We start from the raw sequence: 72,089 nt of genomic DNA, 5'->3' as shown, positions 1-72,089 counted from the left end.
AGGGATGCCGCTTGCAGACTTGCCTGTGTAAATCTGTAGATTCCATGCATAGCTAGTTTTTGCATCACAGGCTGCCCAGATTTTTATGCCGTATTTGCCTGGCTTACTTGGCATGTATTGCCGGAAGGGGCATTTTCCACGGAAAGGGAGAAAACGTTCGTCTACTGTCACCTCTGGCCCTGGGTTGAACATCAGTGGAAGGAGCTGCACCCATTTCTCCCAAACATCCCTGATGGGAGCAAGTTTGTCAGATTTTGTTCTGGTGTCTCTGTTGTCAAATCTGAGGACTCTTGATATCATTTGAAACTTTTGAAGTGACATTGTTGCCCGGAAAATATTCCTGCCTGTCGATGCGTCCCAGAGACTATCAGTGGCCTCATTGCAGGATTTGTACACTCCAGCAAGGAGAAGAACACCAATGTAGGCATCCAGGACATCATCATGAAGGTCTTTCCACATGTTGCCGTGGACTTTTTTTCCTTCAAGGTTTGTCACAGCAATAATGACTTTTTTAAATTGACAATGGCGTAAGCAGATCAAAACATGTCTTGATGTCACTTACTCTTGTCACAGCAAACCTTGTGATCCCAGGGGTCATTTTTATGACATTTGCAGCATCTACCCTGCCATGTACATCTGGAGGTACTGAGCTCCAACTGATCTTGCCACTTTTGGATTTGAATCTTTCAGCGAGAGCAGCTTCAGCACCAGTGACCTCCTCATCAGACTGATCAGAACTGTCTGTGTCTTCCAGTTGATACTCCACATCATCTTCCTCCTCAGAAACCTGTTCATCTGTATCAGTTTGCTGCTGTGTGTCCTCTGATTCATTATCATCTAAGATATAATCCAGAATTTGGCTTACATCAAATCTTCTCCTCATTGTTGCATGTGTAAACTGGAGATGTATACTCTGCAAAGTACCAACTCTAAGCTGATTTGGCCATACATGCCTGGACATGTCCCTAACTCAAGTTGTTGGAGGTAGAGCTGGCTGTGGGCTGTTGGTTTATATTGTGTTTATGAGTTCAGTTTTGGGACTTATTATTGTTTTTTTACTCTTATATTAGACCTGGGTCGAAATTGACCCCAACAACACAAATGTTATAATTTTAATAAGAGCATTTTACAATTTAGTAAAATCATTTTATTTTATTGTATTTTGTTTAAAAATAAGTTCTTGAAAAAGTCAAAAAGTCTTGATGCAATAAACAAATGTATGTAGAATTTGTATGCATTTAAAACCTAAAACGGGTCGGTCACGACCCTAACACTAGAGGAAGGTTTTAATAGAAAACAGTCCAGCTTCATGGACGTACTATATGCCTGTCCAAAAAAAGAATGAAGTTGCGTGAATGTGTGAGATCGCCTAAGACAAGTGTAGTTACCTTTAAATGCACGTCATAATGTACTGTATAGTGCTGTATCTAAAATGAGAATGAAAATAGGCATTTTAATATCAAACATAAAATGTTTACAAAAAGGATTACACTGCCATTTCGACATGAATTTTCAAAGTCATTACACGAGCCCCATCAGGTTTGAGAGACCTTTTTAATAATTTATGCATCCTGGTTTGTGAAATCTGATGACAGATGTATTAATCATGTAATCAAGTTAATATAGTAAAACTACAAAGACAGTCAATTCAGTCATTAGGGCAGTGCTTGAGGTTCTATGGCTACAGACGTAATGGATAAAGGGATTATGACGTTTCTTATTTCAGGAGTGCAGTGCTTCTCTGCCTTCTGGCTTCCAGTTTGCTGGGGTGGTGCGCTCCTGAAGATTTGACAGCTTGGGTCAGCCGAAAGGCTGGACCTCTGTCCCGGACCATACGCCCTATCATTCTCTTAGCAGAGGCAGCTTTCCCTACGCAGCATGTGGTTAAGTGCAGGGGCACTGAGGCTGGCCAGTATCCTTGGCCACAAGTGCATACATAAGGCAAAATTGAACTGCATATGCTTTTCCTTCTTGACTCCTGTCTGCCATTGACAACTAACTGCAAATTTAATCAAGCATTCTTCTTTTTTGACGCTTTATATAATACGATAGCACAAAATGAAGCCCGTTGTTAGTTAACAACCAGTAAGACATTGGTCATACAAATGTATATATTCTCAACTAAACATTGAGCATGTGTATGTTATTATTTATTGTCACACTCAGTTTTGTGATAAATCTTTGTTTTGAGATCAGTATCACATAAACTATCATTGGAAATCTTTCCTCTTTCATCAGCATATGCTGAAATGTGTGGAACAAGGTCATAGGATCATAGAATGATAGAGTTGGAAGGGACCTCAAGGGTCAGTGTGACCAACCCCCTGCTCAATGCAGGATTCACTAAACCACCAGATGTTTGTCCAGCCTCTGTTTGAAGACTTCAATTGAGGGAGAACTCACCACCTCTCGTGTTTTTCTAATATCTAATCTGTGTCTTCTCCCTTTTAGTTCTATTCCATTGCTTCTTGTGTTTCCCTGAGCAAATGAGAATAAGGATGATCCCTCTACACTGTGACATCCCTTCAGATATTTATAGACAGCTATTAAGTTTCCTCTTAGCCTTCTTTTTTACAAGCTAAACATTCCCAGATCCTTTATCCATTCCCTGTAGGACATACTTTGCAGTCCGCTCACAATCCTGGCTGCTCTTATCTGAACTTGTTCCAGTTTTTCAACAATATTATTTTTAGTTGGGGGATTTTTTTAGCAATTTTGGGAAGGGGATTATAGTTATAGTCAATATGATGATAATAATAATCTTTATAATAATAATCTTTATTTTTATAATAAAACATTTCAATGATGATCTTTTCCCCGTCTCTTCTCTCCACATTTATCTGATCCAACGTTTTCCTGTGCCCTTTTCTTTCCTTCCCCTTCTCCTCACCTTTCCTAACTTTTCCTTCCACATTCTTTTCCTCTTGCATCAACCTTTTTTTATCTATTGTTTCTTCTTTGAATATATCTTCTTAGATGATCTCTTTTAATAAAGAATATTTTCAAGATGTTTCAATATGTCTTTGTTATACGTGTCATTGTCTGGTCAGCCACTGGATTTGATGGTAATTGCAGCCTACTGATTGTTTAGGTAGCATGTTGCGATAATCTGTTGAATTTTTGTGAAAATTGGAGAAACTTGAGAAATAGTAATTACTAAATTCAAGGAAAGGTCTATCTATCTATCTACAGTGGAGCAAAAAAGTATTTAGTCAGTCAGCAATAGTGCAAGTTCCACCACTTAAAAAGATGAGAGGCGTCTGTAATTTACATCATAGGTAGACCTCAACTATGGGAGACAAACTGAGAAAAAAAAATCCAGAAAATCACATTGTCTGTTTTTTTTTCATTTTATTTGCATATTATGGTGGAAAATAAGTATTTGGTCAGAAACAAAATTTCATCTCAATACTTTGTGATATATCCTTTGTTGGCAATGACAGAGGTCAAACGTTTTCTGTAAGTCTTCACAAGGTTGCCACACACTGTTGTTGGTATGTTGGCCCATTCCTCCATGCAGATCTCCTCTAGAGCAGTGATGTTTTTGGCTTTTCGCTTGGCAACACGGACTTTCAACTCCCTCCAAAGGTTTTCTATAGGGTTGAGATCTGGAGACTGGCTAGGCCACTCCAGGACCTTGAAATGCTTCTTACGAAGCCACTCCTTCGTTGCCCTGGCGGTGTGCTTTGGATCATTGTCATGTTGAAAGACCCAGCCACGTTTCATCATCAATGCCCTTGCTGATGGAAGGAGGTTTGCACTCAAAATCTCACGATACATGGCCCCATTCATTCTTTCATGTACCCGGATCAGTCGTCCTGGCCCCTTTGCAGAGAAACAGCCCCAAAGCATGATGTTTCCACCACCATGCTTTACAGTAGGTATGGTGTTTGATGGATGCAACTCAGTATTCTTTTTCCTCCAAACACGAGAAGTTGTGTTTCTACCAAACAGTTCCAGTTTGGTTTCATCAGACCATAGGACATTCTCCCAAAACTCCTCTGGATCATCCAAATGCTCTCTAGCAAATTTCAGACGGGCCTTGTTACATTGGTCCCAGCTCTCTGCAGTTCATTCACTAGGTCCCCCCGCGTGGTTCTGGGATTTTTGCTCACCATTCTTGTGATCATTCTGACCCCACGGGGTGGGATTTTGCGTGGAGCACCAGATCGAGGGAGATTATCAGTGGTCTTGTATGTCTTCCATTTTCTAATTATTGCTCCCACAGTTGATTTCTTCACTCCAAGCTGGTTGGCTATTGCAGATTCAGTCTTCCCAGCCTGGTGCAGGGCTACAATTTTGTTTCTGGTATCCTTTGACAGCTCTTTGGTCTTCACCATAGTGGAGTTTGGAGTCAGACTGTTTGAGGGTGTGCACAGGTGTCTTTTTATACTGATAACAAGTTTAAACAGGTGCCATTACTACAGGTAATGAGTGGAGGAAAGAGGAGACTCTTAAAGAAGAAGTTACAGGTCTGTGAGAGCCAGAAATCTTGATTGCTTGTTTCTGACCAAATACTTATTTTCCACCATAATATGCAAATAAAATGAAAAAAAAACAGACAATGTGATTTTCTGGATTTTTTTTTCTCAGTTTGTCTCCCATAGTTGAGGTCTACCTATGATGTAAATTACAGACGCCTCTCATCTTTTTAAGTGGTGGAACTTGCACTATTGCTGGCTGACTAAATACTTTTTTGCCCCACTGTATCTATCTATCTGTATCTACATATAAGTAGTTGTAGATTAAAATCTGAGTTGATAGCAAATATACAGTTTAAATCATGCCTTTAATATGTGTATGTATATATATATATATATATATATATATTTAAAAATGTATAAAAAAGTATATAAGAATTTTTAAATCCTCATAATGGGATACATATCCTGCTGATTTACACCTAAGAAATGCAAATGTGCTCATAAATCAAATCTCAAAGACATCAGCAAACTTATGTATTAGCCCCCTCCGAGTCTCCAAAAAAAAAGAATTTAAGAAAAGGACAAAAATGACAATGCCTCAACTAATCAGAAGTTTTGTTGAAAGAATTTATGTTGGTATTAGGTGTTTCAGATCAGCATTGAACACCATACCATGCGGGAAATCATTCTTTAATCAGAGAAACTTGCACAAAAGCCTGACTGGTTCCTCATAAGACAGATCATCATTCTGCCAAGGGTAAATGAAGTTTCTTTAAAAAAAATAGAGAAAAAGGTGTGCATGGTGTTATATTGTTCGGAGGTTCAAGGACTACCTCAGACCTCTAGCGTACTTTTTCATGTAATGGGGCGAATATATTAAAAAATGACTTTGATCAACATGGAAAACTGCCAAAAGTATCAACGGAGATGAGAGCACCAGACATAACACAACAATGCCTGGGTATAACTTATTTAATGCATTACATATACATCACAAGGGTCCTTTATAAAGCAGAACCTTATAAGAATCAGCTATCACTGTTCTTCATGGCTCTTATTTAAAGATGATGAGAAGCATGAGGAACAAATGAAGTTTTGACTTTCAGACCCCAATTGAATTGATACTATGGACCTCTACAGGGAAGCAGACCCATAGTTGACAATGACGAATATCCAATAGGATGATCATAAAAAAACACACACAGAAATAAAATAAAAAAAAACAAATACGAATAATCCTTATATCCAGCAGTGAATAAGAAAAAAGAAACTAACTTTGTAGATATGAAGACTCATCATTAAATTAGACTTTTCAAACAAAGGCCTAATCCGTACAAAGCTACGGAGGTCAGCCATCTTTTACTAGACACACCTTTTCCCACAATAACTATCCAACGTGCTGTTAACAAGCTTGAACACAGTGGGGCGAGGGATGTTCTACGCTTTGTAGATTCTTGGAAATAGAGGTCATGTTCTGCTTTGTATAACAGTTACTGAGTACTGTAAGATATATATGACATTTGTGTTGGGAAGCCTCCGGACTGGATGAATAAATGACAAATATCCTTCATGTATGAATGAGCAGACACCTTCGTAGATGTCTTATCTGCACTATCACTGACTTTGAAAGACTTTGGATAGCTTTCTATATGGATTAATAGGACAAATAGATTTACCAGCTGACAACCGCCGGCAATGTCCATCTTTTAGGCAAGATCTTATGTGCAGATGTAATTTTTCTTCTTGGCAAGTATCTGAATAACAGAAAAATCGTATGTTGTTTGGGGCATTAAAATATTTAATCTGAGTAGTTAAAGAGGGCAGGAACCCCCATTGTTAAATATAATATGGTACCCCATTAAATTCTAAATCTCTTTAACTATTTTATGACAAACTTACAGATACAATGTAGATTTAGTGCAAATATCCTACCACATCTATACTATGTTAGTACTATAGAACTATTGATATGAGCTTGGCCATGTCATTCAGGAGGATTAAATACTGAATAAATTGGGACTAATGTGGAACAAAAAAGGACTCAGCAGCTCAGAATATAGACAGAAGTGTCCCGTAGATACATCAAGTAAGAATTCAGTGCGAAATGTGAGTGGGTCTCCAGTTTCTTAGTCTTCAGGTAACTATACCTCTATCTGCCTTTGACTTATAGGCTTAATATTGTGCCACATCTTCGAGCACTCCTTTTTTTCATATACATTTTTTCTATTATTGCAACTATGCTTTTATATTAGAGGGTGCTTTGTTGGTGGTTCTTCTCATCTGCCCATGGTTTCTAGACACATTGAGGTTGTATTCCTCTCTTAGAAATGGCCATTAGATTATGATATGTTAATCTTGCAATATATGTATATTATATTTAGGCTGTATAAATTTAATGTATACAAACCTCGGCTATTTATGATACCTAAGTGTGCATGATGGCAGACTACATTTATCTTAAGAAGACTCTAACTATTTAAAGTGTTTAGCCGTCCGGGTGTACCCACCTGTTTTTTTCTGTGCCTGTGGTATACTGTATCTACTGTTACCTTGTTTTTAGATCATGTTGTTAATAAAGGTGTCTACATCTTTAACTTGATTCTCTGACCAAATGTAAAGCGTCATTTTTGGAGTCTTATTTGTGTTGGCTTTCTGGTCGTGCAATATAGGAGATAATCTTGGTGTATTTACTTCAAGTAAGAGTAAAACTCCCTCACTTAACAGAAATAAAAGAAGTAGAGAAAACACTATATAGTTATGCCATGATGAAGGAGTAATCCGAAACACGTTGTGTAACACTTCACATGACACGTTGGGTGGACATGTGAATGTTTTAATTGCCCAAGATAAAGAAATAGACATTTTTAATGGATTGCTGCTGATTGCTACTGTTGATGGATCCTTTGAGTTCATTCTCCATGCATGGACCCTTAATCAGAAATAAGCAACATGTGGCTGAGCTGACTACTTGCATCTTCTTTATATAGTTACATACTGGTAGTTATTACGGTTGAAAAAAAAAATGTACATCAAGTTCAACTGGGGGATGGGAAAGGGTAAAGGGGATGTTCAGCTGAGGAAAATAGCAACCTACATGGATCAGTTCTGCCCGATGATATCTATATGATTACAATTTATTCATTCATATACACGGGATATATAGTAATCACAATCAGATATCTTATTTAGAAGGCCTCTGCCATATTTCACCATCATACAGTATATCGTCCTCACCATTAGATATACAGTATTTCTCCTTGGTAGCTCGATGAATTAAAGTGACCTTCTACCCTGGCACTGAGAAATGACTATATATTTTTTTGTATATAGTAAACTTACTTTGTGCCCTCTGCTTTCCTCCCGCTACCTCAATCCTTAGATCAGTGTTTTTTTTTTTTTCCTAATTTTTAAGATGACCGACCCAATGACATGGGAAGCTCAGTGATAAGTCTAGACCATGTCTCCTCTTCCTTTCCCATCCCACAGCATAAGAAAGGCAAATTTCAGATTTATCAATGCCACTGCAACGACCATGGGGGAAGCCAGTGAAATTGAACACTGAGCTATATAAAGGAGGCAGCAAATGTGGGACACCAGGAAGGTTGAATATATAGTACATGTGAAATGTGTAGGTCATTTTAAACCATAAGTCCGGCTCATTTCACTTAGTTAAGGCTGGGATTTATTTGATCTCTGGGTCAACCATCCCGGTTTATCACTCACTCTCTCTATGACTTCTTGCATATAATCATGTCTTGTTTGAATTAAATGGTTAAATGTTAATTGAAACACAACCCAAAAAAAGTCAATAAATTGCTTGCCTGTAACTAGTTATTAATCTCTTCTGGTATTTCCCTATCTTTATGAGACAAGTTATTGTAAGATTTTCATCAATTCCTACAGAGTAATGGGTAACAGCAGGTTATTCTCAACTTTGACCTTCCCAGAAAACACATGATGGGAGTAATGTCCCCAGGTGTTTCCAAACATTGTACATTTTCTATAGATATGCATCCAGAAGCCATGCGAGTCCACTGACTGATACAGTGCTCAATGAAAGGACTGTTTGAACGCCGCTCAAACACCTGCTTTCTATTTTGTTGTGCAAGTTAACATGAAATCTTTCCAGCAAGGTTTAGATTACGTTCGCCAAGGTCAAAATCTCAGACAGGGTCCTCTGGTCCTATTTTTTTCTTCGATCATTGTTAAATAAGTCTCTCCAGTAAAAAGTATTGCTTAATGAATAGTAACTGTACAGAACTATAGGGTTGGCTATAAACTGTAACGGCAAAATTAAAAAAGTAGTAAGTTATAAGTCTGATTTCTGTTTTTTTTTTTCAATGCTTCATAATTTTTTTTGTCTAAGAAAACAATGAGCATAATCATCAAAACATAATCTAGCAGGATAACGTGTACGCAAATTTCATTTAATGACCCAGTGATCACGAGCCTGTGTGTACTGGATTATGAGAACATTTTCATCCATATGTAAAACTATATATTATAGCTGAAATTACGTAATGTAAGTCTATTCTGGACATCTATCTATTGTCTGTCCATCTGTTTGTCTGTCCATTCATTCTTCCTTCCATCCATCTGTCTGTCCATCCATTTGTCTCATGTCTATTAATCTTTTTCTATAACACACAAGACCAAACTGCAACATGTTAAAGCAATATCAGATGTGCAGATGGAGCAGAGATGTAATTTCATAACACAGAACACTATGTACTTTCTTATTTCCAATGGACCCTGTCACCCAATTCATGCTGATCAAGCCAAGGGCAGCATGAATCAGAGCCTGAGTGCATGGTTCAGAGCATTTCAGAGAAAATATACTTTAAAGTTCCGTCTGTGAACCATAGCCGTAGACAGTGTCGGACCGGGTGCCAAGGGCCCACCAGTAAGGGTATGTTCTCACGTTCAGTAAGCGCTGCGGGTTGAGCGCTGCATACCTCCGCAGTGCCAAACCCGCAGCGTCCAGATGTTACAGCATAGTGGATGAGATTTCAAGAAATCCCAAGCCCACTTTGAGCGCATGGGATTTCAAGAAATCCCATGCCCACTATGTGTGCACGGAAGCCTCCGGCTTCCCTGCAGAGACGCACATGTGGCGCGTCTTTCCAGACTGCAGCATGTCTATTTATGTAGCGGAGAACTGCATTATCTTTCTAGTCACAAACATATTAAGTGCAGGAACAAAGCTTACTATGCATGTGTACTAATTTAAATAATGTTGTACCTTGTTTCTGCTGGAAGTTCACGTACACTGCAGTTCTTGCGATGAACTAAGCTGACCGCGAGAACTGCTGTGCATGTGACGGCCAAGAAAGGGGTTTTCCTCCAGTCATTAACTAAGTTCTCATGATCAGCTGATCACGAGAACTGCCATGCATGTGACCGCTAGGAACCGCGTTATCTCCGGTGATCATCTTCAAGTTCAGATGTCTTCTGGATGTGAGGCTGAATGGTGGCATAATGCACCATTCAGCCAAAAGCATCCAGATGTAACAGAGCTGAACTTGTCATGGCACAGTATGTATATCTTCTCGGCGGTCAGGTACGGATATTGTTGCTTTGTTATTTTAATTCTCTTCCAGGAGACAAGGGTGTCGATGGAATAGGCGATGAAGTAAGTATGGTTTAATTAAGATCTATTAAAGGAGTCTGTGTCATTATTTCAATTAAAGGACTGGATAGGTATCTTATAGATGCCTCTCCATTACTAAGCCGTGGGCTTGATGTCACCTGACAATACAAAGGTGACATCAACCCCACAAATATGAACCACAATTACCACAGCTACAAGGCAAGTGTGAAGAGCTGGGTAAAGTGCCACAATTGGTACATCTTTGGATGTGTCAATTGTGGGGCGGCTGCAGGCTGCTATTTTTAGGATGGTGAGGGCCAAAATCCATGGGCTTCGCCAGCCTGAGAATACAAGGCCACAGCTGTCTGCATTTTCCTTGTCTGGTTAGCAAAAATAGGGGGACTTCACGCTATTTTTTTTGAGAGGATCCCACTATTTTTGCTAACCATCCAAGGCAAACAGACTGCTGCGGCCTGGAGTTATCAGGCTGGTAAGGTTCATGGATATTGGATCCTTACCATCCTGAAATACCAGCCCCAGTAGTCTGCTTTACTCTGGCTGGTTAACAAATATACGGGGACCTCACCCTATTTTTTTTAAAAAAATTATTATTTATTTTTTAAAAAAGGAGGAGACCTCTCTCTGTGCTTTGCTGCACTTCCTGTGTCATGTACTTCTGGTTGTATCACAAGATTCAACATTATGTAAATTAGTACACATGCATAGTAAGCTGTGCTCCCCCACTTAATACGCATGTAACTGGCAAGATAATGCGGTTTTACCGCATCTAATGAAAGTCTATGGGTAATTTAAAAAAGTGGAGACTAAGTGTCTCCACTACATAAATTGACATGCTGGGGTCTGGAAAGACACGCCACATGTCCATCTCTGCGGGTGAGTGGCGGGCATCAGTGCATGCATAGTGGGCATGAGATTTCTTGGAGTCCCATCCACTGTGCTGTAACAGCTGGACGCTGCAGGTTGGATACTGCGGATGCCCGCAGTGTTTACTGACCGTGGGAACATACCCCAATATATCTGCAAACTGGAAATCCCTTTTTTTTTCTGCCCAGAAGCCAACTTTCAATTAAATTTATTTTAAGTGACAAAAAAATGCATGCAATGAAAAAATGCATAACAAACGCATGTAAAAGACGCATCAAAAATGCAGGTGACCTGCCAGTGACCTCATATGCAGATATGGTGCAGATTTCTCCTGCGTCAAATCTTGAGCAAATATTGAGCCATTCCTGATCATGTGCACATACCCTAACATTGACTTTGGCGGTGTCCACTTTTCACTTACATACAAATATCACATTACCCTCTTTCACAAATTTACCTACACCTCTATATAATAATAAACTGGGCAGTATGGTAAATGAATGATGATATGCTGCTTTTTTCTATACAGAGTGGCCTCATTCCAAAGAGGACTCATGGCTGTTCTAACTCAAAAGGGTGCTTCTATTCAATACTGGGCAAAGGGTCTGAATACTTATGACCATGTGATATTTCAGTTTTTCCTTTTTTAATAAATTTGCACAAATTTCTACATTTCTGTTTTTTTTTCAGTCAAGATGGGGTGCAGAGTGTACATTAATGAGAACAAAAAATGAACTTTTTTGAATTTACCAAATTGCTGTAATGAAACAAAGAGTGAAAAATGTAAAGGGGTCTGAATACTTTCCATACCCACTGTACCTAGTACTGCCCATATAGTGGGGTTGGGGGCCATGTTCCCCTATGGGCCAGTTCGAGCCTGGCTGCAGACAAGAGTAGTCCTGCTCCCCTCCTCACCGTTTCCCCCCAGCGCCACTGCAGATGATTGACAGATCTCTCCTTTTGTCTCCACATGGATGTGGTCTGTTAATCACCTCTGGCAGTGCTGGGAACAGTTGTCTGGGGGCGATGCTTGACTAGTCTCATTTCTGGCATTTCAGGGAATAAAATATCTGGCCGCAATCGTTCAGCCAAGATCTGATTCATGATCCTTTTAAGGCATCAAGTTTTTTTCCTGTTTGTATTATTTCTTTATTTTACTAATTTGTATATTGTTATCACATTGCGCTGCACTTTACAGACAATGTCATCACTGTCCTTATTGGGGCTCACAATCAAGACCGCTTACCAGTATGTCATTGGAGTGCGGGATAATACCCACACTCTCACATGGGGAGAACATACAGACTCATTGCAGATGTTGTCCTTGGTGGGATTGAACCGAGGACCCCAATAATGATCAGTAAGATTGAAGCGACGTTGATGATGTACTGAAGCAACATCATCCATATTTCATCTGCAGTATGGATCCATATTGTGGATATTTACCAATATGATTGTGTGAAACGGATCCTAAGCCTCTCTCACTTGGCAGTAGTTTGCATTAATACATGTGAATGAAATCTACTGTTCTGAATAAAAACTATAATTTTCATCATGTCCTTGTTTTGGATTGAATGAGTCTCACAAATATTAATGGAAAATTCTGAATAAAAGGCTTCCACAGGAAAATGGCTTAAAAAGGATTTCTGGGCACCTAATATTGACAAATAAAAGATTATTGGGGGATGGGGGTCTGACTGTCAGACACCTGGCACCCCCACCAATGCCTGATTATTTCTATGGCTAAGTTATCAATATTAGATGCCCTGTCCACCCCTTTAAGGGCTCATTCACACTTGCATATGAAAGTGCGGATCTAACATGTTTTTCTTCATTTTTTAAATTTTTTTTTTAATATTGTGCTCTATTTTGTCCGGTTTTATGTATTTGCTCCATCCTTTAACTATTTTCTTTGCTACTTTTGTCATTTTGAAAAATGATGGATGATTAAAAAAATGAAACAAATGCATACGTATTAAATACAATATGCATGTCCAGAACATGCATTTTTTGTAACATGTCATTTATTGATTAAAAAGCCATCAGCATAAAAACGACACAGGCGCAAACTGTATATAAATCAGAAATGTGACTAGAAACATTTACCCGTATGCAATGGAAATAACTAAATGGATATGCTTTTATAAGAGTAAATGTTCAGTGCAGGAAGCATAGTTTTTATTGAAATAGAAAAAGGTTATCACGAAAGATTGTGATCCTTTTATGGGATAATTGACAGCTGTTAAACCAAATAAACAATCGGAACTGTGCGAAGTACGGGGAATAACATGTTGTATAAAAACACAATTAACTTTTTCCCCCGAAGTGTAAAATTCCCTCTTGTCTTCCCTTCTTACAAGCTGTGATTCCCACGTGAAATATCTTAACCTGTTTCCTCCACTTGTCAATCACTGGTTCCATATGAAGCTGTGGTATGTCAGGCTCCGACCTCTGACCCCACCTCTGATTCCTAAAACCACCATTCATTGAACTCATTTAATTATTTAGGCTGTTTCCAATAAATGGGAAAATGTGGATTTAACACATTTCAGATGCTTCCTTTTGGAGTCCCAGCTTCTAAGGGGCTGTCATTGTACATGAAGAAGAAGAGATCCATGAGTCAATAATTTCCTTTGCCCTCCTCGTATTAGCTTTACTGAATGTACACAAGGATGTACATGTTGTGACTTGTCATAATAAAGTGGTTTTCTGAACTTGTGACTTGCTGGCCTGATCACAAAATGTCAATCTTTAGAAAGTTTATGAAATAATTTGTATGTGGAAGTAAGTAGATCTATGATAAATGGTAAAACCCAAATAGGAAGGGGGACGAGAAAATATGTAAGATGGGGAAGGGTTGAAACACTGTCTTCACACTATTGAACCCACTTATCTATGAAATAATTATTTATATTTATAGCTAAATTATCTTAGTTCACATTCTTTACTTGGAGAACCACGAGTGGTTTCTCAGGTCATCACGTGAGTCTCACAGACCGGCGGCAAGCAGTTCCATTGTTCTAATATGACAGATAAGCACTTGAAAACTCCAGCTTTTACCATCAATAGAGTCTTGATCTAGTTTGGTGCTAGAATCATGATGACACACAGACTAACAATATAAATCCTACCACGTTTATTTATCGATGCATGGACTACTCATGATATTTCCAAATGACTGATATTATACAATGTTTTTATTTTGTTTTTCAGTTGATATTTTATTAATTTGTCTTTCATCTTTCTAAGGTAACCCTAAACTATGTAGCTACACCGTCTCTATCTTAGTCCATTTTTTCACTTTTTTTTACTGTTTTCTCTAAATTGAATCTACTTATTCCAATATGTACTGTATATGAATTTGTGCTGATGCACTTACCTTTAACCCTTATTGAATAAAGAAGAACCTAGGTCTTCATCATCACGCTGTTTATCCTTTACTTCAAATATGTTTGGACCCTCTGTTATTCAATCAGCCAAAACCCACTTGCCTAGATGGGGGTCTGTCTTTTACTTAAGATGTTGGACGGAATCAAGATTTACTGCAATCCGTTAACCAGAATACCGCTAAATTCTCAGAATAGGTAATCAATTTCAGATTGGTGGGGGAGCACCACTGCCTTTCGGTGGCTCTTAATGCCACTGGAGGCTGTAAGTAATCAGTTGTGGAGTGCAACAGTACATACAGTGGGTATGGAAAGTACTGAGACCCAGTTAAATTTCTGACACTTTGTTTCATTGCAGCCATTTGGTAAAATCAAAAAAGTTCAGTTTTTTTCTCATTAATGTAGACTCTGCACCCCATCTTGACTGAAAAAACAGAACTGTAGAAATTTTTGCAAATTTATTAAAAAAGAAAAACTGAAATGTCACATGGTCATAAGTTTTCAGACCCTTTGCTCAGTATTGAGTAGAAGCACCCTTTTGAGCTAGTACAGCCATGAATTTTCTTCGGAGCGATGCAACAAGTTTTTAACACCTGGATTTGGGGATCCTTTACCATTCTTCTTTGCAGAGCCTCACCAGTTCTGTCAGTTGGATGGTGAACATTGGTGGACAGTCATTTTCAGGTCTCCCTAGAGATGCTCAATTGGGCTTAGGTCAGGACTCTGGCTGGGCCAGTCAAGAATGGTCACAGAGCAGTTCTGAAGCCACTCCTTTGTTATTTTAGCTGTGTGCTTAGGGTCATTGTTTTGTTAGAAGGTGAACCTTTTGCCAAATCTGAGGTCCAAGAGCACTCTGGAAGAGATTTTCATCCAGGATATCGCTGTACTTGGCTGCTTTCATGTTTCCTTCAATGGCAACCATTTGTCCTGTCCCTGCAGCTGAAAAAAACCCCATAGCATGATGCTGCCACCACCATGTTTCACTGTTTGGATTGTAATGGGAAGGTGATGAGCAGTGCTTGGTTTTCTCCACACATACCGCTTAGAATTATCACCAAAAGTTCTATCTTTGTCTCATCAGACCAGAGAATCTTATTTCTCATAGTCTGGGAGTCCTTCATGTGTTTTTTAGCAAACTCTATGCGGGCTTTCATATGTCTGGCACTGAGGAGAGGCTTCCACCGGGCCACTCTACCATAAAGGCCCGACTGGTGGAGGGCTGCAGTGATAGTTAATTTTGTGGAACTTTCTCCTATGTCTCTACTGCATCTGTGGAACTCAGCCACAGTGATCTTGGTGTGCGTCTTCACCTCTTTCACCAAGGCTCTTCTCCCATGATTGCTCTGTTTTTCTGGACGGCCAGGTCTACGAAGACTTCTGGTGGTCCTAAACTTCTTCCATTTAAGGATTATTGAGGCCACTGTGCTCTTAGGAACCCTAAGTACTGCAGAAATTCTTTTGTAACCTTGGCCAGATATGTGCCTTGCCACAATTTTGTCTCTAAGCTCCTTGGCCAGTTCCTTTGCCGTCATGATTCTTATTTGGTCTGACATGCACTGGGAGCTGTGAGGTCTTATATAGACAGGTGTGTGCCTTTAAAAATCAAGTCCTATCTTTTTAATTAAACACTGCTGGACTTCAGTGAAGGCGTAGAACCATCTCAAGGAGCATCACAAGGAAATGGACAGCGTGTGACTTAAACATGAGTGTCTGAGCAAAGGGTCTGAATACTTATGACCATGTGATATTTCGGTTTTTCTTTTGTAATAAATTTGCAAAAATTTCTGTTTTTTTCAGTCAAGATGGAGTGCAGAGTGTATATTAATGGGAAAAAATGAACTTTTTTGAATTTACCAAATGGCTGCAATGAAACAAAGAGTGAAAAATTTAAAGGGGTCTGAATATTTTCCGTACCCACTGTATCTGTCAACTGTATAGTGGTTGAGACGAGGCACAACAAATTCGCCCCAATCCAAATGAATAGGCGTGGATCTGCAGTTGACAGTGGTATGGAGTTCCACTCTTCGTTTGTTCACTTCTGGCCTCCGTCAACTGATTGACAAATTTGTAGCTGGTTAATGGTCATTTAACGTCCCTCTTCAACTAGTGTAAGTCTAGGTCACAGCTAAGGGGACATCAGTGTTCATTTCTTTGCAAAACTTTTAAAAATGAGGTATATGAAGAAGGTTAAGTATATTGATAAAGTCATGAATACCTGGTTTAAATGAACTGGACTTTAGATGACTGCGGTCAGCGCAATGTTATAACATACTGATATAATGTGTGAAGCCTGGAAATTACATCAGACATCTATGTAATAATTTCAATGTAAATGTACAATATGAGCACCAGTGACATTCCCTAGTCGGGTGCAGTCGGCAAACTCCACCTCGGACAGGACATATATATTTTACAATTTGCAGCACATCCTACAGATCCATGTAGATTTCTCTTTATTTTGCTTCTAAATGTTGGTTTTGAAAATGTTATTGGTAAGAGTTGTATGATCGTCAGTGCAGAATCCAAAAAGTGTGAAGTGTTTTTCAGTGTCCCAAATTTACATTCTGTAAACACAAAAGTAAAATGCTAAAGCGCTTCATAGTGACTTTAATTTTATTATCGCTTGTATTACAAAAGTGTTTTCTCTGTAACAGTCTGTTATATAGACATTGTCATTTATTTTCAAAAAGACATTGAAGTGGCTTACATCTGTACTGGCTGCTAGTTTCTCTAGTTTTCTTTTTTTTAACTTTTTCCTTACAAAAACTGTAAGGCAAGTTGTTGATATACCGTACATACTATAAATATAGGTGATCGGCACTTTGTTAACCCCTTTACCCCCAAGGGTGGTTTGCACGTTAATGACCGGGCCGATTTTTACAATTCTGACCACTGTCCCTTAATGAGGTAATAACTCTGGAACGCTTCCATGGATCCCGGTGATTCTGACATTGTTTTCTCGATACATATTGTGCTTCATGTTAGTGGTAAAAGTTCATTCATATAACTTGTGTTTATTTGTGAAAAAAACAGAAATTTGCAATTTTCCAAATTTGAATTTTTATGTCCTTAAATCACAGGGATACGGCACACAAAAAACTTAATAAGTAACATTTCCCACATGTTTACTTTACATCAGCACAATTTTGGAACCAAAATTTTTTCTGTTAGGAAGTTATAAGGGTTAAAAGTTGACCAGCGATTTCTCATTTTTACAATACCAATTTTTTTTCAGGGACCACATCACATTTGAAGTCACTTTGAGGGGTCTATATGATAGAAAATACCCAAAAGTAATATCATTCTAAAAACTGCACCCCTAACGGTACTCAAAACCACATTCAAGAAGTTCATTAACCCTTCAGCTGCTTCACAGGAATTTTTTGAATGTTTAAAAAAAATGAACATTTAACTTTTTCACAAAAAAAATTAATTCAGGTTCAATTTTTTTATTTTACCAAGGGTATCAGGAGAAATTGGACTGCAAAAGTTATTGTGCAATGTGTCCTGAGTACGCTGATACCTGATATGTGGGGGAACCATTGTTTAGGCGCATGGCAGAGCTCGAAAGGGAAGGAGCGCCGTTTGACTTTTTCAGCGCAGAATTAGCTGGAATTGAGATCAGATGCCATGTTGCTTTTGGAGAGCACCTGATGTGCCTAAACAGTGGAAACCCCCCAATTCTAACTCCAACCCTAACCCCTGCACACCCCTAACCCTAATCTCAGCCATCACCCTAACCCTAGCCCTAATGGCAAAATCGAAATAAATACATTTTTTTAATTTTATTATTTTTCCCTAACTAAGTCTAGCATCACACTAGCGTTTTGGGCCGCAGCGCACGGCCGCTGCTAAGCCCCGCCCCCTCTGGTCATCTCTGCCTTGTATCGCACACGGCTGCTTGCGATCTGCACACCCTATCTTTAGCATAGGGTGTGCAGACCGTGCGCTGACTGAGCGCTGGTAGAATTTTGCATGCGCTGTGCCCTTTTGATGGTGTGCCGGTGTGCGCCGAGCGCACCATGTTGCATTTTGGTGCGCTCTGAGCACCATCAAAAGGGCGCAGCGCACGCAAAATTCTACTAGCGCACGGTCAGCGCACGGTCTGTGCACCCTATGCTAAAGATAGGGTGTGCAGATTGCATGCAGCCATGTGCGATACTAGGCGGAGATGATCGGAGAGGGCAGGCAGGGGGTGTGGGGCTTAGCGGCGACCGTGCACTGCGGCCCAAAACGCTAGTGTGAAGCTAGCCTTAGGGTGTGATAAAGGGGAGTTTGATTTACTTTTTATGGTGGGTTTTTATGTTTCGCAGCTGTCACACACTAAAAGCCGCTTTTCATTGTAAAAATAGTTTTTGCATCACCATATTTTGAGACTTATAATTTTTCCGTATTTTGACCCACAGAGTCATGTGAGGTCTTATTTTTGGCAGAATGAGTAGACGTTTTTATTGGTACCATTTTCGGGCACGTGACTTTTTTGTTCGCTTTTTATTCCAATTTTTGGGACGCAGAATGAACAAAAACCAGCATTTCATGAATTTCTTTTGAGGGGGACGTTTACAACGTTCTGAGTGTGTGGTAAAATTGATAAAGCAGTTTTATTCTCCGGGTCAGTATGATTACAGCGATACCTCATTTATATCATTTTTTATTCTTTGTCTCTTTTATACAATGAAAACAATTTTATATAAAAAATAATTATTTTTGCATCACTTTATTCTGCGAGCTATAACTTTTTTAGTTTTTGCCGATGACGCTGCATGGGAGTTCGTTTTTTGTAGGACTAGATGATGTTTTCAGCAGTATCAGGATTATTTATATCTGTCTTTTTGATCACGCGTTTTTGCACTTTTTGTTCGGTGGTATGAAGATAAAGCATTGTTTTTTGCTTTGTTTTTTATTTCATTTAAGAGGTTCACTAAAAGGGTTAACTAGTGGAACAGTTTTATAGGGCGGGTCATTACGCACACGGCGATACTAAATATGTGTACTTTTATTGTTTTTTTTTTATTTGCAAAAAAAAGAATTTATTAGGGAATTTTTTTTTTTTATTTAGGAATTTTTTTAAAATTATTTTTACACTTGATTTTTGTTTAACTTTATTTTATTTTATTGTCCCGGGGGGGACATCACTGTAAAGTTTCAGATCACTGATCTGACACTTTGTAGTGCACTGTCAGATCAGCGATCTGACAGGCACTGAGTAGGCATTCTCAGCTCCTGCTCTCAGCAGGCATTGAGGAAGCCGCCTCCCTGCAGGACCCCGAACGCTCCTGAGGCCATATTGGATCTGAGGGCCTGCAGGGAGAAGGCCCTCAGAACAGCGCAATCACATCGCACTGTTTCGAGGGTCTCAGGGAAGCACGGAGGGAGACCCCTCACTGCCTGATGCTTCCCTGTGCCCCCGGTACACTGTGATCATGTTTGATCACAGTGTGCCAGGGGTTAATTTGCTGGGGATGGTCCGTGACCACCCCTGGCACATAGTGCCGGGTGTCAGCTGTGATAATCAGCTGACACCCGGCCGCGATCAGCGGCACACTCCCCCGTGAGTGCCGCTGATCGCCCTGATGCACTATCCCGTCCCCGGTCATATGGGCCCAGTACTGTGGACGGGATAGTACATCAGATGTCAGAAAGGGGTTAAAGACCCACATGTATTATCATGTTAGACCTTCAGAAATGAAGTCATTTGGCATGGTATAGATTCTACCAGGTTTGAAATTGTTCTACCAGAATATTGCACCATACAGATCAGGTAGCTTCTTGCAGTTGCTGTATTAGATGGACATATTCAATCCTGTGAATGCTTTTTACCTTATCATAGGTATGCACTACAGAATTAAGATCTGGGCTTTTGAAGGCCATGGAGGCAAGAAAAACTCATTGACCCTTGTTATATTGTCCCTCCGAAAGTGTCCTTCATCCATAAGGTAAACAGCTGCCCTGAAGGGATGAACTTGGTTGACCACATTGCTTTGGCAGACACTGATGTCCAAATACCCATCTACACAAAATATCCTCCACACTATAAGGCTGGTTTCACATTTGCATCTGTGTGTGCAGCGTTTCATCCGCAGCAATCCGAATGCGTCATGTGTACCTATCTTTAACATGGTGTACGCAGAGGAATGCGCTTGCATCAGTTCGCATGTGTCGTTTTTTGGTGTGCGGTGGGGTCCAGCAAGAGCAACATATTGCATTTTTGGAAGCATGAAAAATCTGTCAAATATGCGCAGTCTTGCGCATGCGGATGAGTGCATTAAAAAAATGCATTACTCACTATGGGATCGCATGCGTACGCAAGGACATGCATACACATATGTGTCCAATACACATGCGTCATTTTAATGAGTTGGTCCAGGAAGTGATTCAACCACCTGCTAATTGATAGCTCTATAAAAGGAAGTGTGGACACTGCAAGGCCATAACTCTCTGGACTCTGGACGATGCCACAATACTGGCTATGTAAGTATAGAAGCTTTGAAAATGTCTGTCTCTCTCAATGCTTTTTCTGTTCCTTGTAGACTTGTCGACTCTGCTGGTGCAGCGGTTTTCTCCTGGTTGTCTCCTGGTGCAGCGGTTTTCTCCTGGTTGTCTCCTGGTGTTGCTTTCTGTCCTGGTGAGGACAACACTGTCTGTGTAAGTATAGAAGCTTTGTAAATGTCTGTCTCAATGCTTTTTCTTTTCTTTGTAGACTGGTCAACTCTCTGATGCAGTGGTTGTCTCCTGGTGCTGCAGTTGTCTCCTTGTGCTGCCGCCTTTCCTTGGCCTGTGATGACTGCTGTGCTGTTGGACTACTGCGTGGAATGTAAGTATTGGTGTCCATGTTTTTTTTTTGTCTACATTGTTTTTGTATCTTAACAAGTTTAATTTTTCTTCTCTGCTCTTTTCTGTAGTGTTTCACTTGACTGCTGCCTGCTTTTCAAAATGTCTTCAAGCGAAGAACTGACTTCTTCCCAGGGTGGACCCGACAAAGATTATGTAATCACATTTGCTATACTAATTGGTATGTATTGACTGGCAATACTACACGTGTTAAATCATGTAATTTCTTTATAGGTACTTGCCACTGATGAAGAGCAGGAACAGTCGAGAGGAGATGATTTTTTTCAGGGTCGTTGGGGTCATGTGTCTCAGGTGGAAAGATGGGGTGTAAGTAGTCTTTTCACCACAGTTGTAATTCAATTTTTTTTCAGTTTGACTTAAAATTCTTTTTTTCTATTTTATCTATAGGTTTCAGAATGGGAAGAAGCCACACTCAATATAGACAATGAGCAACTTATCCACCTTGTGCAGGATCAAGTAACGTTGTGGGACACCCATGACCATCAGCACTCCAACAATGTGGTTATTTGATGTCTCTGGGAAGAAGTGGAAACATTGCTGCTGGCTGATTGGGACTGTGCCACGCCACGTTCCAGAAAAGATTTTCATAAGTATTGCAATGTGGTCTGACGTGGCATTGAACCTGTTAATGTATATGCATTGTTTTCCAATTAATTTTGTTTTTTTCCCCTTTACAGTGAAGCGAATCAAAATCCGTTGGCGCTCGATGAAGGACCGCTTCAACAAGGACATGAGAGAGGAGATTCGGGTTTGAAGTGGTGCTGCTCAAAGGTTCCGGAAATACAAGTACCACCAAAACCTTGCCTTTCTGAGGCCTGTGCTTGTTCAGCGAACGTAAGTATATATTTTTTGTCTTTTTTTATTTTCTTTTTAATAATATTTTATTTTTTTCACCACACAGAGCCTGGAGCAGCACAACCCAACCTGGATTTTTTCACTAATGTTTTTCTCTTTTCCACACAGAACCTGGTGCAGCACAACACAACCCGGATCATCTTCTGTTGAAGCGGCCCCTCATCTACCTGCCACTGAACAGACGCAGTCCCAATCATCCACCAGCGATGGAGCAATCTTGAAGGCTTCACAGGCTGGAGAGCAAGCAGCCGGTCCATCAGGTTTTCCCCTCTCCCAGCCTTCTGCCGCTGCTTTTGGTGGGTCTTCTTGTTAGCGGCAGAGGGCCTGGGAGAGGTCAGGCATGCCCGAGTTTATGCAATTAAGCTCGGAATTCCAGGATGGGATTAGGTTGATTGCTGACAGAGTGAAGAGTGGGTTCAAGGAAGTAAACAAATGCCTTGACCGCCTGGAAGCCGACCTTGAGAGACCGGCGCAACATTTTTTTTCTGCAAAAGAGCTGAGTGTGCCTCAACTCCAGCTGAATATCATGCAGGCCTGCCAGGCTGATTACAGCAATGCATTGCAGCAGCAGCCTTCCCAGCAGCAGTCACAAAGCTACAATCAACAGACCAGAGGATATTACCAGCAGACAATCTATTTTCCTGCTCCCACAGCACCAAACTATCCGCCACCACCCCATTCACAGAGTGACCACGCTGCCAAGTTCATCAACCCTGCAGCTGGCAGAATCCACTCCAGAGTCCAGCACCCATGCAGTCAGCAGTATCAACGATGCTGCCCACTCCAGCACCACTGCCCAGTCCAGCACCCCTGTCCAGTCCAGCAACCTTGCCCAGTCCAGCACTCCTGCAGCCAGCAGTATCCACAATGCGGCCCAGTCCAGCACCATGCCAGATGACTGCTACAGAGGCCACCACTCCCACTTGACCAAGAAAACATATGTAAAAAAAAATATTTCCACCAGGACAAAAACCAGGAGCCAAAAAATTAATCCCACATTGAACCCACCACCTCCACCCTCACCTACAAGTTTGTCTATCGATTCCCATGATTCCACTCCCATGATTCCACTTTGTCATCTATCCTCAATATCTCCACTGCCATCCCTGATCAAATCCTTCAATTTGTTGCTCTTTCCCCTGTAGACCCTTCCCCTTTAACCCATTTCTCATCAACTACCACCCAATCCTCACAGCTCCACACCCCTAAGGTCCACCCCACATAAACCCCGATGCAAAAAACAATCACCCCAACCTTAACCCTTCTTTTTTGTTAAAGTTTGGAAAATGAATGTTGTATTTTGTTTGCACTATATCTTGTTTTATTTGTATCTTTATGCGCCGCCGCCACAAACTCACACATGTTTATTTTATTTTTGAGGGAAGGTATTTTATTATTTAACTCAGCAAACATTAGGGGTAAATTTTAACATTACATGTACATTTTTACATCACAGGTACATTTAAACATAACAGGTATGTAATTTTTACATTACAGGTAAATTTAAACATAACAGGTATATTTTACTTAGCGGCTTAAATCATTTCATCTTGCCATGTCACACGTCCATTATCTGAAACAAAGTAAGCTTCAACAGGAAAAAAATATAAAACAATCCAGCATGGAATGAAAAGGTAAAGTTCAGTGTTTCTAGACCTGTGTTCTGACCATGAGCCAGATCTTGTAAAAGACTAGCATAGAAATGCGTAGATCTGTCTCACTTGTCCTACATGGAACTGTAACTGCCTGTATGCTTGTTTGGGAAATGCTTTTCCTTTTTAACAACTAGTAATAGAGCACATTTTTTACCTTTTCATTCCACTCTGGATTTTTTTTTTTCCTATTGCACTTTCTGGTTGCTCTGCCTGATCCGTGCGAGGAATTGGATTGGAACTCATCTACAGACATTGGGGTAAGCTGACATTTTTTTGCCATATTTGCAAAGTAAGCTGCAAACTTATCCCTCATCTGGGCAACTTCCACTGTGGTTCTCAGAGGGTGAAATTTGTAATCATGCAATGTAACAGGTTCCTCAGGTTGAAAGTTTGGTCGCTCTTTTACCAGGATGTAGTTGTGCAGAACAACACGTATGCTTTCACAACCTCATCAATAGTGTCAATTTTTAGATTAATGGATGTGCACAAAATGCGCCATTTAGATACCAGCAATCCAAATGCAGACTCTACTGTTCTTCATGCACTTGTCAAGTCGGTAGTTGAAAATTTTTTTGTGTGATTTAAAATTTCAACTTGAGTATGGTTTAATGAGGTTGGCACACATTTGGAACGCCTCATCCCCAACAACAACAAAAGGCATTGGAGGTCCGTCAGTGTTGGGAAGAGGTCGTGGCTGCAGAAAATTAAAATCATTCCCATGCACACGTTTGCCCATGTCAGAGCTTTTGAAAGCCTGCGAGTCATTTCCTCATCCAAATGAGCCAATGTCCACAGCAACAAATCTACACTCGGCATCCGCAATAGCCATTAGAACAATGGAAAACTATTTTTTATACTTGAAATTCCGTACATACTCGTGTATAAGCCGACCCATGTATAAGCCAACCCCCCTAATTTTGTCACAAAAAAATGTGAAAACTTATTGACTCGCGTATAAACCGAGGGTGCACAGTGAGTGGCCCCAGATAATGCTGCTGTTAGTAGTTGGATTTCTGCGTTAACTCAGCAGGGATCCAGATCCTCACATTCTGCATTCTCCTCCTATTTTTCCACTGCAGAGGAGATTGCAGAGGAGATTGCCTTGCAGCAAATCTCTCCTGAGGCTAAGACCTTCTGTCCTCTTACTGGGCATGCTCATGGGACGGAGATCGGGAGTCATGTGCTCAGGTCCCGCTCCAGTTCTCATTGGTCCATCTCAGAGATCTGGAAGTGTGCAGAAGGTCCCAGCTACTATAAAAAGCGCGCATGGCTGTTCCGCCATGCGCTAGTATAGGCTATACTTGCTATGTGTGAATGGTGACGGATGTATGATTCTGGTGACTGACTCATTTGAAACCCCTTCCCTATGATATTACGCATGGTGATAGAGAATTAGTTTAGCAGTCAGCGCCAGTCAGTGGCAAGCCTTAAGCCACTGTGCACACCGCACCGCTACACTAGCGTCCGACATCGCGCTTGCTATCTGGCTTTGTCGTCGAGAGGCAGTGTCCTACGCCGTGCTGCAGTTGCAGCCCATCTTGGCGCTCGTAGCAGCGACGTCGCACACATGGTAGGTCTAGAGGGACGCAGCTCCTCTGTCTTGGGTCCTGCTCCTGTGACAAGATACCATGTGTGCATTTACCTGAAGCCTGAGTCTCTAAACAGGTTCAGTGTTTTGTATGTTTTTGTTGTGGCACCTCTGTGTGTGAACAGAGCCCGCTCTGCACATTCCGGGTGAAGTTGAACCTGTGTGCTTCATACCGCCATATTGCTCCTCTGCCATCATTCAGCAGCGGTTGTTACACCTACTGCACAGTGGACACCGAGCGGCGAACGCACTTTATTATTTATTTTTATTTAGTGCGTTCCGTCGTTCCTAACAGCTGCACAGTGTGTGGCCCTAGATAATGCTGCACAGTGTGTGGCCCCAGATAATGCTGCACAGTGAGTGGCCCCAGATAATGCTGCACAGTGAGTGGCCCCAGAAAATGCTGCACAGTAAGTGGCCCCAGATAATGCTGCACAGTGAGTTGCCCCAGATAATACTGCACAGTGAGTGGCCCCAGATAATGAGGACAGTGAGTGGCCCCAGCTTTGCTGCACAGTGATTGGCCCCAGTTATCTGCACAGTGATTGGCCCCAGTTATCTGCACAGTGAGTGGCCCCAGTTATGCTGCCAAGTGAGTAGCCCCATCATATTGCTGCTGCTGCCGCTGCCTCCGTTACAAAAAAACCCTGTATACTCACCTCCGTCGCTGGCCCCTGCTCATCAGCATTGTGGGCTCTGCAGTGACTGTGCAGGCAGAGGGCACGATCGCGCCCTCTGACCTGAATGTCACTGCAGAGGATGCAAGACAGCAGAGCGCAGGGACAGGTGACTATGCCTCCCCCCGGTCATACTCACCCGATCCTGGCGCTTGTCTCCGCAGCTCCCCTGCTTGTTCCATGTTTTTGACAATGCTATCTTCCTGCTTCAGCGGTCACGTGGTACCCCCTCATTAAATATGCGCATATTTAATGAGCGGGTACCATTTGACCGCTGAAGCAGAAAGAGAGCAGCGCCAAAAATATGGAACAATCAGGGGAGCTGCAGAGAAGGGTGAGTGTGATCTGACACCCCGCTCCCCCTTCTCCGCCGATCCCCCCGGTATATGACTCGTGTATAAGCCGAGAGGGGAACTTTCAGCCCAAAAAATGGGCTGAAAATCTCGGCTTATACATGAGTATATACGGTACTCTTTTCCACTTCCAGCTGGTTTCATAATCCTAATGTGTTTGCCGTCCACAGCCCTCACACAGTTGGGAAAATTGCAAATTCCCTGGAATTTGGAGGTATTTTCAAGCCAGAGTTCAGTTGTGGTTGGGGGAGGAATTCTTGCCGCAGAATGTCAACTAAAGCATGACAAGTGTCTACAATAATCCCAGAAAGTGTGGACACTCCAATCCTGAATTGAAAATGAAGTGATGATAATGTCTCTCTGGTAGCCAGAAATCTGTAGAACAGAAAATGAGAAAAAAGAAATCAGTACATGGCTTTGATAGCAATCATATTAATGACAGGTGTTTCTTTTTCCAAATTATGTACCTCAGGGTGACCAAAAGACGTTCCTCAGCAGGAATTGCTCAACGGAGCATTGTGTCATGAAAGCTCTGTTCCGACATTCTCGTGTAGTTGAAAAACTTCTTTGGGTTTTGCTGCAGCTCTGTGTACAAAGAGTGGTAGGCTCCACGGCTCTCTTGGAGTTCATGGATGGGGTGTTGCCAATAGCGACGACGCCTACTCCATCTTTCTCTTCCTCTTTGTTCTTGACAAGCAAAAGCAAAGGCCGCAGCCAATTTCAGTTGTAAATCAAATCTTCTAGGAAGCTGTCCAGGTCAAAATCCATCTTGCAGCTGGATATAGGAGCCAAGGAATCTGGGTATCTGATGTCATGGAAAAGCTACTGCAAAACATTGGAAATTTTTAATGCATGCTCATAAACAACGCAAACGCATGCAATAACGTCTACAAACGCAGCTTTTTTTGGCATCATGTGTATGATGATGCGGATAAAAAAAGCTGCATAAACATGCTAAACGCTAATGTGAACCTAGCCTTACAGAATCATTTATTATGCATTTCTATGAATACATAGTTTATTTTGTACAGTCGTAATGGAGTAGATAACTAACTAGTCAGCCTATATTAGTTTATTTAAGTAGATGGAGACAAGGACGGGGTTGTAATGACTGCAGGTCAGGGGCCTACCAATGCCAGCAGACACTTCAGCGTCCTCTTTTTAAATCAGTGGTCATACTGTTACTTGGATGGACTATGGGCTGTATATTATATTATGTGGATGGACTATGGTTTGTGCATTATACTATATTAATGACTATGGGCTGTGCATTATAGTTTATGGATGACTATGGACTATGCATTACACTGTATGGGTGCCTATGGGCTTTACATTAAAGTTTATGGATGGCTACGCCCGTGACACCTAGGGGTGGCGTGATTCCAAGAGTGGACCCTCTGGGTCGTGGCACTGAAGCTCCATCGGACTGGACTGGTCGAACTGACAGAGACACAACAGGATGGAGCAGGAGGCTGGGGACAACCAGGACAGAGCAGGAGGCTTGGGATAACCAGGATGGAGCAGGAGTCTGGGGATAACCAGGACAGAGCAGGAGACTGGGAACAACCAGGACGGAGCAGGAGACAGGGAACACAGGGGCAATGGAAGGGAAAGACTGGCCTATGAGAGACAGCGAGGAAGAGAGGCACCGGGACCCCCAACCAGCGGGAAGGCGACGTGCTGGAACTGGGAGGTAAGTAGAGGAGCGCGAGGCAGGCATGGCAGCTGCGGACATGACAGGCGGGGCGGGCGCAGTAGCCACAGTCATGACAATGGGCTGTACATTATGCTGCAAGTATTACTATGGGCTGTACATAATACTACATGTATGACTATAGTTTATTGATGACTATGGACTCTGCATTATAGTTTATGGATGGCTATGGGCTGTATATTATTCTACATGTATGACTATGAGGTGCATTATACTACATGGATGACAATGGGCAGTGCATTATACTACATGTATGACTATGAAGTGCATTATGCTACATGTTTGACTTTGAACTGTGCATTATACTATATGGATGACTATGGCATGTGCATTATACTTTATGAATGACTATGGACTGTGCATAATACTACATGTATGACTATGAGGTGCATTATACTACATGTATGAATATATGCTGTGCATTATATTATATGAATTACTATGGGATGTCTATTATAATACATGAATGACAATGAGCTATGCATTATACTGTGTGTATGACTATGAGGTGCATTAAACTACATGTATGACTATGGGCTGTACATTATACTATATGGATAATGATTGGATGTGTATTATACTTTATGAATGACTATGGGCTGTGCAGTATACAACATCTATGACTATATGCTGTGCATTATACAATATGGATGACTATGGGATGTGCATTATAGTTTATTAATGACTATGGACTGTTCTTTATAGTTTATGGATGACTATGGGCTGTGCTTTATACTACACGTATGACTATAAGGTGCATTATACTATATAAAGTTGTGCTCAAAAGTTGACATACCCCGGCAGAATTTCTGCTTTCTTTGCCTTTTTTCAGAGAACATGAATGATAACACCAAAGCTTTTTCTCCACTCATGGTTAGTGGTTGGGTGAAGTAATTGTCAAACTACTGTGTTTTCTCTTTTTAAATCATAATGACAACCAAAAACCTCCAAATTAACCTGATCAAAAGTTCAAATACCCCTTTTCTTAATACTGTGTATTGTCCCCTTTAACATCAGCTTGAAGTCTTTTGTGGTAGTTGTGGATGAGGTTCTTTATTTTCTCAGATGGTAAAGCTGCCCACTCTTCTTGGCAAAAAGCCTCAGTTCCTGTAAATTCCTGGGCTGTCTAGCATGAATTACGCGCTTCAGTGTGGCTCAATGATATTAAGGTCAGGAGACTGAGATGGCCACTATAAAACCTTCACTGTGTTCTGCTGTAGCCAATGACAGGTCGACTTTGCTTTGTGTTTTGGATCGTTGTCATGTAGGAATGTTTATAGTTGTGGCCAAAAAGTTCAATTTTGGTCTCATCACTCCAACTTACGTTGTTCCAGAAGTTTTGAGGCTTGACTCTGCGCTGTTTTGCGTATTGTAGGTGAGATACTTTGTGGCATTTGAGCAGTAATGGCTTTCTTGTGACTCGACCATGCAGCCCATTTTTCTTAAAGTGCCTCCTTATTGTGCATCTTGAAACAGCCACAACGCTAGTTTTCAAAGAGTCCAGTATTTCAGCTGATGTTATTTGTGGGTTTTTCTTTGCATCCCAAACAATTTTCCTGGCAGTTGTGGACAAAATTTTTGTTGGTCTACCTGACTGTGGTTTTGTTTTTATAGAGCCCCTGATTTTCCATTTGTTAATCACAGTTTGAAAACTGCTGACCGACAGTATCAATTCCTTGGATAACTTTTTGTATCCCTTTCCTGTTTTATACAGTTCAACCACCTTTTCCCGTAGATCCGTTGACAATTCTTTTACTTTCTCCATGACTCACAATCCAGAAACGTCAGTGGCTGGATGAAAGATGCAAGAGTGTGTTTTGATCCCAGAAACTCAATCAGCTTTTATGCTCACATGCTGCCTACAAGCAAACAGGTCAGAGGTGAGGATGTTACCTTTAGTAACCATTCAAACCCATTTGTGTAAACTCCTGTGCATGTTATCAGGCCAAAATCAACAGGGTATGTAAACTTTTGTGTAAACTTTTGATAAGGGTCATTTGGATGCTTTGGGTTGTCATTATGATTTAAAAAGAGAAAATCCAGTAGTTTGACAATAAATGGCTTCACCCAACCACTAACCATGAGTGGAGAAAAAGTTTTTGTTATCATTTGTATTCTCTGAAAAAAAGGAAAGCAAAAATTCTGCTGGGGTATGTAAATTTTTGAGCACAACTGTATATATACAGTGTGTTTGGAAAGTATTCAGACCCCTTTCAATTGTTCACTCTTTGATTTGTTGCAGCCATTTGGTAAATTCAAAAAAGTTATTTTTTTCTCATTAATGTACACTCTGCACCCCATCTTGTCTGGAAAAAAAACAGAAATGTAGACATTTTTGAAAATTTATCAAAAAGCAAAAACTGAGATATCACATGATCATAGAATCATAGAATCATAGAATCATAGAATCGTAGAGTTGGAAGGGACCTCCTGGGCCATCTGGTCCAACCCCCTGCTCAAAGCAGGATTCGCTAAATCATCCCAGTTAGATGTCTGTCCAGCCTCTGTTTGAAGACTTCCATTGAAGGAGAACTCACCACTTCTCGTGGCAGCCTGTTCCACTCATTGATCACTCTAACTGTCAAAAAGTTTTTTCTAATATCTAATCTGTGTCTCCTCCCATTCAGCTTCATCCCATTGCTTCTAGTCTTTCCTTGTGCAAATGAGAATAAAGTTGATCCTTCTACAATGTGACAGCCCTTTAGATATTTGTAGACAGCTATTAAGTCTCCTCTCAGTCTTCTCTTTTGCAAACTAAACATTCCCAAATCCTGCAACCTTTCCTCATAAGACAGGGTTTGCAGACCGGTCACCATTCTGGTCGCTCTTTTCTGAACTTGCTCCAGTTTGTTGATGTCTTTTTTAAAATGTGGTGCCCAAAATTGGACACAATATTCCAGAAGAGGTCTGACCAAAGAGGAGTAGAGGGAAATAATTACTTCACGTGATCTAGACTGTATGCTTCTGTTAATACATCCTAGAATTGCATTTGCCTTTTTTGCTGCTGCATCACACTGTTGACTCATATTCAGTCTGTGATCTATTAGTATACCCAAGTCTTTTTCACATGTGCTGTCACTTAGCCCTATTCCTCCCATTCTATATATGCTTTTTTCATTTTTATTGCCCAGATGTAGTACTTTGCATTTCTCCCTGTTAAAAACCATTCTGTTAGTTGCTGCCCACTTCTCCAGTTTATTTAAATCTTTTTGAATCCTCTCTCTCTCTTCTCTAGTATTAGCTATCCCTCCTAGCTTTGTGTCATCAGCAAATTTAATCAGTTTACCCTCAATTCCTTCATCTAAATCGTTGATAAAGATGTTGAACAATACAGGGCCCAGGACAGAGCCCTGTGGTACCCCACTTGAGACATTCTTCCAACTGGATGTGCAGCCATTTACGACCACTCTTTGGGTCCGATCACTAAGCCAGTTATGAATCCACCTAACAGTTGCCTTGTCCATTCCATACTTAGTCATTTTTTCAATAAGGATTGTATGAGAGACTTTGTCAAATGCTTTGCTGAAGTCAAGATATACTATATCTACAGCATTTCCTTGATCCACCCAATCAGTAATACCATCATAGAAGGAAATTAAATTAGTCTGACATGACTTATTAGTTACAAACCCATGCTGACTCTGTTTAATCACTTCATTCTTATCCAGGTATTGACATACATGTTGTTTAATAATTTGTTCAAAGATCTTTCCTGGTATAGAAGTCAGACTCACCGGTCTATAGTTGCCTGGGTCCACCTTCTTCCCCTTTTTGAAGATAGGAACAACATTTGCTCTTCTCCAGTCTTCTGGCACTTCTCCTGTTCTCCAAGAATTTTCAAAGATTATGGAGAGGGGTTCAAAAATTTCTTCTGCTATCTCCTTCAGTACTCTGGGGTGTAATTCATCTGGACCTGGAGACTTGAATACATTTAGGTTAGCTAAGTGTTTCCTCACTATCTTTCTGTTTATAGATATCCTGGATTCTTCTATTCCCTTAATAGGACAGTGAATAACAGTTGATGTTACATTTCCTTTCTGAGAGAAAACAGATGCAAAATAGGAATTTAAAAGTTCAGCCTTCTCAACATCCTGTCTTACCATTTCATCATTTTCATCCAGTAAAAATCCTATAGCATCTTTGACTTTTCTTTTACTTTTGACATATCCCCAAAATCCTTTATTATTGCTTTTGACATCTCTTGCAAGCCTCAATTCATTTTCAGCTTTAGATAATCTGATTTGTGCCTTGCAGGTTCTGCAGACAGCATTATATTCTTCTTTAGATATGCCTCCTTCTTTCCATTTTATAAACATTTTTTGCTTCCTTTTTAGCATGTGCTTAAGTTCTGTGTTCATCCATCCTGGTTTCCTTAAATGCTTCCTATTCTTCCCTCTTTTCGGAATTGTTAACAACTGTGCTTTGAGAATTTCATTTTTCAAGATTTCCCATCCTTCCTGGACATTTTTGTCTTTAAGGATATCCAGCCATTGGATCCCTCCAATTCTCTTTCTGAATCCCTTAAAATCTGCCTTTCTGAAATCTAACCTTGACGTCTGAGTCTTCACAGGTCTTCCGCCTCTAGTTATCCAAAATTCTAAAATAGCATGGTCGCTACCTCCTAGGGTCCCAGCCACTTTTACCTCCTCAACCATTTCCTCCCTGTTTATAAGGATTAGATCCAAGGTAGCAGTTCCCCTTGTTTTCTCCTTTACCTTTTGGAAGATAAAGTTGTCAGCAAGAGAGGATAAGAATTTCCTTGACCTGTTAGTTTTGCCTGAGAGAGATTCCCAACAAATGTCTGGATAGTTGAAATCTCCCATGACAACTATGTCATATTTTTTGGAGAACTTGGCCATTTGATGCATAAAGAGTTCATCCATATCTTCAGCTTGCACAGGCGGCCTGTAGTAAATGCCTACAATGGTGTCCTTTCCATTGTTCTGTCCTTGTATTCTTACCCAAACAGTTTCCACAGAACTCCCAGTCTCTGAAGCTTCAATCTCTGTGCAGATATACGCATTTCTAACATACAATGCGACACCCCCTCCTCGTTTATCAAGTCTGTTTCTTGCAAATAAGTTGTATCCTTCTAGTCTTGTATTCCAATCATGTGTATTGTCCCACCAAGTTTCAGTGATTCCAATGACATCATATTTCTTTTCCTGTGTTAGTAGTTCCAATTCTCCTTGTTTGTTGCCCATGCTTTGTGCATTACTATAGAAACATTTTAGTTTGTGATTGGTTTCTCTTTCTCCAATATTTTTTTTAATTAGATTCTTTCGTCTTTGTTCTTCCTTTCCACTTCTAATAGCAGAGTTCTCAGTAGCATTTGTCAGGTGTATGGCTTTTTCTGGTCTTTTGCTTCCCTTCCCATGTTGTTCTAGTTTAAAGCTCTCCTTACAAGTGTAGCAAGGCGACTTCCAAATACCTGCTTTCCAGTCTTCGTAAGGTGCACCCCATCTCTAGCAAGTAGTCCATCGTATAAGTAGTTCACTCCGTGATCCAGAAATCCAAATCGTTGCTGACGGCACCATCGACGTAGCCAGTTGTTCACCTGCAGAATCTTATTCCACCTCCTTGTTCCATGGCCATCCACTGGGAGGATGGAAGAGAAGACCACCTGCGCTCCCAGTTCTTTCACTTTCTTGCCTAAGTCTTCAAAGTCTCTGCAGATGGTTTCCAGGTCGTTTCTTGCGGTGTCATTTGTCCCCACATGTAGTAGCAGGAATGGGTAGTCATCTGTAGGTCTGAAGAGTCCTGATATCCTGTCAGACACATCTTTAATTTTTGCACCTGGAAGACAGCACATTTCTCTTGAAGTTATATCCGGTCTGCAGATAGCGGCCTCTGTTCCTCTCAACAGGGAATCCCCCATGACCACCACTCTCCGTTTCTTCTTCACAACATTTTTCTTTCTCCATCCAGGAGGACTCTGAAGGCGTACAAGGTTGCTGTTTGTTGGCAAAGTCTTATCCTGATGTATTTCTTCATCGTTTTCCTGCGTGAGAGCCTGGTACTGGTTTCTGAGCAGTATGGGTGCTGACTGCCTCCTGATCCACCTGCTTCTCTGGGTCACATGTCTCCATTCCTCTGTTTCTTCAGGTGCACTTCGAATTTCTTCTCTTTCTGTAACATGAAGAGATAATTCTGCTCTGTCCAAGAACTCTTCACCTTCCTTAATGATCTTCAATGTAGCTAACCTCTCTTCGAGATCATAAGTATTCAGACCATTTGCTCAGACACTCATAATTAAGTCACATGCTGTCCATTTCCTTGTGATCCTCCTTGAGATGGTTCTGCTCATTCATTGGAGTCCAGCTGTATTTATTTAAACTGATAGGAATTGATTTGTAAAGGCACACACCTGTCTATATAAGACTTCACAGCTCACAGTGCATGTCAAACCAAATGAGAATCATGAGGTCAAAGGAACTGGCCAAGGAGCTCAGACAAAATTGTGGCAAGGCACAAATCTGGCTCAGGTTACAAAACAATTTCTGCAATACTCAAGAGCACAGTGGCCTCCATAATCCTTAAATGGAAGACCATCCAACCCAATGGAACTAGAAAGGATCTGCAAGGAAGAATGGCAGAGGATCCCCAAATCCAGGTGTGAAAAACTTGCTGCATCATTCCCAAGATGACTCATGGCTGCCCTAGCTCAAAGGGGTGCTTCTATTCAATACTGCACAAAGGGTCTGAATACTTATGATCATGTGATATTTCAGTTTTTCTTTTTTCAATAAATTTGCAAAAATTCTACATTACTGCTTTTTTCAGTCGAGATGGGGTGCAGAGTGCACATTAATGAGAAAAAAATGAACTTTTTTGAATTTACCAAAAGGCTGCAATGAAACAAACAGAGAAAAATACCAAAAAATATTGAATTTGCTACCATACACAAGTCATATTGGGAGAATGCAATATTTTTGTGGATGAATTATCTTAAAAACTAGAGCCAATTCAGCAAAAGAATGTACGGTATATGCAGTTGTGGCCAAATGATTGCAAACACAAATTCTTTGGTATTATTATCTTCATTTAATTTGTCTTAAATGAAAAAAACACAAAAGAGAATGAAGCAAAAAGCAAAACATTGATCATTTCACACAAAACTCCAAAAATGGGCCGGACAAAAGTATTGGCACCCTCAGCCTAATACTTGGTTGCACAACCTTTGTCCAAAATAACTGCGACCAACCGCTTTCGGTAACCATCAATGAGTTTCTTACAATGCTCTGCTGGAATTTTAGACCATTCTTCTTTGGCAAACTGCTCCAGGTCCCTGATATTTGAAGGGTGCCTTCTCCAAACTGCCATTTTTAGATCTCTCCACAGGTGTTCTATGGGATTCAGGTCTGGACTCATTGGTGGCCACCTTAGAAGTCTCCAGTGCTTTCTCTAAAACCATTTTCTAGTGCTCTTTGAAGTGTGTTTTGGGTCATTGTCCTGCTGGAAGACCCATGACCTCTGAGGGAGACACAGCTTTCTCACACTGGGCCCTACATTATGCTGCAAAATTTGTTGGTAGTCTTCAGACTTCATAATGCCATGCACACGGTCAAGCAGTCCAGTGCCAGAGGCAGCAAAGCAACCTCAAAACATCAGGGAACCTCCACCATGTTTGACTGTAGGGACCGTGTTCTTTTCTTTGAATGACTCTTTTTTTCTCCTGTAAACTCTATGTTGATGCTTTTGCCCAAAAAGCTCTACTTTTGTCTCATCTGACCAGAGAACATTCTTCCAAAACGTTTTAGGCTTTTTCAGGTAAGTTTTGGCAAACTCCAGCCTGGCTTTTTTATGTCTCGGGGTAAGAAGTGGGGTCTTCCTGGGTCTCCTACCATACAGTCCCTTTTCATTCAGACGCCGACAGATAGTATGGGTTGACACTGTTGTACCCTCGGACTGCAGGGCAGCTTGAACTTGTTTGGATGTTAGTCGAGGTTCTTTATCTAACATCCGCACAATCTTGCGTTGAAATCTCTTGTCAATTTTTCTTTTCCGTCCACATTTAGGGAGGTTAGCCACAGTGCCATGGGCTTTAAACTTCTTGATGACATTGCACACGGTAGACACAGGAACATTCGGGTCTTTGCAGATGGACTTGTAGCCTTGAGATTGCTCATGCTTCCTCACAATTTGGTTTCTCAAGTCCTCAGATAGATCTTTGGTCTTCTTTCTTTTCTCAATGCACAATGTGGTAAACATAAGGACACAGGACAGAGGTTGAGTCAACTTTAATCCATGTCAACTGGCTGCAAGTGTGATTTAGTTATTGCCAACACCTGTTAGGTGCCACAGGTAAGTTACAGATGCTGTTAATTACACAAATTAGAGAAGCATCACATGATTTTTAAAACAGTGCCAATACTTTTGTCCACCCTCTTTTTTATGTTTGGTGTGGAATTATATCCAATTTGGCTTTAGGACAATTCTTTTTGTGTTTTTTCATTTAAGACAAATTAAATGAAGATAACAATACCAAAGAATTTGTGTTTGCAATCATTTTCAGGAAGAAACTGAGTATTATCTGACAGAATTGCAGGGGTGTCCATACTTTTTGCCACAACTGTATATATTGTAAGGTAGCGCTGTCATTCAAGGTTGGGGACACTCACTTGGCAGCCAAATAATCAGATCCGGCATGGGTTTTCCATAAAACAATAACAGTCCATGCGGTTTATTCAGGCATCGTAAACCCACAGCAGCAACATAAAGTTCATATCCATAGCATAACGTTCATAACAGAGCTTCCCTCTGTTATCCCTCTGGTCACACAGGTTATGCAATGTCCAGTACTCAGGCTCTTCAGCCTCACAGTTATGTCACCCCGTCAGGGTTACCTCATGGTTGCTTCAGACTCCAGACATTCATTCCCTCCCCTGGGAACTCTCAGATACTGACAGCCATTACACACAGCCACTTCACGTGCTGTCAGGCAGGAAGCCCCGTCTCCCAGCTAGACCTTCCACAGCGGACCAACCGAGTCCAAGCATTCACTTATGTGACCTACCCTGGTCACCTTATATGGTCTGTAGCCACGCCCACCAGGTCACATGGCTATGACCTCATCACAGGTCCTTCACACTCACATAGTCTTTTACTACCAGCGTTTTCAGACACACCCCTGGGTGGATTTGTAGGTAGCTGGTTCTGCCTGTCTCTCCAGCTACCTGAAAACTTCCCTAAGACATTGACACGGAACCTCAGCAGTATCACTGCTGATCAACACATACACAAGTCTTCATCTCAAGGCCTCCCACCTTGAGATACATTACGATCATTCAGCATCCTACTCCTATCAGGACACTGAAAATGCTTATACGCCTGTCCTGGACCACCCACACAGCGCCCCCTAGCAGACACAGTGTTCATTACACCACATACCTCCCCCCTCTGTTCAAACTTGTGGGGTTGAACAAACAACATTACCCCAGGATCTCGAGACCGGGCACTCATGCCACCTTTCCCAACAGGTCGATAGAACCGTCTGTCTGTTTTGTCCATCATATGGCCTCATCTCTACGTTAGGCCCCCCACCCCCAGCGGTCAGAATATCGGCCTTGATCTTTGGCCCTCCTGTCACAGTCTGTCTGCATCATCAGACACTGTTTAGTCACCACACTCCTCTCCCTGTCTGTTCCGTTGGTGCGGTCATAAGTCTTAGTCAAGCCTACTGTCTGGCCTGAGTCTGACTCATTCAGCGTCTCACAGGAACTACAGTCTCTCAGCTTCGTCCTGCCCGTCGCACTGCCACTTGCTGACATTCTTCAGCCCTCTGCCATGTCATTACTTGGAGGGACCCTTCGAGTCCTTACATCTTGAGTTGAAGGAGGCCGCCACCTGGTGTTCCGTACCTCTTTATTGATCTGCAGATGGTCCAGCCTCAACTGCTCAATCTCGTGCAGGTACCCCACTCGATACTCCAAGAGCATCCGAAAGTTTCTCAGGCTTTCCACAGAGCCAACAACCATGATGGGAATCCTACCCTCTTCACTGGATACCTGGTCTTCATCATCAGGAGGAATCCTCACCCTCACCACACCGGAGATATTTACAAGGTCTTGCATTACCTTCCCGAGTCTTCCAATAATTCCCCCAATCAGACCTTTGGGTACTGAAATCACATCTTTCCGCAAACCCAGCCGATCCATAGCCTCCCTTGCTAACTCTAGGCATTCAAGCAGCTTTCTTATTACTCCACCTGACCAACTGTTTGGTGTGGAGACATTGTAAATGCATCTCTTTCAGGACAGCTACCCGGTTTGGAGCATCTTCCCTGGCTGCTATTATCACCAACTGCCGAGTCTCAGGTGCCCAGTGCACCTTACACGCTTTGACGGCTTCCTTAAAAGCCTCATGCACACCTTCCTCAGCACAGGCTTCTTGCATGTCCTCGGGCACCTCAATCACAGACTTGAAGGTCATGGTCTTGCTCTCTTCTTGGGCAGAAGGCTCTGGCTATACCATGGACACTTCCATCACTACAGTTGACCCGACCGGGTGACTGTCTTCTTCAGTTCTTAGCTCACAAACTTCATGAGATTTTATCTTTTCATGACCCATGACCCTTTGCCAAGATGGGTACTAGCAGTTCCGTCTTGTTATCACTTGTGCTCGGCGGCTGTAAGTCTTTGTCCAAGCTCTTCTCCCGCAGAAGACCTCTTACAGTTTCTTTGAGCTCCAAGACTTCTTTCTCAAGCTCCTCGACCCGGTGCTCGGCCATTTGCCTCAGGACTCTTTCTCGTTTGACATGTTCTTCCATCTCTTCCATAAGGGTCTTGTTCACACTTTGCCAGGTGGACAGGTGACCTTTGAGCTCAGAGGCTTCCTTCTCTAGCCCTTCTATTCTGTGCTCCCTTTCTCTCTCAGAGCCACAGTCACCCCCAGAGTCTAAGTAACCCCGATCATCCGAGTGAAACCTCCAGTTACCCTCTGACCGTGTGTCAACTCCAGTTGTCTCATCTCCCTGCCCACCATTCGTCATGTCATGAGACGTCAGGTCCGTCACCATCTTAATATCTGTTAGCCCAACAGTAGAAATGTCTCCAACCTCCTGCCATATATCATCAAACACGATAAAGTCCCGGCCCCTCTCAAAGGCATACACTAAGTCAGGTGGTATTCTGCCACCTTGGCACTCACCACTTGTGGACCCCTCAAACATTACTTTGTATACCGCATAGTTCACCGTGACCCCATGTTTACAGCGAACCAGGACCATTTTGTCAGTCAGACAGAAAATGAGAGGAGTTCCTGTCAGAGTCACCTGACTCTTTGAGTCCAACCGACCCGAGACTCCTTCCCAGTGCAGCATCACGGTACACACCTGTGGCCCGTCATTATCCGGAAAGAATATTCCACATTCTGAAAACAACATGCACGAACATTGCTGTTCCTCTTTTGACAATCTGGCCCCTTTCTGTACCACCCCGATTTGGGTCACTGCCCCCCTCTGGGACTCCACCCCTTTTTGGGCTACCCCCCAAATTTGGATCACCGCCCCCTCTGGGACTCCACCCCCTTTTGGGCTACCACCCCGATTTGGGCCACGCCCCCTTTTGGGATTTCCAAATGTCCGTTCTACAGGTCTCCTTAGACCACAGTTCACACACAACAGTTTGTCTCTTTTACGATACCACACAAGTCCTTGCTGGCACCACCACAGCTCCTGCTGTCACCGATCTCTGACACCTCCGGCTGCCGTTCACACACAAGTGCTGGTGTCACCTTCGTAACCCCGCTAAGTTACCAGAAGCCGCTTGTCCCCTTCATAACCCCACTGAGTTACAGCAAGCCGTTTGTCACCTTCTTGACTCTCCTGAGCCACCACAAGCTGACTATAGAGAGAAAAGAAAAAAAACACACATGCAACACCAAACTCGTGTGTCCCGTTTGTGTGCTATTCAGGATGTTCCGTATCCGCCTGAGACCGTCCAACACACAGGGCGCACCGGGTGCTTTTCAGGGAGCCGACCCTCCTCCCAGGGTCTCCCAACACACCTGCCTCACCAGGTCCAGGGCTCAGTGGGTGCTCTTCAGGACATCCGTCTCCTCTTGAGACTGTCCAACACTCACGCCTCACCAGGTCCAAGGTCATATGTGCTCCAGGGATCCGATTCTTCTCCAAGAACCTCCCAACACTGACCCTCCAGGACCTTTGCACACTGAACCCTCCAGGTACACAGTCTCTCTCACTGACCCCGTCAGTACAACATGAACACCTGTCCATTACCTGTGTCGGCCACACAGGTTCTCGGGTACCTCTTATCCACAGAGGCACCCTATAGCAATCCACAGTCTCTTTCTCTGACCCCGGTCAGCACATAACACGGCTTTCACGACCGTCACCTGCTGGCCACGCAGGTTCTTGGACCCCTCTACCGCAGAGGAGTCCTATAAGTTTATTCCGCTGACCCCGGTCAGTATATCACACGGCTTTCAAGACCGTCAGCCCTCCTGGCTCAGCGTTGCCAGCACTGCAATATGTGCTTTTGGAAATCGTTTCCCTTTGCATCCGAATTTTGCAGTCCTCGTCCGTTGCTCTTTGCAACAAGGCTACAACACTGCCCATAGCATTCTCCACCAATTGTAAGGTTGCGCTGTCATTCAAGGTTGAGGACACTTACTTGGCAGCCAAATAATCAGATCCGGCATGGGTTTTCCATAAAACAAGAAAAGTCCATGTGGTTTATTCAGGCATCATAAACCCACAGCAGCAACATAAAGTTCATATCCATAGCATTGTTACGCGGGGCTTAGGTCAAAGAAGGCTGAAATACCCGGGGCCCCTGCGGAGTCCCTCCAACTAGGGAAAACCCTGTCTGACCCTCAACCCAGGGTTTTTGCTAATGGTGCAAATGCCTGAGCCTAAAACCTTTCCTTATCTTCTGCTCAGCCCTAAGCTGAACCCTCCACCCTCCACCCAGTGAGTCGTCAAACCACCAAAGCCCACACAGTAATGACAGACAGGGAGAACTTAAACCGCGCCGCATACACACAGGACAATACCGTAATGTGAACAGGGCAAAACAAAACTCAAATATAGGAAGGTGAAAAGGTAACAACGGATCATACGCCACCAGCTACGAATTTCTCTCTCCAACACCTCCTCTCCAGACCGGAACCACTTGGCATAAAACACAAGCTATAATCGGCGACGCCCATAGGCCAGCACGACTATTTAAAGACCGTGGGCGTGACCAAACATCCCACCTGATTTCCAGCTAGATTAACCCCCAATAACCTGAGTAAAATCAAGCCGGCGCCACTGAGGCTATAGTGGACGCAGATGGACCTACCGCTGCCTGCCGGACGCTGTGGTGTGAATAGCATCCGACATGACAGCACCCCGTCTTCTACGAGGGACCCCAGGGCCCTCAAGACTCATAGGACCCGGCTTGTCCGGATGACGGCGGTGAAACGAACTGACCAGCCAATCCGCATGTATGTCCGTGGCTGGTACCCAAGACCTCTCCTCCGGACCATACCCCCGCCAGTGTACCAAATACTGAAGAGTACGACGCAGTACTCGAGAGTCCACCACCTTGGAGACTTCAAACTCTAAATCGCCATCCACCATGACTGGAGGTGGCATCGGCGTCATGTCCACAGAGCCTACCACCTTTTTCAATAAAGCCCTGTGAAACACGTTGTGTATCTTGTATACCGCAGGAAGTTCCAACCGATAAGCAACCGGGTTAATGATGGCAGCAATCTTAAAAGGGCCAATAAACCTTGGACCCAATTTCAATGATGGAATTTTGAGTTTTATATTTTTAGTAGCTAACCACACCCAATCACCCACACACAGGTCCGGACCTGGCACGCGTCTAGCGTCAGCCACTCGTTTGTACCTTGCACTCATGCTCAGCAATTGCTGTTTCACACTCCTCCAGACCGATGATAGTAGAACTCCTAGCTGGTCCTCCTCCGGGACGCCCCCAGAGCCACCCTGACGCAAGGTACAAAATTGAGGATGGTGCCCGTAAACACAAAAGAATGGAGACTCTCCCGATGATTCTTGGTGGTGATTATTTAACCCTAACTCGGCCAAGGGAAGGAATGTCGACCACTCCTCTTAGTTGTCAGACACAAAACATCGCAAATACTGCTCCAGATTTTGGTTCATGCGCTCAGTTTGACCATTTGACTGCGGATGAAACGCCGACGAATGAGACAACTTGATCCCCAATCGTGAGCAAAAAGCTTTCCAAAACTTCGCCACAAACTGGGTACCCCTATCAGACACTATGTCCGAAGGAACTCCGTGTAGTCTGACCACCTCCTGCACAAAAACCTGAGCCAATGTCTTCGCTTTGGGCAAGGAAGGCAATGACACAAAATGCGCCATCTTCGAAAATCGATCAACCACCACCAGGATGACCGTATTCCCCGCCGAGGCAGGCAAGTCCGTGATAAAGTCCATGGAGATTTCTGTCCATGGCCTACTAGGTACCCCCAGAGGCTGTAGAGTGCCAGCAGGACGGGATCTGGGCGACTTGGCCCTGGCGCACGTGATGCAAGCTGCCACGTACGAGACCACGTCCTGCCGGATCTTTGGCCACCAGAAGCGGCGCGATACCAGCTCCAAGGTGCCCCTAACCCCTGGATGACCGGCCAGGACAGAGTCGTGGTGTTCCCCCAACATCTTAAGACGAAGATGAAGGGGTACGAATGACTTGTTAGCGGGAAGTCCTGGCGGTACCTCCTCCTAGGCCTCGGAAATCTCCGCCTCTACTTCAGTCGTGAGAGCCGAAACCACTACACCTTCCTGGAGGATGGGTACCGGATCTTCCCGAGGTTCTTCCCCCGGAAAACACCTGGACAAGGCATCCGCCTTGGTGTTTTTAGCCCCAGGACGGTAAGTCACCAGAAAGTTAAATCGAGTAAAAAAAAATGCCCACCGAGCTTGCCTGGGAGACAGATGCTTGGCCGACTCCAGATAGAGCAGGTTTTTATGGTCGGTGATGACTGTGACCTGGTGGACCGCCCCCTCCAAGAAGTGTCGCCATTCCTCAAAAGCCAGTTTGATGGCCAACAACTCCCTGTTGTCGATATCGTAATTCCGTTCGGCAGGCGACAGCTTCTTGGAGAAGTAGGCGCATGGACGCATATTGCTCAAGGACGAGCCCTGTGACAGTACTGCCCCCACTCCCAACTCAGATGCATCGACCTCCACAGTAAAAGGTTTAGATACGTCCATTGCACCAGAATGGGGGCTGAAGCAAAACGGTTTTTCAGAAGCTCAAATACACGCACCGCCACCTCAGACCAGATAGCGAAATTGGTACCTTTTCTCGTTATGTCCGTGAGCGGTTTGGCTATAGTAGAAAAATTCTTAATAAACTTCCTATAATAGTTGGCAAACCCAAGGAACCGCTGGAGTGCTTTTAGATTATCAGGCCGCTCCCATCGCAGCACCGCTTTCACTTTCGCGGTGTCCATTTTAAACCCTGTGGCGGACACAATATATCCCAAAAAAGGCAACTCCTGAACAAAAAATACGCATTTTTCAAGCTTAGCATAGAGCTTATTCTCACGGAGCAACTGTAACACCTGCCTGACATGCTCTAAATGAGTGTCCCGGTCGCTCGATTAAATGAGGATATCATCCAGGTACACAATCACAAATTTCCCCAGCACATGAGCGAATACATCATTTATGAAATGTTGGAAAACAGCAGGCGTGGTTGTCAACCCAAATGGCATAACTAGGCTTTCAAAATGACCCTCAGGGGTATTAAATGCCGTCTTCCACTCATCCCCCTGACGGACCCTTATGAGGTTGTACGCCCCCTGAGGTCAAGTTTGGAAAACCACTTCCCACTTTGCACCAGCCACCTGGTTGAACAAATCAGGGATCAGAGGCATCGGGTAGGGATCACGGACCGTAATATGGTTTAACTCCCGGAAATCCAGACACGGACGTAACCCCCCATCTTTCTTCTTAATGAAGAAAAACCCCGCTGCTACAGGCAAGGATGAGGGCCAGATGTGCCCTTTACTTAGACTCTCCGCGATGTAGTCTTTAAGAGCTTGTCTCTCCGGACCAGAAATACTAAACATCCTAGCCTTTGGCAATTTGGCCCCGGGTTTTAACCTAATCACACAGTCATAGGTTCGATGTGGAGGTAGTTCTGAGCAACCCCTCTCAGAGAATACGTCCGCAAAATCCAGCAATGCCTCCGGAAGGCTGGACTTCACGGCGGACACATATGTGGCCAAGCAATTTTCCTCGCAGAAACCACTCCACTGGACTATATCCTGGGTTCTCCAATCAATCACCGGGTTGTGCTTGGACAACCATGGGAAACCCAGGACCATTTGTGCTGGGAGATTATTGAGTACCCTACATGTAACCCACTCCGAATGTAGGACCCCAATGTGGAGTTTAACCTCAGCTACAAGCTCAGTAATCTCCCACTGTGGAAGGGGAGCGGCATTAATGGTCAACACGCGAATAGGATGAGGGAGTTTTTCGATCTTAAAACCGGCCGTGAGTGCAAACTCCTCATCCATGAGATTGGTGGTGGAACCGCTATCCACAAACACTGATATTGGTAGCTTTCTGCCCGCAATAATAACCCTGGCAGGGAGCATACATTGAGATACCATCATGGAGGATATGCATACGCTCAGTTGGGCCTCCTCCATACCCTCTGAGCTTACCAGTTTTCCGCCGGTGCGACTTTCTTAGGTAGCACAGGACAAGCATTTACATAATGATCTATTTTACCACAGTAAAAACATGCTCCATGCTTCCTGAACCCAGGAACGCGACGCTTAACATGTGATACCCCAGCGATTTGCATAGGTTCCGTGGGCTCACCTGAAGCAACCATACTTGCACCCCTGCTTTCCCCCAGGGGCAGCGTCTCCTGCGCCCCCTGACGCAAACGACGATCTATACGAATAACCAAACTCATGGCAGACTCTAACGATGCAGGAGTCTCATACATCAGGAGGGCCTGTTTAACTCTTCCTGAAACCCCATGAATAACCTGACTCCGGAGCGCTGGGTCATTCCACTGTGTGTCTACTGCCCAACAGCGAAATTCTGAACAATAGTCTTCCGCCATACGTTCCCCCTGACAGAGGGCGCGGATTTTAGATTCCGCTAGAGCCAATCTGTCGGGATCATCATAAATGAGCCCGAGTGCTGAAAAAACATTCTCAACCGAATGAAACGTAGCAGAGTCAGCTGGTAAGGAAAACGCCCATGCCTGGGGGTCCCCACTCAGTAAGGATAACACCAGACCCACCCGCTGAGCCTCATTACCTGAGGAGACAGGGCGCATGCGAAAGTATAACTTGCAGGCCTCCCGAAAGATGATAAATTTGCTGCGTTCCCCAGCAAATCGTTCATGCAGCGGAATGTTCGGCTCTGCACCTGCACCTGCAGAAGCCGCTTGCACATTAGCTACAACCAGGCCCTGCTGCTGAACTGGCGGTTTATGGAAGTCATGGAATCCATGGACTACCAAAATATTGTGGGCCGATTATAATGTTACGCGGGGCTTAGGTCAAAGAAGGCTGAAATACCCGGGGCCCCTGCGGAGTCCCTCCAACTAGGGAAAACCCTGTCTGACCCTCAACCCATGGTTTTTACTAATGGTGCAAATGCCTGAGCCTCCAACCTTTCCTTATCTCCTGCTCAGCCCTAAGCTGAACCCTCCACCCAGTGAGTCATCAAACCACCAAAGCCCACACAGTAATGACAGACAGGGAGAACTTAAACCGCACCGCGCCGCATACACACAGGACAATACCGTAATGTGAACAGGGCAAAACAAAACACAAATATAGGAAGGCGAAAAGGTAACAACGGATCATACGCCACCAGCTACAAATTTCTCTCTCCAACACCTCCTCTCCAGACCGGAACCACTTGGCATAAAACACAAGCTATAATCGGCGACGCCCATAGGCCAGCACGACTATTTGAAGACCGTGGGCGTGACCAAACATCCCACCTGATTTCCAGCTAGATTATCCCCCAATAACCTGAGTAAAATCAAGCCGGCACCACTGAGGCTATAGTGGACGGAGATGGAACTACCGCTGCCTGCCGGACGCTGTTGTGTGAATAGCGTCCGACATGACAAGCATAACGTTCATGACAGAGCTTCCCTCTGTTATCCCTGTGGTCACACAGGTTACGCAATGTCCAGTACTCAGGCTCTTCAGCCTCACAGTTATCTCACCCCGTCAGGGTTACCTTATGGTTGCTTCAGACTCCAGACATTCATTCCCTCCCCTGGGAACTCTCAGATACTGACAGCCATTACACACAGCCACTTCACGTGCTGTCAGGCAGGAAGCCCCATTTCCCAGCGGGACCTTCCACAACGGACCCACCGGGTCCAAGCATTCACTCATGTGACCTGCCCTGGCCACCTTATATGGTCCGTAGCCACGCCCACCAGGTCACATGGCTATGACCTCATCACAGGTCCTTCACACTCACATAGTCTTTTACTACCAGTGTTTTCAGACACACCCCTGGGTGGATTTGTAGGCAGCTGGTTCCGCCCATCTCTCCAGCTACCTGAAGTCTTCCCTAAGACATTGACATGGAACCTCAGCAGTATCACTGCTGATCAACACATACACAAGTCTTCATCTCAAGGCCACCCACCTTGAGATAAATTACGATCATTCAGCATCCTACGCCTATCAGGACACTGGTAATGCTTATACGCCTGTCCTGGACCACCCACACAGTGCCCCCTAGCGGACACAGTGGTCACTACACCACTATATATATATATACTGTATATATATATATATATATATATACTAGCTGAAGAGCCCGGCGCTGCCCGGGCATGGTAACTAACTGTGGTTAGTTATAGAAAATTGTAATTATCCTCCATCCCATAGTCCCGTGCCCATATACCCATCATACATATCCTCCATCCCATAGTCGAGTGCCCATATACCCATCACACATCCTCCATCCCATAGTCCCATGACCATATACCCATCATACATATTCTCCATCCCATAGTTCCATGCCCATATACCCATCATACATATTCGCCATCCCATAGTCCCATGCCCATATACCCATCACACATATTCGCCATCCCATAGTCGAGTGCCCATATACCCATCACACATTCTTCATCTCATAGTCCCGTGCCCATATACCCATCATACATATCCTCCATCCCATAGTCGAGTGCCCATATACCGATCATACATATCCGCCATCTCACAGTCCCGTGCCCATATACCCATCATACATATCCTCCATCCTATAGTCCAGTGCCCGTATACCCATCACACATCCTCCATCCCATAATCCTGTGCCCATATACATATCCACCATCCCATAGTCCCGTGCCCATATACCCATCACACATCCTCCATCCCATAGTCCCGTTCCCATATACCCATCATACATATCCTCGATCCCATAGTCCCGTGCCCATATACATATCCTCCATCCCAGAGTGCTGTTCCCATATACCCATCATACATATCCTCCATCCCATAGTCCGGTGCCCATATACTCATCACACATCCTCCATCTCATAGTCAACCATTATGACATCATAATGAGCGGTGGCGGGGCTTGCAACCTTTGATGACATCAGCGTCGCCATGGCAACCATTGTGACATCACAATGAGGGGCGGGGCTTGACGCGCGCGCACTTTTTCCCCCAGTATGTAGATAGGGGCAAAATTGTTTGGTGAATTGGAACACGCGGGGTTAAAATTTCGCCTCACAACATAGCTTAGGACGCTCTCGGGATCCAGACGTGTGACTGTGCCAAATTTTGTGGCTGTAGCTGCGACGGTGCGGATGCCTATCCCGGACATACAAACAAACATACACACACACACACACATACACACATACATACACACATACACACTTTGAGCTTTATATATTAGATATAGTAGAGACCAAAAGTTTGGACACACCTCATTCAAAGCGTTTTCTTTATTTTCATGACTATGAAAATTGTACATTCACTCTGAAGGCATCAACACTATGAATTAATACATGTGGAATTATATAATTAACAAAAAAGTGTGAAACAACTGAAAATACTGTATGTCTTTTATTCTAGGTTCTTCAAATTAGCCACCTTTTGCTTTGATTACTGCTTTGCACACTCTTGGCATTCTCTTGATGAGCTTCAAGAGGTAGTCGCCAGAAATGGTTTTCACTTCACAGGTGTGACCTGTCAGATTTAATAAGTGGAATTTCTTGCCTTATTAATTGGGTTGGAACCATCAGTTGTGTTGTGCAGAAGTCTGGTGGATACACAGCTAATAGTCCTACTGAATAGACTGTTAGAATTGCATTATGGCAAGAAAAAAGCAGCCAAGTAAAGAAAAACGAGTGGCCATCATTAAGAAATGAAGTCAGTCAGTCCAAAAAATTGGGAAAACTTTGAAAGTGTCCCCAAGTCCAGTGACTAAAACCATCAAGCGCTACAAAGAAACTGGCTCACATGAGGACCGCCCCAGGAAAGGAAGACTAAGAGTCATCTCTGCTGCGGAGGATAAGTTCATCCGAGCCACCAGCCTCAGAAATCGCAGGTTAACAGCAGCTCAGATTAGAGATCAGGTCAATGCCGCACAGAGTTCTAGCAGCAGACACATCTCTACAACAACTGTTAAGAGGAGACTCGGTGCAGCAGGCCTTCATGGTAAAATAGCTGCTAGGAAACCACTGTTAAGGACAGGCAACAAGCAGAAGAGACTTGTTTGGGCTAAAGAACACAAGAAATGGACATTAGATCAGTGGAAATCTGTGCTTTGGTCTGATGAGTCCAAATTTGAGCTCTTTGGTTCCAGCCACCATGTCTTTGTGCCACGCAGAAAAGGTGAACGGATGGACGCTACACGCCTGGTTCCCATCGTGAAGCATGGAGGAGGAGGTATGATGGTGTGGGGGTGCTTTGCTGGTGACACTGTTGGGGATTTATTCAAAATTGAAGGCATACTGAACCAGCATGGCTACCACAGCATCTTGCAGCGGCATGCTATTCCATCCGGTTTGCGTTTAGATGGACCATCATTTATTTTTCAACATGACAATGACCCCAAACACACCTCCAGGCTGTGTAAGGGCTATTTCACCAAGAAGGAGAGTGATGGGTTGCTACGCCAGATGACCTGGCCTCCACAGTCACCAGACCTAAACCCAATCGAGATGGTTTGGGGTGACCTGGACCACAGAGTCAAGGCAAAAGGGCCGACAAGTGCTAAGCATCTCTGGAAACTCCTTCAAGACTGTTGGAAGACCATTTCTGGTGACTACCTCTTGAAGCTCATCAAGAGAATGCCAAGAGTGTGCAAAGCAGTAATCAAAGCAAAAGGTGGATACTTTGAAGAACCTAGAATATAAGACATACAGTATTTTCAGTTGTTTCACACTTTTTTGTTAATTATATAATTCCACATGTGTTAATTCATAGTTTTGGTGCCTTCAGAATGAATCTACAATTTTCAGTCATGAAAATAAAGAAAACTCTTTGAATGAGAAGGTGTGTCCAAACTTTTGGTCTGTACTGTATATATATATATATATATATATATATATACTGTATATATATATATATATATATAATTTTGGGGTTTCCCATGTGTGAAGAGTGCTCAGGATGTCAGATATATTATCAAGCCGGCATCTGTGTCCAATAACCACTGCTGTTAATAATTTAATCACTGCTATCATTCTCTATACACATTGACTTCCATCGACATGAATGGGTTACCCTGTCGCTGGCACCTTACTACTTCTGCTAACCTCAGCTACAGACGGAGCTCTGCATGAGACCAAGATTTACACTATATGCTGCAATATTTGGTATTGCTATATATAGTATAAACGATCAAATGATTGTACATGTATTTCCCCAAAGGGGACTAAAAATGTGGTAAAAGAGGTTTGCAAAGTTTTTTTTTATAAAAAAAAAAAAATTATCCCTTTTTACTCTTTAAAAAACATATTTGGTATCAGAACATTCATGAATGTTTAATAAAAGATATACAATTATTTTTCCCAATCGGTAAACGCTTTATCAAAATAAAAATGAATATGGCAGAATTGCAGTTTTTCAGTCACCACGCTTCCTTTAAAAAATGCAATAAATACAGATAATAATGTTGTATTTACCCCAAAGTAGTATCAGTAAAACGTCAACTTGCCACTTAAAAAATAAGCCTTCACACAGCTCAATCAATGGAAAAGTAAAAATGTCACGAATTTATGAAAATGGAGAGACAAACTAATAATTTGGAGTGCAAAAAGGGGCTGACAATGGCCGTTTCATGCTACTCGAACGCTTCAACGGGTCATGATGAGGTCAGCCCCTTTTTGCACTCCTTGTCACTCCCCCGGTTTGGCATGAATACATTTATATGCCAATAAACCCATGAACTTTTCACTTGATAAGTGCGACCTTCATTCTTTTCATGTACCTTGAGGATCATCTGATTTCAGGTTAAGCACCCGAGTTACGCAGCTGCTGCCTTCCTATGTACCGCAATTCACCTGACAAGACACGGCAACAGCGGTGCCGTCCGCGTTTTCTTTCTTATTGCTTTTATACAAGTGGCTTGTAAAAGCTTGTGCACCCCTGGTCAAAATTACTAAGCAAGATGAAGATGAATGATCGTTAAAGATGACGTATTTCCTTTGTATTGCAGGCAACATACAGTGGGGAAAAAAAGTATTTAGTCAGTCAGCAATAGTGCAAGTTCCACCACTTAAAAAGATGAGAGGCGTCTGTAATTTACATCATAGGTAGACCTCAACTATGGGAGACAAACTGAGAAAAAAAAATCCAGAAAATCACATTGTCTGTTTTTTTTCATTTTATTTGCATATTATGGTGGAAAATAAGTATTTGGTCAGAAACAAAATTTCATCTCAATACTTTGTGATATATCCTTTGTTGGCAATGACAGAGGTCAAACGTTTTCTGTAAGTCTTCACAAGGTTGCCACACACTGTTGTTGGTATGTTGGCCCATTCCTCCATGCAGATCTCCTCTAGAGCAGTGATGTTTTTGGCTTTTTGCTTGGCAACACGGACTTTCAACTCCCTCCAAAGGTTTTCTATAGGGTTGAGATCTGGAGACTGGCTAGGCCACTCCAGGACCTTGAAATGCTTCTTACGAAGCCACTCCTTCGTTGCCCTGGCGGTGTGCTTTGGATCATTGTCATGTTGAAAGACCCAGCCACATTTCATCTTCAATGCCCTTGCTGATGGAAGGAGGTTTGCACTCAAAATCTCACGATACATGGCCCCATTCATTCTTTCATGTACCCGGATCAGTCGTCCTGGCCCCTTTGCAGAGAAACAGCCCCAAAGCATGATGTTTCCACCACCATGCTTTACAGTAGGTATGGTGTTTGATGGATGCAACTCAGTATTCTTTTTCCTCCAAACACGAGAAGTTGTGTTTCTACCAAACAGTTCCAGTTTGGTTTCATCAGACCATAGGACATTCTCCCAAAACGCCTCTGGATCATCCAAATGCTCTCTAGCAAACTTCAGACGGGCCCGGACATGTACAGGCTTAAGCAGTGGGACACGTCTGGCACTGCAGGATCTGAGTCCATGGTGGCGTAGTGTGTTACTTATGGTAGGCCTTGTTACATTGGTCCCAGCTCTCTGCAGTTCATTCACTAGGTCCCCCCGCGTGGTTTTGGGATTTTTGCTCACCGTTCTTGTGATCATTCTGACCCCACGGGGTGGGATTTTGCGTGGAGCACCAGATCGAGGGAGATTATCAGTGGTCTTGTATGTCTTCCATTTTCTAATTATTGCTCCCACAGTTGATTTCTTCACTCCAAGCTGGTTGGCTATTGCAGATTCAGTCTTCCCAGCCTGGTGCAGGGCTACAATTTTGTTTCTGGTGTCCTTTGACAGCTCTTTGGTCTTCACCATAGTGGAGTTTGGAGTCAGACTGTTTGAGGGTGTGCACAGGTGTCTTTTTATACTGATAACAAGTTTAAACAGGTGCCATTACTACAGGTAATGAGTGGAGGAAAGAGGAGACTCTTAAAGAAGAAGTTATAGGTCTGTGAGAGCCAGAAATCTTGATTGCTTGTTTCTGACCAAATACTTATTTTCCACCATAATATGCAAATAAAATTAAAAAAAACAGACAATGTGATTTTCTGGATTTTTTTTTCTCAGTTTGTCTCCCATAGTTGAGGTCTACCTATGATGTAAATTACAGACGCCTCTCATCTTTTTAAGTGGTGGAACTTGCACTATTGCTGACTGACTAAATACTTTTTTTCCCCACTGTATATATGTATACATATATATCCTGTAAGGTAACGCTGTCATTCGGGTAGGGGATACCCGCTTGGCAGCCAATAAATCACAGGTTTCTTAACATAACTCCATCAGTCCATGCGGTATATTAGGCATCATAAACCCTCAAAGCAATAGACAGTTCATAACAACAGCATAGCGTCCATGACAGAGCTTCACTCTGCTTATCCTGTGGTCACACAGGTTGTGCAATGTCGAGTACACAGGCTCCCTAGCCTCAGAGTTATATCCCCTGTCCGGGTTTACCTCATGGCTGCTTCTCAGTGCAGACATTCATTCCCTCCAGGGAACTCTCACACACACGTCTCACGTGTACAGGAAGGCAGACCCATCTTCCTTCAGACGGTCTCACGTCAGCCCAGACGAGACCTTTCATACGGTCCAACCGGGTCCCAGCATTCATGTGCTGTCAGGCAGGAAGCCCCATCTTCCCAGCAGGACCTTCCACAATGGACCAACCGGGTCCAAGCATTCACTACATGTGACCTACCCTGGCCACCTTATATGGTCCGTAACCATGCCCAGCAGGTCACATGGCTATGACCTCATCACAGGTCCTTCACACACACTAATATACACTTTACTATGGAGTTCTTAAACACACCCCTGACACATTGGAATGAAAGATCAGCTCTGCTGATCAGCACATAAGCAAGCCTTCATCTCAAGGCCACCCACCTTGAGATACATTACGATCATTCAGCATCCTACTACAATCAGGACACTGGAAATGCTTATATGCCTGTCCTGGGACACCCACACAGCGCCCCCTAGTGGACACAGTGGTCACTACACCACAATACATATATATTCATCTTTTACCTTTAATAATAACAAAAAGGAAAATGGACCAATGCAATAGTTTTGGCACCCTTGGAGATTTGTGTGCTTAGATTACTTTGACCAAGGTCTCAGACCTTAACTAGCCTGATAGGGTTATAGCTTGTTCACTATCATCATTAGGAAAGTCCAATGGATGCAAATTTCCCAGTTTTATAAAAATCAAGCATCCTCTAACCTTGTGGCAAAAACAGCAGCCATGGGTTCTTCTAAGCAGCTGCCTAGAGTTGTGGTACATTGTTCTACTGTTCAGAGACACCTGCACAAATATGGCTTTCAAGGAAGAGTCATCAGAAGAAAACCTCTTCTGCGTCCTCCTCATAAAATTCTGTGTCAGAAGTATGCAAAAGAACATCTACACATGCCTGATGCACTTTGGAAACAAGGGCTGTAGACTGATGAGGTTAAAATAGAACGCTTTACCCACAATGATCAAAAGGTATGTATGGAGAAAAAAGGGCACAGAATTTCAGGAAAAGAACATCTCGCCAACCATTAAGCATGGGGGTGTATCAATCATGCTTCGAGGTTGTGTTGCAGGCAGCCAATGGCATGAGGAACATTTCACAGATTAAGGGAAGAATGGATTCAATGAAATTTCAACAAAATTTTGATGCAAACAAAACAATATCTTTAAAGGAGCTGAAATTGAAAAGAGGATGGCTTCTGTAAATGGTTAATGATCCTAAACACACATCAAAATCCACAATAGACTACCTCAAAAGGCGTAAACTGAAGGCTATACAATGGCCCTTACAGTCCCGTGAACTGAACATCATTGAAAATCTGTGGCCAGATCTCAAAATAGCAGTGCATGCAAGACGACCCAGGAATCTCACAGAACTGTAAGAATTTTACAAGGAAGAATGGATGAAAATACTTTAAACAAGAATTGAAATACTCTTGGCTGCTTACAAAAAGCGTTTACAAGCTGTGATTCTTGCAGGAGGGGGTGCTACTAGGTACTAACAATGCAGGGTGCCCAACCATTTGCATCACCCATTTTCCTTTTTGTAATTTTTAAAATGTAAAAGATGAAAATACTTTTATTTGCTTAAAATACAAAAGAAATGTGGCATCTTTAACTTTAGGCCTTTTAGAAATAATTTAATCTTCAAGTTGCTTAACTGATCACAATGACAGTAATTTTGACTAGGGGTGCACAAACTTTACATGCTACTGTATGGGACAGTTTTGAGATGATTGTGAAAGAATTCCATTCTCTGAATTCTTTCGTTTATTGACAGAAAGCCAAACTGTTGAAACTGATGATGAACTGAGACCAAAAACATAAAATTAAGTTATATAACTTTTTTTTTTATTTATAATATGAACATGAATCTTCATTTACATAAAGCCAGAAAATGTCTTCAAGTGGTTTTCAAATGCCCGTGTAATGCTGCCAACAAAAGATGAAAATTGTTTGGGCACTTACATTAGTTATACAAATTATTTGGATATATACGGAATTAGCATACTAATGCGGAACAAATTTTGCATGCATTGCCGGGTTGTAAATGCTTAAATTATTGTCTACACCAACGCTTAACAGAGTTCAGTCAGATAGCACTTACAAGCTGCCATACACAGCCTTTGTGCCCTGATATTTAGTGTCAATGTAAGAAACTTTTATACTTGTTTCCACTTGAGTATGTCTTTCTGCTTCTCACTTTTCTTCTGTCATCACTAGCTTTGTCCATCTGAAGATTTATTATATAAAGAAGCTCTTAATCTCTCTTGGCTCTACCTCGCTGCCAGCTTGAAGTACTTGGATCAAACCTTACAGCTGTGAAATGTGACATTGCCTGGATGACAGCCCAGAAAAGTTTTTTTCCCTGAGAAAATTCTTGGGGACCAGATGGGGAAATGAAATCGGTTTCTAAAGGAGAGTGAGAAAAAGAACGGTGGAGATGAGGATTGTTTAAATTCCCTTCTGAAAAGGTTACACTTTATAAATGCAAACAAACGGACATGTATTCAGAACTGGCAAGTGTCCACTGAATACTTTAAAATGGCACACGCCAAAACCTGAAAATGCTGATAGTTACATGATAGAATTACAGCATGTGATCCGTGTAGTAAGATACAATAATATACAACTGCTTAGCAACTATCATACACAAATTATTACAACCAACATGAGAGACAAGAGTGCAAGGAGGTCTCAAAAATTTTACATTTTATTAATATATAATTTAAAAATATGAAAAAAATACATACAGAAAAACAGAGCATTCCTACAAACTGTGTAAAAAATGTAAAAATTTGAAAAGATAAAAGAAGGTTTAGTAGGCTAAACAGGCCTACTTCACAACCCTCGTATCTTCCATATCTTACAATCCCAAACAGTTATTCAAAACTTTTAACTCCCTCCTCCGCCCACCACTGCCCCATCCAGCCTCCCTCATCTCTGCCCAGGACTTTGCCACACACTTCAAAAATAAGATTGACCAAACAAGGCAAGTCTTCATCGTTCAACCACCACAAACCCTTTGTATACCAGACCAATGCCCAAACCCCATAACCTCACCCTCCAACATCACTGAAGGGGAGCTTAATTGTCTCTTCTCCAAATCGCACCTCACAACCTGTGCACTTGACCCCATTCCATCCCACCGCCTCCCCACCACCACACTTATCCCATCCCTAACCCACCTCTTCAACCTATCACAAATGTCCGATACCTTCCCTTCTGCTTTCAAACATGCCACAATCACGCCTATCCTTAAAAAGCCAACCCTCGACCCAACCGAACCGCTATGTCCAGCTATCGCCCAATATCGTTGCTCCCATTCGCTTCCAAACTCCTGGAGCAGCACGTCCACACTGAGCTTTCCTCTCACCTATCATTTAACTTGCTCTTTGACAATCTACCATCTGGTTTCCACCCCCATCACTCCACTGAGACAGCCCTGACCAAAATTGCTAACGATCTACTTACAGCCAAATCAAATGGACAATACTCTATCCTCCTGCTTCTAGACCTGTCCTCTGCATTCGACACAGTTGACCACTGCCTCCTACAGATCCTCTCCTCCTTCGGCATCAAAGACCATTCAGCGTCTCCCACGCCCACAACACCTCCTCATCCCACGCTCTCTCTATTGGAGTCCCCCAAGGATCTGTTTTAGGACCCCTACTCTTCTCAATCTATACACTTGGTCTGGGGCAACTCATAAAGTCCCATGGATTCCAGTACCACCTGTATGCTGATGACACTCAGATCTACCTCTCTGGCCCAGACGTCATGTCTCTGCTGTCCAGAATCGCAGAGTGTCTATCAACCATATCCTACTTCTTCTCCTCTCGCTTCCTCAAGCTGAATGTGGACAAATCTGAACTCATCATCTTTCCTCCATCTCACAGATCTTCCTTACCCGACCTAGCTATAACAATTAATGACATCACGCTTTCCCCAGTACCAGAAGTCCGCTGCCTCGGAGTAACCTTTAACTCTGCCCTGTCCTTCAAACCGCACATCCAAGCTCTTTCTACCTCCTGTCGCCTCCAGCTCAAAAATATTTCCAGAATCCGTCCTATTCTCAACCCTCAATCTACTAAAATGCTTGTGCATACCTTCATCATCACCCGCCTCAACTACTGCAACATTCTTTTCTGTGGTCTTCCTGCTAACACCCTCGCACCTCTCCAGTCCATCCTTAACTCTGCTGCACGACTAAATCATCTCTCTCCTCACTACTCCTCCACTTCTCCCCTCTGCAAGTCTCTTCACTGGCTCCCATTCACTCAGCGTATCCAGTTCAAATTACTAATACTGACTAATAGCTGCTATTGAGGTTGAGTATGCTAACTGTCCATACTGGAATTTGATAAAATGTTTATTTCATATTGACAATATTTCTTTATATTTTTTATGTTGTCATGCCGAATACTTAATCAGGTTCTGTCACATATACACTTGTATGTTATTTATATCTGACAGCTTGGTGCATTTGGGAAAATGTGGGTCCTTATATGGACCTTCTGTGGTTTCATGTGGGCCTCTTTTAGGCTTTTTTAATTGATTTTAGCTTTAGTCTGACCAATTAGTGTGTTTTTCTAAATAAAATTTATATTATTAATTATATTGTTATTGTTCATTAGTATGGGTGATCGTGACTGCTATACACACTGCTTTCTCTTTTTTCATGTTTCATGTCATTGTGTGTTGTCATGGATCCCCTAGTACATTCTGGAGTGCCCTCTATTCTCTATTATCAAACAGCCCCAAAATATAATGCATTAATGTGCTGCCATTGGTAAACACATTGGAAACCGAACATTAATATATTAAATATTACATCTGACTTTACACTGCCTATATTTTCCCAAAGTCCTCCAGCTGTGAGCATGGCCAGAACATATTCCTCATATCCGCTCCTTTTCCTCATAGCGGTGGAGGGGGCAACAATCATCCAATCTGATGCCAATATGACATAATGACTTTGGGGTTCCATGGATTCTATGGATGAAAAGCAAATGCGACCTCCTCTGATCCATATTAATTGATAGCTGACTTGTTGATTTCAAGATATCATCCCATTCCTCCTTGGAATGTGTCCCACATCTATCTCCCATCTAGACTTGACCACAGCCATAGGATTCCTCCAGTATACCTGACAATAATGAGCTTAACCTCAAGGACAAAATACCTTTAGTTGATTTACTTTGCATCACACGATCTAGGATCACGGTGCGTGAAATAGAAAGGTCGGAAATTACTTCCTAAAAATATTATGCATTTTCTTGAACCAATATTTAGGTATCCATACTGGAGAATTATGAAGAGCATACAAAATGCAGTGCATAAGGCACATCTTAATGAGACTGGTTATGCCCAAAGCCAGAGGTGCGTATGCTTAGCTTCTTCTCCATTCATTGTCTACAGGCCCCAAAATAATGCACTCCTATAGAATTTGTCACTTAAGACAACAACCCCTGTGGCCTCCTCATGCCACAGCACCCATCGACAGTGCTGCAGAACAGAGATCTAACAGATGGCAATGGAGGGCTCTCCAATTTGTACCATTTAGACAGACAGGCAACAAGGGTAAAATGGTGTTTATTCAACAATAGATTTTTTTTAAAGAATCATTCAAATAACAAACAGGTGCATTGTAGTGATCAAAAAGAAAATGAACATTTAGTTGGGTAGAGTACAAGGAGAGGGGCTGACAAAACTGACAGGAAGGAGTAGAGGGTAAAGGAGCGAAAAAGGAGCCCAAGAGGTGGGGATTAGTGAAGTCTAAATTTAGTATAAAGAATTAGGATGAATCTGGGAAGTCAGGAGCATGGAAATGAAGTGAAGGTGTGGAAAAAGGGAATGTGGTTGGCATATTCCTCCAGGGAAGGCAAAGTAAAATGTCTTTAAATGAAATGAGAACACCCTGTCTGTTGCTCTTTGCCCTGAGTGACGAGTTGAATGATGACAGTAGGGTCTGGAGTTAGTGACACAACTAGAATAGGGAGAACAGCAGTAATGACCAATTGATAATATGCTCAAGGTGCAGATCTGGACAATTTGATGATGTCTGCGAGTTGTACATGAGCCAAAACCAAGAGCTTTGGTTAGATTTGTCCTGGTTATAATCCATAATAAAGACTCATTGGTGCTGATCCCCTCACCTAGGACAGATATTCAATTTACATGTTGCTGTTACAAATGAGAATTATATTATCACGAGATTTGATGTTGTATTATCTGAAAGATCTCACAATTATTGTTTATGGCTAAACCGAGTAACGCTAGAATATGTCACATTTTATTTAAGTGCCGGTATCGCCTATTTATCTGTTTATTACACTTCAATGTTTGTGTCTTTGTTAGTGCTTATTATTCTAAAATTATTAGTATGTTTAATGTTGTTTCTCTAAGTCTTCAATACATTATTATCACTTGATATAGATATTTTCTTCCTTCTACAGAAAAAGCCACTCCAGAAGACAAAAAGGGACATTTATGAAGAGACAATTCGGACATGAAAATGGATCTGAGTTAAAGAATAAAACAATCTGTTTCTTTAGTAAGTAAAGAAACTGACTTTTAGGGTTATAAAGTTGTTACCATCCATTCTTCTAAAAGAAAGTGTGATAGCTTTCTTCCTTTCATCTGCCAGTCCCTTTTAAACTGCAGGTTTTGAGAGAGTTTCTGTTGGAGGTGCCTTTTCTTGAAGCAAGCGTCTAACTAAAAATTCTGTTTTTCTCAGCAGATGTTGAGATATGATGTGAAAGAGAAATTTCTAGTCTGAAATCCAAAAGAAATGTCACTTGTGTAAGTTACAAAGAGGCAGTCAGTGCTGAGTTTTCCTGATTTCGGTACACATTCAAATGCAAGGCTGAAAACACAACTACGAATTACTTTGTAGGATGTTTGCTTTGGATTTATGATAAAATATAAAGAGAAGTTCATGTGAAAATGTAGCTCCCAAAGATGAACACAGATCAGTGCCAGCAGATAGAGCTGGGCTATGAATGAGGAAGGCAGTGTATCAAGAAGATGCGACTCAGAAAGTTACAAGGACATGAAAGATGCATGAGAAATGATTATGGGAAATGACCAGAGACATTGAAGTAGCCTGTAATGGAAACTGATTTAATCTGACCAGCTAATAGTTATGTCTAAAGACGGAAAAGGTGTTATCTCACAATGGGACATCTTGTAGTTTAGTTTTATGGAAATTATAGCGGTTGTCCACTATTTTGTCATTTGGATAGGTCATCAATGTCTGATCGGTCTGGGTCCGATACCTGGCACCCCTGCCGATTAGCTTTTGTCGGAGTCGACGCTGGCTGCCACCAGCAGGAAGCGCTGAATTGTGGACCTGCTCCATCTCCTGATAGTGGTTGCAGAAAGGGACTGCACGTCCACCTCCTATTGATTTGAATAGGAGGCGGATGTGCAGTAATCAGCTGCGGTCACAAAAAAAAGTAGCAGCTCCATAACTGAGCATTTCCGGCCAGTGGCCGCCAGTGCCGACTCCGAAAATAGCTGATCGGTGACATTAGCAAAATTATTATTTTTTAAATTTTCATTTTTTTTCAACACTTATTTAAAAAAGGAAGTACTTAAAATTAGGTGTCACTGCTATTTATATGACCTGGAAAATCATGTTTCCAGGACATATGTACAACATGAACACCTACAGTGAAATAGTGGGAAAAGAATCAATTTAAATAGTTTAAAAATAATTAATATTTATTAAATACAAAAACAGTAGAAAAATACAAAACTAAAGGATGAAAAAGCACAAAAATGGGATCGCATGATGATACATGGTACAGACACAAGAGTATGTCATCAAAAAACAAGCTAACCCTTGTGGTATTTATATGTAGTAAAAACACCATGGTATCTGGGTATATCTATAATTGACAAAACTGCAGGTGGCATTGAAATGTTCGTTGAGGTGTACAGCACCCTATATAGTACTATGGCCTAAGGTAACCTGAGTGTTTGGTAATTTGTCAATATGTGTCTCTGACTAGAATTGCTTCTACCTATCTGTCAGTTTAATGTTGGGCACAGTATCCTGAATATATTCAGGTAATACTGTTATACTGTATATACACTTCCATATTCTTTATGGATTGTCCATTCCTATAATATATAGGCAAGGCAGATGTATCCTATTTATTGTAGCATTTATTGTAGATATACCCATATACCATAGTCTTTTTGCTATATAAGCCACAGAGCTTAGCTTGCTTTTTGATTACATACTTTTGTGTCTGTACCATTTATCACCACGCCATCCCATTTTTTGTACTTTTTTATCCTGAATTTTTTTATTTGTCTACTGTTTTTGTATTCATATATAATACATATAAATTATTTTTAAACTATTTAAATTAATTGGTTTCCCTCAATTTCACTGTAGGTGAAAGTTTTGCCACTATACCGTTGTATAACAGGTCACAATAGCTGGCGGACCCTGCCGCTATTATACGACAACCATCAAGACCACACAATTATGATCACAGAGTGTCAATGGGGTTAAAAAGGGAGCCCTTTCCTTTGCTAACCATCTAAATACTGCTGTTGCTTTTGACTGCAACATCTAGGGGTTACTTGTCCACGATCAGTGCTAACACTAATTGTGGCCAATACAGCAATGTATCAGCTATAGTATAAAGCTGACACCTGCTGTGTTTTCACCCATCAGGAGGTACTGTTACCTTAAGGTACCATTACACTAAGCAACACCCCAGCGATCCCGACAATGATACGACCTGGTAAGGATCGCTGGTACGTCGCTAAATGGTCACTAGTAAACTGTCAAACAGACAGATCTACTCAACGATGCAGCAACGATCCGGCGATCCGTATAACAACCTCGGCGGTCGTTGGGACCTTGTCACACAGCAGCTTTTCTGACGACTCACGCCTGCGTCCCTGTGTTCTGAGTCGCCAACGAGGTCGCTCGTCGTTGTTAAACACAAAAATGCATGCTGGCCAGCGGGACACCAGCGATCAAAATGTGGCCCAGGACATTCAAGCACGATCAGCGTGGTCGCAGCAGGGGGGCCGGTCGCTGCTACGTGTCACACGTAGCGAGATCGTTGACAAGGCAGCTGTTGCATCACAAAATCTGTGACGTTTCAGCGATCTCGCTAATGATCTCGCTTTGTGAGACAGGGCTTTTATTCAAAAAAAAGGGAGAAAAGAGACACAGGATAATGTTATGATTGAGTCACCGTAGGAGGCAAAAACAGAAATGCTAGCTAAGTCCTGAAAACCAGAGAAGTTGGCAACTATCAGATTGCAGACCCCTGAACCTATCAACACAACTAGCAGTAGCCGTGGGGGGTTCCTACGATGACCTAGACCCCTCGATCACAGCCGGAGAGATACATAGGCCTAAAGAAGGAAAGGGGAAATCTAACTGCCCCAGAGCAGACCCCAAAGCAATAGGCAGCCCCCCACATATAATGACGGTGAAGCAAGATGAAAACACTTACACAGACAGAAAGACAGGCTGAGCAAAGACAGGGCCCAAAAACTACCTAGATAGGAACGGATAGGAAGGCTGCTGTCTGCAATCTGCCAAAACCCTATCAGAGACAAAAACCAACAAGCTGATATAAAAATGGCCCTGAAGCAACTAAGCTTCAAAAACTAAATCAGCACTCAGGTACTTTCAGAAGACAGAGCTCACGGAAAACTGCACACTCCAGCAGGGAGTGGCAGAATCCAAAAAGCAAGAAGAACAAAAACAAATCTTAGATGCAAAAAGGCAAAACAGAAAACTTAGCTTTAGGAGAGCAGGAATCAGACTGGTGTCCAAGAGTCCACAGAGAAATCACCCGCAGGGCAGAAAGGGCGTAGGCTGCCTTAAATCCAGTCAGTGACTCCACTCAGCCAATCGTCTTCATTAGTCCCAGGTGCCTGATAATCAGGCTCACTACCTTCCTTCACTAGAATAGGGAGTTCACCTGGCCTCAGTGACGGAGGGGAAAATGAACTCACAACAGTACCCCCCCTTGAGGAGGGGTCACCGAACCCTCAACAACGCTACCAGGGCGATCAGGGTGAGCCCGATGAAAGGCACGCACCAATCTTTTGGCATGAATATCAGAGGCAGAGACCCAGGAATTATCCTCCTGACCATAACCCTTCCACTTAACCAAATACTGGAGTCTCCATCTAGCCAGACGGGAATCCAGAATTTTCTCTACCTCATATTCCAAGTTACCTTCAACCAATACAGGGTCCGGAGGTGCCACCTCAGGCACAACTGGCTCAACAAACCTCTTCAACAAGGACTTATGGAACACATTATGGATCTTAAATGTGACAGGAAGAGCCAAACGAAAAGAGACCGGATTAATAATCTCCAAAATCTTGTAAGGTCCAATAAATCTAGGCTTAAACTTAGGAGAAGCCACCTTCATAGCAATATTTTTTGATGATAACCACACCATATCACCAATCTTAAACTGGGGACCAATGGTCCTATGTCGATTGGAAAACCGCTGGGCCTTTTCCTGGGAGAGAGATAACTTATCCACCACTTGGTCCCAGATCTGGTGCATTCTCTCCACCACAGTGTCAACACCTGGGCAGGCAGAGGGCTCCACCTGCCCTGAAGAAAATCGAGGATGAAACCCAAAGTTACAAAAAAAAAGGTGACATCAAAGTGGCAGAACTAGCTCTATTATTTAAAGCAAATTCGGCCAAGGGCAAAAATGAAACCCAATCATCCTGATCAGCGGAAATAAAACATCTCAAATACGACTCCAAGGTCTGGTTTGTTCTCTCTGTCTGCCCATTGGTCTGAGGGTGAAAAGCAGAGGAGAAGGACAACTGAATTCCCAACTTGGAACAGAACGTCCTCGAAAATTTAGACACAAATTGAACTCCTCTGTCAGATACAATGTTCTCAGGAATCCCGTGCAAGCGAACCACCTGTTGCAAAAACAGGGGCACCAACTCAGAAGAAGATGGCAACTTAGGGAGTGGTACAAGATGAACCATCTTAGAGAACCTATCACAAATCACCCAAATAACAGTCATTCTTTGAGAGACTGGCATATCAGAGATGAAATCCATTGAAATATGGGTCCATGGCCTCCTGGGGACCGGCAAAGGCATCAACAACCCACTAGAGCGAGAACAAGATTTAGACCGGGAGCAAGTCCCACAGGACTGCACAAAATTCCTGACATCATGAGACAAGGTGGGCCACCAAAAAGAGCGACTCACCAGATCTCTAGTACCAAAAATACCCGGATGACCAGCCAATGCAGAGCAATGAACTTCAGACATCACTCTCTTCTTCCACTGGTCAGGAACATACAACTTTCCACTGGGGCAACGCTCAGGTTTGTCCTCCTGGAACTCTTGCAGAGCAAGTCTCAAATCGGGCGAGATGGCAGAAAGAACTACCCCTTCACCTAAGATGGTAGCAAGCTTGGTCACCACAGGAGAATCAGCAAAGAAACTCCTAGAGAGGGCGTCTGCCTTGACATTCTTAGTCCCAGGAAGGAAAGAGACCACAAAATCAAAACGTGTAAAAAACAAGGCCCACCTAGCCTGTCTAGGGTTCAAGCGTTTAGCCGACTCTAGGTAAATCAAATTTTTGTGGTCAGTGAGGACCACAACTTGATGTTTGGCTCCCTCCAACCAATGTCTCCACTCCTCAAATGCCCATTTCATGGCCAACAGTTCCCGATTCCCCACATCATAGTTACGTTCAGATGAAGAGAACTTTCGGGAAAAGAAAGCACAGGGATTTATTTTAGATGTTACCGGATCCTTTTGGGACAACACTGCTCCTGCACCAATCTCAGAAGCATCCACCTCTACCTGAAACGGGAGTGAGACATCAGGTTGCCGCAGAACCGGGGCGGAGGTAAATCTACGCTTCAGCTCCTGAAAGGAAGCAACCGCCTCCGGAGACCAATTCAACACATCCGCACCCTTCCTGGTCAGGTCAGTCAATGGTTTGGCAATACTAGAAAATTTTGCTATAAATTTACGATAAAAATTAGCAAAACCCAAAAACTTCTGGAGGGCCTTCAAAGAAGTGGGCTGAACCCAATCATAAATGGCCTGTACCTTGGCCGGGTCCATTTCAATAGTTGACGGAGACAAAATAAATCCCAAAAAAGAAATCCTCTGTACTCCAAAAAGGCATTTTGATCCTTTGACATACAGAGAATTCTCTCTCAAGATCTGGAACACAGTCCGAATATGTTCCACATGAGCATCCCAATCCTTGGAGAAGATCAAAATATCGTCCAGATAGATAATCAAAAATTTATCGACAAAGTCTCGGAAAATATCGTTCATGAAGCACTGGAAGACAGAAGGGGCATTAGTGAGCCCAAAAGGTATCACCAGGTACTCAAAATGTCCCTCCGGAGTATTAAATGCCGTCTTCCATTCATCCCCCTGTTTAATGCGGATAAGATTATACGCCCCCCTGAGGTCAAGCTTGGTAAACCAGCAAGCACCTCTGACTCTAGAGAATAGATCCGAAATCAGGGGTAACGGATACTGATATTTAATAGTAATTTTATTGAGGGCACGATAATCAATACACGGCCTTAAAGAGCCATCCTTCTTGGCCACAAAAAAAAACTGGCACCTAAGGGTGAAGAGGATGGTCTAATATGACCCTTATCCAACGCCTCCTTAATATAAGACCGCATAGCCTCGTGCTCGGGTACAGATAAATTGAAGAGCCGACCCTTAGGAAATTTACACCCCGGGCTTAGTTCAATTGCACAGTCATAACTCCTATGAGGGGCAAGGACGCAGACTCATTCTCACTAAATACATCATAGAAGTCCGCCAAATAGTCAAGAACCTCATGCGACTGAGGAGAGGTGGAAAAAACCGGAGCCTCACTAAAGGTACACCGGCAACCCCAACTCACCACAGACACAGACTTCCAATCCAAAACTGGATTATGAATCTGCAACCAGGGAAACCCCAGAACAACGGCATCATGCAGACCATGCAACACCAAAAATCTGCAATTTTCTTGGTGGTCTGGGGCGACCCGCATGAACAACTGGGTCCAAAACTGAGGTTTATTTTTAGCCAGAGGGGTAGCATCAATCCCCCTCAAAGGGATAGGCGTCTGCAGAGGTGTCAACGGAAATCCACAACGTTTAGCAAAATCCAAGTCCATTAGGTTTAGCGCTGCTCCCGAATCCACAAAAGCCTTGGCGGAAAATGTGGACAGGGAACAGATCAGAGTAATCGCCAAAAGAAACTTAGGCTGAACCCCACCAGCAGAAAACGTGTGTGCAAAGCGTTTCTCACGTTTAGGACAAACAGAAATAATATGTGAGGCATCTCCACAGAAAAAAAAAAGGTTATTGCGCCTTCTGAATCCCTGACGTTGCGCCTTAGACAAAACTCTATCACATTGCATAGGTTCAGACGTCTGTTCAACCGGTGGCAACACGTCTCGTGTAATCCTGCGTTCACGTAAACGCCGATCAACCTGAATGGCTAAAGACATAGAATCGTCCAGACCAGAGGGAACAGGAAATCCCACCATAGTATCTTTTACGGCTTCTGACAAACCCTTCCGAAAGAGAGCAGCCAAGGCACTATCATTCCAGGTAGTAAGGACCGCCCACTTTTGGAACTTTTGACAGTACAACTCTGCAGATTCTCGACCCTGGTTCAATGCTAACAGGGTCTTTTCAGCCTGATCAATAGCATTAGCTTTGTCGTACAGCAACCCCAAGGCTTGAAAAAATGCGTTCACATAAGTCAGAATAGGGTCATCTGGTTTCAAAGAAAACGCCCAATCCTGGGGATCGCCGCGCAGCAAAGAGATGACATTTTTAACCTGCTGCGCGGGGCTCCCTGACGAGTTAGGCTTCAAAGCAAAAAATAATTTACAATTATTTTTGAAACTCAAAAATTTAGATCGATCCCCAAAAAATACATCAGGTGTGGGGATCTTTGGTTCAACAGCATGTGAACGAGCAAGATAGGTGGAAATTCCTCACACTTCAGCAGCGAGCTGCTCCACACGATCAGACACTTGCTTTATCTCCATTGAGAGAAAAAAAATTTCCCCCTACGGCCTCAGAGATATAGAGGAAAGAATATACACACTCTTTTTTTTTTTTTTTTTAAACACAATTCTTTCCTGCTATTGAGTACCCCAGGATCTGCGGTTTGGCAGGTGATTCTGTTATGATTGAGTCACCGTAGGAGGCAAAAACAGAAATGCTAGCTAAGTCCTGAAAACCAGAGAAGTTGGCAACTATCAGATTGCAGACCCCTGAACCTATCAACACAACTAGCAGTAGCCGTGGGGGTTCCTACGATGACCTAGACCCCTCGATCACAGCCGGAGAGATACATAGGCCTAAAGAAGGAAAGGGGAAATCTAACTGCCCCAGAGCAGACCCCAAAGCAATAGGCAGCCCCCCACATATAATGACGGTGAAGCAAGATGAAAACACTTACACAGACAGAAAGACAGGCTGAGCAAAGACGGGGCCCAAAAACTACCTAGATAGGAACGGATAGGAAGGCTGCTGTCTGCAATCTGCCAAAACCCTATCAGAGACAAAAACCAACAAGCTGATATAAAAATGGCCCTGAAGCAACTAAGCTTCAAAAACTAAATCAGCACTCAGGTACTTTCAGAAGACAGAGCTCACGGAAAATTGCACACTCCAGCAGGGAGTGGCAGAATCCAAAAAGCAAGAAAAACAAAAACAAATCTTAGATGCAAAAAGGCAAAACAGAAAACTTAGCTTTAGGAGAGCAGGAATCAGACTGGTGTCCAAGGGTCCACAGAGAAATCACCCGCTGGGCAGAAAGGGCGTAGGCTGCCTTAAATCCAGTCAGTGACTCCACTCAGCCAATCGTCTTCATTAGTCCCAGGTGCCTGATAATCAGGCTCACTACCTTCCTTCACTAGAATAGGGAGTTCACCAGGCCTCAGTGACGGAGGGGAAAATGAACTCACAACAGGATAACATGCACACAACAGCAGAATGTCCATGTGAAAAAAGGCTTTTATTGACATACAATAGCTAGAGAGATCGCTGCGCCCCCTCCTTTGCCAACCTTTTTTTGGGTTGGTGGGAGGCGGAGCTTGTGTACCCATCGCCTGACTTTCAAGAACATGTATTTACATGGTTTCGTTTTATTGATGACATTTTTTTAATTTGGACTGGCTCTGTTTCAGATTGTGAGAACTTCATTGCGTCTCTTCATCAGAATTCGTTAAATATACATTTGACTTATCACTTTTCTGTTTCCACCGTAGATTTTTTGGATCTCAGACTTTCTCTCCAGGCCAACCGGATTTGCACCGACCTTTTCCGAAAAGCAACGGCAACCAATTGTCTTTTAGACTATAGGAGCTTTCATCCGGAACATTTGAAAAGGGGCATACCCTATGGACAATTTGCGAGATTGCGTCGAAATTGTATGCACTTTGTTGATTTCTGGACACAATCTAGGGATCTTACCAATAGACTGCGTCAGAGACATTATCCGAGAACTATGATAGGTCAAGCATTTCGTAGGGTCACCTCTGTCACTCGTGAAGAGCTTTTAAAACCTGTCTCACGGACTGGTGACAGCCAAATCCGTTTCATCACGATGTTCCACAACCAGTGGGACAATATGAGGAAACTTTTTGAGATTCATTGGCCAATTTTGAAAACTGACGTGCGTATTTCTAACCTCTTACCAGAAAGACCCCTCCTAACTGCACGGAGAGCACCTAATTTGCGAGATTCGCTTGTGTGGAGTCATTTTGTTAGGCCCACTGTAAGAACCCAAACAGGATTTCGCTTACGGGGCTCCTTTCCGTGTGGGGAGTGTAATGTGTGTGGCTTCATGACTCGCACCCACACTTTCACTAACCCACAGGATGGATGCGAATACCAGCTACGAGATTACATTAATTGTAAAGCGTACAACGTCATATACGCATTAGTCTGTCCATGTTCTAAAGTTTACATTGGACAGACATCTCAAGAATTGCGTAAACGTGTGCAGCAGCACACTTCCAACATTAATTTAGCTGGATCAGACCTGGCCAAGGGTAAAAGCTTGAGCTCAGTGGCTTCACATTTTTTGGAATTTCATAATAGCCAAATTAGGGACCATACTGTGGTGGGTTTGCAGAGGATCAAACCCAATATTCGCAAAACTGACAGACTGAGCGAATTATTGCGGTCGGAGTCCAGATGGATTTTTCAATTGAACACGGTCAGACCTGGGGGCATCAATGAGGATTTGTCCTTTACTGGCTTCCTCATGGCCTGATTGGTGTTAACATTCTAAGGGCCCTTCTTGTGTCGATTTGGTGTTTTTCATGTACCTCTATGCATTTTTTTTTTCTGTTTTTTTTTTGCTATTTTCTATCATGATTTTCATTAGAGCCATTTTGGCTCTGTTTTGTTAGTTTGGGTTTGATAGGCCCTCTAGTTCCATCTAAAGGAAAATAGAAAAGAAAAAAAGAAAAATTTTTTCCTCATGATAGGATTTATTTATACCATCAATCACATTGGGTGCTGTGTTAAATAACCTGAGTTTTTTGAATATACAGTCTGATTAGAAAGATAGTTACTGTTACAGAATTGACAATTCAGTTTGGTACTATGAATTATGGCATCATCGATATTTATGGAATATTTTTTCATCTTTGATATTTTCCCTACTGTTTATATTCGTTAACTGATTGATGTAATCCATGAAATTGCATTACCCTTTTGATATATTTAAATGTATATATATTTCTTGCTGATTGTCTGCGTTTCCACCATTTTTAGGATACATTGTTCACATGCTGCAGTTTTTGAGGTGCAATTTCCATGTCATTAGTGCATTATTATTATTTTTTCCTCTTTATTTTTAGTATTTGCATTGATTTTTGTATTATAAGTGATTCTGAGCATGGACACTGCTGCAAGGTACTGGCGCTCTATTATCACTTTATTTTTCCAGGTTGACAGCATAAGTTTATGTTATGGAGCACTGATGTCATTCTTGGGTGCTGGGCTATGTGAGGAGAAAGAGTTAAAAACCGCCCTCCCCCTCCCCCTCCCTGCCTGGCTTACAGAGCAGCAGCGTTGTTACATGTGGGGCACCTCCTGGTCTCTGGCTTCTGAACTGCTTGAGTCTTGTTCACAATCTCTCAGGAATACAATGCTATCTACTGCGCAGGCGTCATGACTCATTCTGGACTCAGGTTATCTTCATCACACAGCTGACACCGCACTCAGGTGTCTGCGTGCACTGTAGTGATTACAATTGCAATTGTACTATAAAGGGGACTTGATATAATTCCTGGCTACCTCCCCTGATGAAGCTGCAGGTTAGGCCTGTTTCACACATCATTTTTTTTGTGTCAGTAAAAATCCGCCAAAATGGCGGAAGGCGGATCCGTTGGTAACTGATGTGAATGGATGCCACTGGACCGTTTTTTTGACGGATCCGCCGAATGAAGAATTTTAAAGGAACCGCTGCCCGGGAAGGGGGGGAGAGAGAGAGAGAGCTTTTTCTGTGCGCCAGAAATGATTTCAGGGTTAAATTTCCGTCTGACTTCATTCCTCCGGGCATGTGCACCATAAAAATGTGGATCCAGCAGCACAAAAAATGTTGCATGGTCCGTCCAGGCATCTCGGCGGATGCAAAAAAAATTGATGGATCTGCAAAAAAACGGATCCAACGGATGGCCATCCGTCAAGATCCGCCGGTAATGCAAATCAATGGGGGAAAAAACGGATCCGCAAAAAAAATGGCGGATCCGTTTTTTTGCAAAAACGGCGGTTTTTGACTGATGGTCAAAAACGGAAGTGTGAAACAGGCTTTAGCAGCGACACGCTTTGGGTTCTGTGGGCAGTGTGAGTATGCTTAGGTAATTTTTATGTGATCCAGCAATTGCCTTCCCTCATCTATGGACTTGCATGGTAATCATTTGGATTGTTTACATACCTACAAGTGACTATTAGACTGATCAGACTTTACTGCTGCAAATTGTCCATATGTTTATACTAAACATTTTATGCATACTATATGGTGATAGAGGGCATTGCTGTGAATGCATATTTTGAAACACTTATTTATATAAACATTTCTTCCTTTGTATACTGCATGTGTTCTCCACCTGCCCACTTTTGTTTCATTTGTGGTTTTTAATTGTTTTTATTGTACACTTGGATCTCTCTAGCTATTGTATGTCAATAAAAGCCTTTTTTCACATGGACATTCTGCTGTTGTGTGCATGTTATCCTGTGTCTCTTTTCTCCCTTTTTTTCATTTAATCTACTTGGCACAGTGTTGCACCCAGTTATCATATTCATGTCATATTTTCCGTAGTGCCCACCTATATACATATATACGGGGCCTTTATTCCTCATGGCAGTAAAAAGATCAACTAATGGTCATTATACAGTCATATGTTAAAGTTTGGGCACCCCTATTAATGTTAACCTTTTTTCTTTATAACAATTTTGGCTTATGCAACAGCTATTTCAGTTTCATATATCTAATAACTGATGGACTCAGTTATATTTCTGGCTTCAATTGAGGTTTATTGTACTAACAGAAAATGTGCAATCTGTATTTAAACAAAATTTGACAGGTGCAAAAGTATGGGCATCTCAACATAAAAGTGACATTAATATTTTGTAGATCCTCCTTTTGCAAAAATAACAGCCTCTAGTCGCTTCCTGTAGCTATTAATGAGATCCTGGATGAAGGTATTTGTGACCATTCCTGTTTACAAAACAATTCCAGTTCAGTTAAGTTTGATGGTCGCCGAGCATGAACAGCCTGCTTCAAATCATCCCACAGATGTTCAATGATATTCAGGTCTGGGGACTGGGATGGCCATTCCAGAACATTGTAATTGTTCCTCTGCATGAATGCCTGAGTAGATTTGGAGCGGTGTTTTGGATCATTGTCTTGCTGAAACATCCATCCCCTGCGTAACTTCAGCTTTGTCACTGATTCTTGCACATTATTGTCAAGAATCTGCTGATACTGAGTTGAATCCATGCGACCCTCAACTTTAACAAGATTCCCGGTGCCCTCATTGGCCACACAGCTCCAAAGCATGATGGAACCTCCACCAAATATTACTGTGGGTAGCAAGTGTTTTTCTTGGAATGCTGTGTTTTTTAACCTCCATGCATAACACCTTTTTGTATGACAAAACAACTCAATCTTTGTTTCATCAGTCCACAGGACCTTCTTCCAAAATGTAACTGGCTTGTCCAAATGTGCTTTTGCATACCTCAGGAGACTCTGTTTGTGGCGTGCTTGCAGAAACAGCTTCTTTCGCATCACTCTCCCATACAGCTTCTCCTTGTGCAAAGTGCGCTGTATTGTTGACCGATGCACAGTGACACCATCTGCAGCAAGATGATGCTGCAGGTCTTTGGAGGTGGTCTGTGGATTGTTCTTGACTGTTCTCACCATTCTTCTTCTCTGCCTTTCTGATATTTTTCTT

This window comes from Dendrobates tinctorius, unplaced genomic scaffold, assembly GCF_039654945.1.
Source record: "Dendrobates tinctorius isolate UK_male_01 unplaced genomic scaffold, ASM3965494v1 ptg000022l, whole genome shotgun sequence".
Taxonomy (NCBI): domain Eukaryota; kingdom Metazoa; phylum Chordata; class Amphibia; order Anura; family Dendrobatidae; genus Dendrobates; species Dendrobates tinctorius.
This window is presented reverse-complemented; position numbering follows the sequence as displayed.